Below are 72,089 nucleotides of genomic sequence, written 5' to 3' on the forward strand. Positions count from 1 at the left end.
TTTTCATGTTTTTTCTTGATCGTATAACGAATTCCTGTTTTTGTGTGATTATCATGTATTGGCTACTTAACTGTTTTGTCCTATTTTCTTACCATTGTTGCTTCGGTTTAGGGTTAGATTTACATAAAATGACATCTTTACCCAAACCCAACTCTAACCCTAACGCCAGACGACATATAAAAAAATAAATCAGAAATAATAGTATAAACCAATACATAAAGTGACATTCTAATTCTAAAGCACCAAATCTAAACCTAAACGACAATGGTTTGAAAATAGGAAAAGCAGTTGAGTAACCAATAATCACATAAAAACAGGAATTCGTTATACGATCACGAAAATTCATGATAATATCACGAAGAAAGAATAAAAAAATTGCGTGACTATATCACGAAACCTTGTGAGACTGGGTAGCATTAACATTGCTACGAAAATGCAGGGATTATGAAATCATGCAAGCCCGCATATTTTGCGCACAGAAATCTGCAATTTATGCTGCGAAAGTGCGGCGTATTTGAAAAAATGTGACCCCTGCATACACATGCGATCGCGTTTTTCCGGAGGGACTGATTATTTTGCCAGTTTTTTTTTTTTTACACTTTTTAGTTTGTTTTATAACATATTGTCTTGTGATGTCAGCTCTCCTGTGATCTTAAAGGAATATTCCATTTTCTTAAAAGATAAATCCAGATAATTTACTCACCACCATGTCATCCAAAATGTTAATGTCTTTCTTTGTTCAGTCGAGAAGAAATTATGTTTTTTGAGGAAAACATTGCAGGATTTTTCTCATTTTAATGGACTTTAATAGACACCAACAATTAATACTTAACACTTAACAGTTTTTTTCAACGGAGTTTCAAAGGACTATAAACAATCCCAAACGAGGCATAAGGGTCTTATCTAGCAAAACGATTGTCATTTTTGACAATAAAAATAACAAATATCCACTTTTAAAGCACAACTTCTCGTTTAGATCTGGTCGTCATGCGCTAGCGTGACCCGACACAATACGTCATCACGTCAAGAGGTCACAGAGGACGAACGCGAAACTCCGCCCCAGTGTTTACAAGTGTGGTGAAAGAGGACCGTTCCTACGTTGTTGTATGTGAACTGATACTAATTAATGTCTTTGTGTCAGTTTATTGTTTAAGATGGTCCGCAAATGTGCGTTTTATATATTTAACACATGACCTCCCTACGTCACTACACATTTACGTTAGGTCGCGCTGGACCGGACCTAAACGAAAAGCTGTGCTTTAAAAGTGTATATTTCTTATTTTTATTGTCAAAAATGACAATCGTTTTGCTTGATAAGACCCTTATGCCTCGTTTGGGATCGTTTATAGACCTTTGAAAAAAGACCTTTCCTCAAAAAACATAATTTCTTCTAGACTGAACAAAGAAAGACATCAACATTTTGGATGACATTGTGGTGAGTAAATTATCTGGATTTTTCTTTTAAGAAAATGGAATATTCCTTTAAGGTCTCTTTGCGGTGTGTCAAGGTTATCTGTGTGATGACAGTTAAGTGATTTTAAAGGAGTAGTCCACTTTAAAGATGGGGTCCATTGACTTTTCAAATATTATGGTAAGTCAATGTGCCCCATCTTTAAAGTAGACTATTCCTTTAATGATTTAAGACAACAAGCATACATTTTCAACGCAATATCATGGATTACTTCGTAACAATTTTATGAGGTGGCTAATTCATATGAATTCGTACAGTCTCATTTGTACATTTTGTATAATTTGCATTCGCCATGTGACGTACAGTTTTGACTTGGGTCTTTATTTGATGCCTTGTAGTTACGCATTCCTGTGAAATTGGGTTGACATTTCCTAAAGACGATAATTGCAATAAAAGATTTTAAATACAGTCAAGACATTTACTAAAAATGATAAAGCAATAAAATTTACAGTGTACATCTGTCAGTACCGTATGAAGCGTTTTATTGTATATCTACCGCAAATGACCCACAACTTAGAGCAGGGATGTCGATCTGGGTGTTCCACGTGCGACCACCAGGCAGCCGTGTGCCTTTAAACCCAAGGGCTGTTTTATTAGGGCAATAATTACACGTCAGCTAGATGGGGGGTCGGTCGGTGCTGCAACAACAGAGGAACCTCAAAGTTCTTGCAGCCACTTATTACCACTCAGATCAGTGTCTTGATATAATGGTCTCCAACCGCTAACGTGGCTTCTTGCTGGGGGATTTGGCTTTGAATACGCAAGTCGCACTTATCCGGGGTTTGACAGAGCCTTCCTGTCCTGAGCCTTGCCGAGTCCACAGATCTGAGATTGCTGTGTAATTAGACGTCTGTGTTATGGGACATTCATAAAGAATGTGGTACATTTTTTTTGTTGTATGAAAAATAGTACATATGTCGCCGGAAGGTCACAGATTCGACAGTTGTTCGATGCTCACCTTAGTTTCTTAACCGAAGCTTTCATAATGACTCACAATATCACACGTCACATTCAATATGATGAATCAGCAACAGATTGTGAATTGCTCACTGCACTTCACTTTTTTACTCATTCATTGCAATCGCAGGAAAAAAAACATTCAGATCAAGAAGTTGTAACTTTCAGAATCTGTTACCGTTTCCTTTACATGAAACAGAGTAACTGTTTTGTGGACAAGGCGAGTTTGATATTCAGTTCTTTGGATTTAAACTCTCAACAGGCACCCTTGTGTACTCCAATGTTGATCTAACGTGCTTAAAAATGTTTGGCACCCACTCGCTGTGTTTATACGGGATCATATGCTTTCCACCATCTTGCTTCAGCTGCATTTTTTTCGTTTTGTAATTATGTCAACATCCAAACGCATTGATGATGTAATGATAAGTACTGTAATTGTTTTTTAGCTTTGCAAAGTTGCTGCTTAGCAACAGCACGTGTGAAAAGGCCGCTGTTGTTTTTGTTGCGTCAAAAAATATGTTTTATTTCCTAACAGCAACCGCACACTAGGAACAAGCAAGTCTTAACAAAAATACACGACTTTCCCAAAGTCTACCAGGTTTCAGTATAACTAAAGTATGCATGCATTCATAAGTTGAGATGAAGCCAAAATGAATTCCTTTATTGCTTTTAGACGTGCCGTTATCTAGTAAGGCACATCTGCTGAACTTTGAAGGTCGTAAAATTGGATCTCCGAGATCTGGGACGAAATTCCCCTCAATGAGGTGGACAGCGTTGCGATTTGATCCATCAATAAAGCATTTGTTAGGGTTCAGCAATAGGCCAGTAAATCCGTCCAGTTATCTTAAACATAATAAAAACAACAGCTATAGGATATTAACTACTAATCTATGTGTGTTCACTACTGTAAATAGTACTAGTAAACAAACCAAACATAATCATCATCATCAAGTGTGCTCTTTTTATTTACTCGAATTGGGAATTCAATAGTGTGTGGCATAATAACGATTACAATTGCAAGTCGATATTTAAATCGAACGTTACGGCTTTTCCTGTTTATATTAAAGCTTATTTTGTTTATGTTTGTTCTGGCTTTGGATTTAAAGACGGTCATATGACTGCACTGCTGTGCTTGAGATTTCAACCAATGATAAGACTTTGTTTTCATTTAAAATCTAAGTGAAAGCAGGTGTGTGTGTGTGTGTGTGTGTTTTCCTTTTCAAATCGTAACCACTTCCTTTTCATTTTGCGTCTGCAGATTAGGTTGTATCTGAAGTCCGTTCATCTTCTCAGCGTATTTTACATCCCTTTCAACCAACCAGATGGTACAAGTGCGGAAACACCTCTTTCAGTCAAGTACTGACTTTGCACACAAACAAGATCTTTTAACGTATTTACATGTGCATTGTAAAAACGTTAAAATCTTTGGAAAATAAACGTCAATTTGTGTTTTCTTAGCAGGTCAAAGGTTGTGTTTTAAAGAAATCAAACACACAAATTTTACTTTGAAAGTAAGTCACTTTAGATAAAATCGTCTGACAAATTCGAAAATGTAAATTTCGTACAAATAATAGTACTGCATTTGCTTGTGTGCATGTTTGCGTAAGTTGACAATTTGCAAACTAAATGCTACAATTTGTGAACTTTATGTTTAATGATGATATGAAATTATGGCATAAAACAGGCAATGTATTGATTTTTAAAAGCCACTTTATAAAATGTCTATTATTTCAATCGGTTTAAAGAGCACCTATTTCATTGCTAAAAACAACGTTATTTTGTATATTTGGTATAATACAATTTCACTCTCTTCCTGAAACGCACAGATTTGAAAAGCTCCGAGTCCCTGATTGGCCAGCTAATCTGTACAGTATGATTGGTCTGAATACCTTTGACGTCAGCCTGAAATGGGACGCTCCTTACCATGTTTGAAAGATTCGCTCACAATGCAATGCTAACAGGTTTCCCTCTCTTCCCGAAACGCACTGATTCATGTACAAAACTCATCGATTTGAAAAGCGCTGTGTCCCTGATTGGCCAACCAATCTGTACGTTGTGATTTGCCTGAATCGGAAACGTGACGCTCCTTACCATGTTTTGAAGATTCGGTCACAATGCAATGCTAACAGGAGTTAACTTATAGACTAGGAGTCCGAAGCGCGAGGAATTATGTTAATGTCGGTCTTCACTACGTCAACAACCCCAGAAAGTAAACTGTTGCCTACAATCCGTGTGTTTGTTGTAGTCCAAGAAAAGAGATTTAGGTTGAAGACTATAACTTGCGTCATCGTTTATACCTTTTGCATATCGTTAACATGTACCAATACACACTTACACACCAAAGGAAATGTAAAATCGTGAATCGGACCATTGGTGCTCTTTAAGAGCTTCTTATAAATTATACTTCTTGTGCACACACAAATGGACAAAACCAATCACCATCTCCGATGTTTCTTTTGTTTGGTGGCTTGCATCTGCACGGAGAAACATTGTGGAGGGAAGCGGGTCTCGCAGATGTTGATGTCTCCCTGGAAGCGCGCTGACGCTCCAGATCTCCTCTGTGGTGAGATCTCAATCCGCAGTTATGCAGAAAAACAAGCATGTTTCATAGCAGCTCTGCCTGGACCCAATTCGCAAGCAACAGAGCGTCACACATTTTTAGTGCTACACACTGTTGCGTCAACATAGCGATCTATAGCAGTCACGTTAGCTAAGATTGATAAACATCGTAAACTGCCAAGAAAGTGTTTTATTGGATGCACACACACGTAGAGGCAGTACACCAATAACTGATGTGAGACCTGTAGCGAGGACCATACTTCGTGGATTCAAGCTATATACATTTTATCAGTATGTGTGGGAATTAAATCCTTGACACAATACTCAATGAGCTACAGGATTTATTGTATTATGTACAGTAAAAATATATGGTTTTCCAGCCCATGCATTTTCAAAGTCAAACTGAACGCTGTAAAAATGGAAGATGACTTTATTGCAAAGTAAAGATTAGTGGTTTCATATAGCCGGCACCTGCTGTTTTTTGTGATGTTCCTATCGAGTGGAAGTTCATGCAAGTGTGGACCGTCAATTATGTTGTACACCGACCACATTTGTGGGAGACGGTCTAGCTTGTTTATCAAAAACCCTGTCTGTTAAATTCAGGCTAAAGTTTCATAATCTAAAAAAACCCACGAGTTTAGGAACATCAAAGTTTGATTTCAATCAAGCCAATATTAAAGATATCAAGAAACAGTAAATCACAAACTGACTGTACCACAAATATACAATAAATATATAATAAATTCGCACAAGCTGTATGGGTAGATTGTTGGAGGTTTTGCAACAGGCGTCTAACACTAGCTGGTACCGGCCCACACTAATTTGGCAGTCCCGGTTGAAGCATTTTCCTTGAGACAGTCCATATGGGAAGATAGTGTGCTGTTCAGCCTCAGCCTACCACGGTGATGCAGATAAGTTGTGATTTGTTTGGCGCAGCCGCAGCATGAAACCGTGCATTTTTTTACGCACGTAGCCCGTGGAATGTTGGCAAGTGGCTTTATGTACAGTATATCTGTGCCTCAGTCACACACTATTAAAAATGCACGCACTTCAAATTACAAAAAAAACGCTCGCACACATCGAACAGGCTTACAGTCCTTCTCGGACGTTTACTTTTAACCCAGAGCATCGCGCGTTCCCAAGAATTTACAAGAGCGTTAGCCCGCACACCATTCTCCTAAGGGGGAAATGAAGATGGGAAAGGAGGGGTTTGTTGGTGGAGAATTGCTCCATCCAGCGCTGTCAAAGATCTGCCAACTCCTGTTGGCCACACATCTGCTGTGCATTAAACCCTGGACTCTATGGTGATGAAACCCAGCCTTGGCTCGCAAGGGGAAAGCCTGTGATTGGAGCATCGACTCTGGGGCCCGGAGCCCAACGCAGCCCCTACAGCTGGGTGGGTTTCCCCTCTGTTGCTATGGTTTCCTTCCAAACACGAAAAGCAGGCGCCTTGCGAGAGCATCTGGGCCTCCTCTCCACGGCTTGGTGTTACATCATATCACGAGCTCTGAGCTCAATCCCTGTTCTCAGCGGATTCCAGCTCTTTATCATCTTCTGGTCGCTGTCCATCCCCCATTGCGCTCTACTCTTTTTTTCTCTCCGTGTTTTGATTTTTTAGTTTCTGTTATGCTGCTGTGAATAACTGATAGCGAGCTTGACTATGCAAACAATTATGGTCATTATGGAAATTTATCTGTATGACTTTCTTCTCCCAAGCTAAAGTCGTTTTTTGTGATTCATATAAAAGAACATTCTGTGAATATAACCTAAAATTGAAACTTTAAAGCTCAGATCTCAAATTAGATTAAAGGGATAAATGAAAATAATGTCATTAATGAATCACCCTCATGTCGCTCCAAACTCGCAAGACCTCCTCCGTTCATCTTCGAAACACAGTTTAAGATGTTTTAGATTTAGTCCAAGAGCTTGTTGACCCTTCATTGAAAATCTATGTACGGTATACTGTCCATGTCCAGAAAGGTAATAACAACATCATCAAAGTAGTCCATGTGACATCAGTAGGTCAGTTAGAATGTGTTGAAGCTTCGAAAATACATTTAGGTCCAAAAATAACAAAAGTTACGACTTTATTCAGCATTTTCTTCTCTTCCGCATCTTTTGTGAAGCGCATGCGCGAGACTAAAGTCACGTGACTGCAGTGACGCAGATGACAGGTAATCCTCAGACATGTTTGCGAATTTTTTTTTCCAAACTTACAGCGTGCATGTCCCTCAGAATGTAAACAAAGCACGGGGGCACAAAAAAAAACAGCTGGGGGGCACCATATAACACTTCAGCCGCGTCACTGCAGTCACGTGACTTTATCTCGCACATGCGCTTCACAACACACGCGGAAGAAAAGACAATGCTGAAAAAAGTCATAATTTTTGTTATTTTTGGACCAAAATTTATTTTTGATGCTTTGACACATTCAAACTGACCCGCTGATGTCACATGGACTACTTTGATGATGTTTTTATTACCTTTCTGGACATGGACAGTATACCGTACGTAGATTTTCAATGAACGGTCAGAAAACTCTCAAACTAAATTAAAGGGATAGTTCACCCAAAAAAATACAAATAATGTCATTAATGAATCACCCTCATGTCGTTCCAAACTCGTAAGACCTCCATTCATCTTCGGAACACAGTTTAAGATGTTTTAGATTTAGTCCGAGAGCCTGTCGACCCTTCATTGAAAATCTATGTACGTTATACTATCCATGTCAAGAAAGGCAATAAAAACACCATCAAAGACGTCAATGTGACATCAGTGGTCCAGTAAGAATGTGTTGAATCATCGAAAATACACTTTGGTCAAAAAACAACAAAAACTACGACTCCACTCAGCATTGTCCTCTCCTCTGCGCCTGTTGTGAAGCGCCTGTCGCGAGACTAAAGTCACGTGACTGCAGTGACGCAAATGACAGGTAATCCTCAGACATGTTTGCGAATTTTCAGACTTACAGCGTGCATGTCCCTCAGACTGTAAACAAAGCCCGGGCGCACAAAAAAAAAACATCTGGGGGGCACCATATAACACGTCAGCCGCGTCACTACAGTCACATGACTTTATCTCGCACATGCGCTTCACAACACACGCGGAAGAAAAGACAATGCTGAAAAAGTCATAATTTTTGTTATTTTTGGACCAAAATGTATTTTTGATGCTTTGACACATTCAAACTGACCCACTGATGTCACATGGACTACTTTGATGATGTTTTTATTACCTTTCTGGACATGGACAGTATACCGTACGTAGATTTTCAATGAACGGTCAGAAAGCTCTCAAACTAAATATAAAACATCTTAAACTGTGATCCGAAGATGAACGGAGGTCTTACGAGTTTGAAACGACATGAGGGTGAGTCATTTATGACATTATTTTAATTTTGGGGTGAACTATCCCTTTAACCTGGATTTAACAGACAGGGTCACATATTTTGAAAAAAAAAACGCTTGTAACCAAACAATACGGCGCTTATTGACTTCCAATGTATGAACACAAAACCATAAACCTTTTTTTGTGTTTAAACACCAAGATATTGAACAAATGATTAATTTTGGGGTGAACTGTACCATAAAAATATTCTCATTACACAAGTCAATGTATGTCATGGTGTCATTTTGCATTGCATGTATATAGTACACCTAACAATAAAAAACACCTTAGTTCCTGTGGTTTGATTCTCAGAATGCCTAAAGCACACCGAGTAGAAATTGTGTGAAAGGTGTATGTGTGTATGTCACTGCTAAAGGGTTCATGCAGCTGTGCACACCACTTTGGTATCCCACACCTGCCACTGCGTACAAAGAACCAGGTCACTCTTAGCTGCATGCACAGTTGCGGTTTTAGCAGAAGTGCTAACTCAAAAGTATTTGTGGGGAAAAAACAAAACAAAAGCGTAGAGCATCTGTGCACAATGCGGTCTGAACGCATCCAAACATTGGTATCCCGCATTAGGGCGCAACACATAACCGGTTGAGATTCATAAGGTAACCTGTGATTTGCAACGTAGAATCTAGAATTTAGATTACAGCGTTGGATCGTATAGCATTCAATATCAAACCTCTTGTGTGGTTTCTGAGTCAATGTTGATTTAGCGGTGTTAAACAGGGAAGTGGCTCTTTGTTCGTTCTTTTAACTTTTTGATGACACACGTTCTTCCGATGACAACTTCCCTTTCCAAGGAACTCTGAGGGTTCCTGACTGATGGTAAATTACAGCGTGTTACCAATGATAGTGCTTTATATCTGGACACTGCGATCGATGTGCAATCCCATTATAACCCAACAGAAAACATTACATTTACTACATTCTCGATGATTAAATCACAACCACTCGACTGAACCTCAAAATTGAACTTTTCATTGTGTTGTCATCCTTAATATTTATGTTAAGGTCAATGACCCCTTAATGGATAGAGGGGAGAATCTGGGATCCCAGTTAATTTTTGGTACATAAATTGTCAAAATATGTACCCCAGCTGTGCCTAATATGTTCTATTAGGTACAATATTTATACATTTGATACCATTGTGTACCTTTTGAGGTACTAATGTGCACTCTTTAGGTGCAAAGCTGTACTTTTTGAAAGGGTGTAGCTACATATTTTGAGCATTTTTTTCTGACAGTGTATACACATATCACACACCATACAGTCACATACTGTTAACATACAACATAACACTTTAATTGTAATGAAAAGATTCAAAATGAGTACTTTTCTAAGTTTTTTTTTTTGGCCATTTGCCTTTTATTTTAACAGTGAGTAAGGAGTGGACAGGAATGTACAGGGAGGAGAGAGGGGTTTGGGATCGGCAAATGACCACGAGCCGGGAATCGTACTCGGGTTTGCCAAAGCGTGAAAGCACCACATGTCCACTACATCAACGGTACGACAAAAATAAGTAATTTATGCTTTGCATTTACTCATCTTATTTAAAAAAAAATGGAATTTAAACAATATTGGAAGGACCCCCGGTAATACCACCATGGACCCCTAGGGGCCCCGGACCTCCTGTTAAAGACCCATGATTAATATAAATGTATCTTTTTATGTAATTTTGCCCTATGTTTGTTATTTTATATTATTATTTGTCTTTTACTAATGGTGTGCCGTTTTGGCCAGGTCTCGCTCGAAAAAGAGATGTCATGATAACATCTACGTTAAAGGAAAACACCACAGTTTTTCAATATTTTACTATGTTCTTACTTAAACTTAGACATATTAATACATGCCTTTCTTTTTTCAATGCGTGCACTTAATCTTTGTACACCGCGGCGTGAATGTGTTAGCATTTAGCCTAGCCCCATTCATTCCTTAGGATCCAAACAGGGATGAATTTAGAATCCACCTTAGAAACACTTCCATGTTTTTCCTATTTAAAGACTGTTACATGAGTAGTTACACGAGTAAGTATGGAGGGACAAAATGAAACGTGGCGATTTTTTAAGAAGATAAAAATGTGAACTATTTTGTATGGCGGAAGAGCACTTAGTTTGCAGCACTTCAACATTGGTGCGCAGTAGCATCATGATGATGTTATAAAGATTAAGTGCACGCATTGAAAAAGATAGGTATGTATTAATTTGTCTAAGTTGGGGTAAGAACATAGTAAAATATTGAAAAATGGTGGTGATTTCCTTTAAAGGTTCAATTAATAAATAATAATAATAATGATATAATTATATTTTATGGTTGTCATTTAGTCATTATAGTCATTATCTTTATTTTAGCATTTTTATTTTAGGTGTATATATTTAAGGCCAAATTTAAGTAAATATATTGTTCATCAAAGGTGAAAACTAATTAAAAAAAATGTTGTAATCTACCACAAAAACAATGACGCAACCACATATCCAAAGGCAAGATGTCTTTAACGTAACTGAGGACAGGTGTGAAATCCCTCATAAAAACTTCAAGTTGATCTCTTGACCCCCCCACCAGCAACAAAACAGGTGTAACACACTTCACAGCTTCTGCAAGCAGGTGGAAAGCTATGACACAACAGAAAAGAATTGGCCGATGCTGTTACGCATTTTACGAGAAGGGAGGGCTTGAGATTGTCTCAGTAAATTCTGCTCCGCTCCCATAATGCGAACTGATTCTGATCGCATCACCCAAATTACTTTAAAGACGGTACACGATCTCCAGTTTAGTTCCCATGAGCACACTGCCTACATGTCCCACATTAAAGTGATCTTATTTACTGTAGGATCGTTTCCAAACACCATCAGCTTTCGCCATGGAAAAGTTGACGCACTGCTTTTCGATTTCAGAGTTTAGATTTTGGATACTAGCATGTTCCCAAAGGCCTGCAAAGAATGATGGGATTAAATATATCATTTGATTTGACTTAACAGAGTGTTAACAAAGTGGTTAGTTTGACGTGATGTAACCATATTGTTGTTTCTGTAGCGCTGGGAATGTTTTAAAAGATATATAGTAGAGTCTAGCCATAAAACCTTAAAGTCACAATGAAATTGAAATTAAAACTTACATTTTTGTTTTAATATTGCAGTATTTTTACTAATAATTACTTTTCTGTGAGCTTTATTATTTAAAAAAAAAATCATGTTCCTTCATAATCTTTAATCAAAACGCAAATCTCCTTCAAACAATGGGTCTCATTCAGTAAGCATGCGTACGCACATATTTGTTTGTGAAATATGCGTTTGGACTTTTTAACTAACAAATCATGAATCAACTAAAACTTTTATACTAAAATTTCCTCTAAATGTTTGCAATAACGAAAGAACAACTTAGACCACAAGTACGCAATAATCATGAACAAGGAAAAAGAACGCTATAATATACACTCACCTAAAGGATTATTAGGAACACCTTAGTAATACTGTGTTTGACCCCCTTTCGCATTCAGAACTGCCTTAATTCTACATGTCATTGATTTAACAAGGTGCTGAAAGCATTCTTTAGAAATGTTGGCCCATATTGATAGGATAGCATCTTGCAGTTGATGGAGATTTGTGGGATGCACATTCAGGGTACGAAGCTCCCATTCCACCACACATTCCAAAGATGCTTTATTAGGTTGAGATCTGGTGACTGTGGGGGCCATTTTAGTACAGTGAACTCATCGTCATGTTCAAGAAACCAATTAGAAATGACTCGAGCTTTGTGACATGGTGCATTATCCTGCTGGAAGTAGCCATCAGAGGATGAGTACATGGTGGTCATAAAAGGATGGACATGGTCAGAAACAATGCTCAGGTAGGCTGTGGCATTTGAACGATACCCAATTGGCACTAAGGGGCCTAAAGTGTGCCAAGAAAACATCCCCCACACCATTGCACCATTGCATTAATGAGAAATTGAACAGGTGTTCCTAATAATCCTTTAGGTGAGTGTATATCTGTGTTATATATTTTATATATTTTTTCCTTTTTCATGATGATTGCGTATGTGTGATCATGTGTGACTTTAAGTTTTTTCATACATTTAAAATAAATTTAAGTATGAAAGTTTTTGTTGAATCATGATTTGTTAGTTAAAACGTGTGCGTATGCATGCTTAGTGAATGAGACCCAATCTCTCTTTACTTCCAGTTATGAGGAATGGCAATGGAAAATGATAGCAGCGATTAGCAAATAGCAACATGACCCAATTTCTAGCGATCCAAGCATTCTCGATGGACGAATTCAAGTCCCTCCCTACCTTTTTTCTCATTTCACTTGAATATACGTCACGACTGGGAAAATAAGACAATCGCACTTTCATTGTGACTTTAAGAAATGTAAACATGGTTTAAATGTATTAACTATATTAACCACTAATTTGCTATATTCTCGCCAACAATAACCATTATGCACCCATGTTTTTGTAATAAAACTATGGTAATACATTTGGTAATCAACCCACCAAGAAAACATGGTTACTTGTACAATATAAAAATGGTTAATTTAAGGGTTTTAAGGGTCCTGCAGTCCCTTAACTTTAAAGGGGTCATATTATGAGATTTTTTAAAAGATGTAAAATAACTATTCGGTGTCCCCAGACTACATATGTTAAGTTTAAGCTCAAAATACTCCACAGATTAATTATTATAGCATGTTAAAATTGCCACTTTGTAGGCCTGAGCAAAAGTGTGCCGTTTTTGGGTGTGACCTTTAAAATGCAAATGAGCTGATGAAATGCAAACACTGATCACAATGATGGTGGTTTCTTGTAATTGAAACTCAATTTGCTTTCAGTTATTTTTTTTATTTCTCTCTTTCTCTCTGGACTAAATGGCTGTGTTGTGGTCGGATAGTGCAGATTAAGGGGCGGTATTATTGTAATTGGCCTTGCTACCTACCTCACAAAACAGGCAAAATCCGAAAGACTTCACCATTTTTTAGGTTGATAGAAGCACTGGGGAACCAATAATGTCACTTAAACATGGAAAAGTCAGATTTTCACGCTATGACCCCTTTAAATACTAAACTTTGGCACATAACTTTTCCAAGTCTAATTGTTCTAAACACCTTTATATTGTCTAGCTACGCCCTATTAACCACTTACAACACTTTATTGACAACTTTGCAACACTCCAAACTCTTTAGCAAACACATAGTGTAGCAACAACTACCCGCAACACTAAAGCATTGGGCGTACTGTTTTGGTACGGTATTTGTAGTAAAACCACAGAAACCACCAATTTGGGCAAAATCTCCTAACAGTTAAGTACTTGGCTTGAAAACCAAGGTGTAGAAACAACTATCAAACTATATTGTTCATGTTTATATCAGTGTGTCCCAATGCTAGCGACCCTGCTTAACAGGCTAAGCTAAGCCAGGCTAGTTAAAAAATTCCTTGGTGCAGGTGTGCAGCAATAAAGTGAACGGCAAAGCTTATTTTCCTCCACTCTTTTTCCACTACGCCGAACTAAGCGTCAATCTCACCAGTAACCATGACTCACACGCCGCTTTCAGACAACACTGTAACTTTTCAGTCTGATCCACAGAAACAGGTGTCATGGGAGCCTGTGATGAATAATGGATGTCATTCCAATCAGTAACCACAAAGCTTGCAACACATTGCAACTCATCAGTGTGACAAAACAAGTCCATTTTGGTTAGTTTAAATCCTAGCAACATGAGTTCATAACAACATGGCTGTTTGAGATATCCAGGCCCTATGCCCACCAAACACGTGATACTCGTTTAATGAAGAAACAATTTTTCCAAACAGGAAAATTGCTGCAAACACGCCCGACGCTTTTCATAGACTTCAGACTTTATAGAGATGCTTACACTGTAGCCGACAAATCCAATTTCTTTTGAGTTAATAAACTGAAACTGCTAGTTTGAATTTAGCGTGGGTTTAAAGGGAAGTGCCAAGCACACGGGGCTTGTAGCCACTTCTTGATTACAGAAGTGCAGATTGCTGTTATTGTGGGCAACATACGCCAACGTAGTAATTATTATGCGTTCAAAGCATAAACGCCTTACTGATCTTTGCAGAAACTGATATTGTTTCTACAAGTTTTTGCGGCTCGACTAACATTTTTCTTTGGCTCGGAAACGGGCTTGGAACGGCATAAAAGGCCTGATAAGACAAGCGCTGGATTTCTCTGCACTGATAATGTGTTCCCGGAGTAATCGTGACTCTTAGTAGCTCGCTAATGTAGAGATTTCAATGCTCATTGCTGAAGTTGTATTTCTAATCACTCTCTTGTTGAAAGCCCTTGTGTACACACAATGCACTGTGACGCCTTGAGTTTTTTTTAGGCGCCCTTTGACGGATAGCAAAGGTTTCTCTGTCTTTTTCTCGCTCTCCCCACTTCCCAACAAAAACATTTGCGGTGCCGCTGGCTGTGTCATTTGATGAAAAGCCATTCTAATTTGGTCAACAAATGAACGGAAATAGGCCAATGCAAAAAAACTAAAGAATTTGATAAAAATGTAAAAAATTGTTATTTGGTTAAATGTTTAAAATTCTTTTGTTCCAAACATAACTTTTTCACTAGAAAATTAAATATTGATTTAAAAAAAATATTTTTGAAATGGACGAGTTTGACTATTGAAGAAAAAAAGCCAATTAGATATTTTTTAAATGATGTAACATCAAATAAAAATCAATTACAATTTTGCAAATTCTAGGCAAGAGGTGATTACACTGTAGATGATAAAAATATTTATTTTGGATGCTTTAAGTCACAACATAATTCATAGTTTACTATTATACTATAAATACATAATATAAATATTGGTTTGTTTTAGTGCTGGGCAAAGGTTAATCGCGATTAATCGCATACAAAATAAAGTGATTTTTTTTGCATAACATATGTGTGTGTATTGTGTGTAATTATTATGGATATTTAACCACACACACATACATATATTCATTTATATCATTCATATATCCGTTTTTTTATTTATATATCATATCGAATATATAAAAATAATGTAAATAATGTAAATGTTTCTTAAATACATACGTGAATGTGTGAATTTATATGTACACACAGCACACAATCATATATTATGCCAAAAATTACTAGTATTTTGTATGCGATATCGATATGCGATATGTTATATATATATATATATATATATACACACACACACACACACAAGTGTTAAGTGGCTAATAAATATAAAAAATAAATATACAATTATTTATACCGACATTTAATGAAATATTTATCAAATTAAAACAATGATTTGATTTTGGAAAAATTGAAAAAATGTTATTTGGTTAAATATTGAAATTTATTTTTTTCACTAGAAAAGTAAAATATTTATAATTTTTTTTTTTTTGAAATGGATGAGTTTGACTATTGAAAAAAAGAAGCCAATAAGAGGCCAAAATAGATATTGTTCAAATTATGTAACATCAAATCAAAAACTATTATGATTTTGCAAAACATAGGCAAGAGGTGATTACACTGCAATTGATAAAAATATTAAGATTTATTTTTGATGCTTTAAGTAACAAAATAATTCCTAGTGTACTATTGTACTAAATATATATTGGTTTGTTTTAGTGCTGGACAAAGATTAATCACGATTAATCGCATACAAAATAAAAGTGATTTTTTGCATAAAATATTTGTGTGTATTGTGTGTAATTATTATGTATATTTAACCATACACACACACATATATATATATATATATATATATATATATATATATATATATATATATATATATATATATATATATATATATATATATATATATATATATATATATATAAATTTTAGATTTTTTTATTTATATATTTCATTTATTCATTTATATAATTCATATATCCGTTTTGTATTTATATATAATATAGAATATATAAAAATATAAATAAATACATATACACATGTAAATGTTTCTTAAAAACATACGTGAATGTGTGTATTTATATATACACACACAGCACACATTCATATATTATGCCCAAAAATCACTTTTATTTTATATGCGACTAATCGCGATTAATCTTTGCCCAGCACTACTTTGTTTCCAAACTTTTGACTAGTTATGTAAAAAAAAAAATATATATATATATATATATATATATATATATATATATATATATATATATATATATATATATATATATATATATATATATGAAGAGTTTTGTTGCAAAACGAGATAAATCTGTTTTTTTAATTGTTCAGAAATCTCGTTTTTTGGTTGTGCATTCCAATTAATATCAATTCAACTGCAGTATAGATAGATAGATAGATAGATAGATAGATAGATAGATAGATAGATAGATAGATAGATAGATAGATAGATAGATACATAGATAGATACATAGATAGATAGATAGATAGATAGATAGATAGATAGATAGATAGATAGATAGATAGATAGATAGATAGATATAGATTAATCTAGATTATTCTCATACAAAATAAAAGTAATTTTTTGCATAATATATGAGTTTGTGCTGTGTGTAAATATTATGTATATTTAAACACACATACATACATACATCAGTGTTGACTGGCTTAAAAATATAAATATACAATTATTTATACCGACATTTAATGAAATATTTATTAAATTAAATCAATGATTTGATTTTGTTAACATTAATTTTTAATACATGTTTCTGTTGCCACAAAAGCCTAACTGACAGCAAGTTCTCTTTGTTAGGAGCTTGAAAGATTCACACGAAATCTTTCTAATATTAGTTCTCATCTCATTGCATATTGCAAGTCATAAGAACATGTTGGGCAACATTCTATTTTTTCCGTTTCTTTGTAAGCGTAAAAATGAATCCCTTTTGCATTACTAACTTCTCAGTTCAGCATTAAACCTCTGGTCCTCTACCAACTACCTCATACGAGTTCTGACTGACCGAATGCTCGGCTGTCTGCTTATATAGCCTCTCCCAAAATAGCTGCGTTCCTATTGGTAGAAAGAAAAGTTCTCACTGAATCACGTTTGGCCAATTAGCAAGTAGCACTTCCTGTTCTGCGAAAGATGTTTCCTGTTGATAGCCAGGCGCCAAGGGACGAGATGTAGCGAGACGACCGTGTTTTGGTGACCTTTGGGGGGTCTGTAGAAACACTATCGTTGATAGCGGAGGGCCGTGCACAGGAACACATGGCCCCAGCAGCTGTGTGACAGCCAATGTTTTGGTCCGAGTGTAAACACACGTGCTGATGATGTGCCTTGAATTTAAGCACATGTGTCTGCACAAGCTTCCAGTGCTTGATACATCAACATCAGGTCTATTTTAGCAAGCAAAGTTCAGGATTATGAGGACTAAACAATGCGAGGTTGTATACAAAACAGCGTTTGATTGAATAATTTGTTTTTTTGCTACTAATGGCATTACGTTTGTCGCTGGGAGAGCACGTTCACATTTTCCAAAGTGTGTTCATCAATAGTTCCAACTGCAATTCCGCAGAATTTATTTACGGAAATTCAGTCTTTGAAAATTCATAACTCAACAGCATTTCAATCATTCACAAACAAGAACATTTAAAAACATTTCAGGGATGAAGGGCAATTGATCACTTGAGCAATGGGAAAATGTCAAACTTTGAAATGAATTTTTCCAGCCTGGCAACGTGGAACACCTTCTACTCAAGGCCCTTCGGGTAATAGGCCGTATTCAACTATTTTGTTTGAGTTTAAATCCGAGACCGATTTCAAATTTATTCAGAGCCAAGCACAAGACGTCCAAGATCCAGGAAACAGCGTTCTATCCTATGATCTCTCGGGCACTCTTTTGTGAAAACAGTGCATTTCCTTGTTCTTAAAACAGACACATTAGTACATACAGCTTACAACACAGTTAGGGAAAGTAATGGTTACTTTCACAGCATTTCGAAGAGGAACTATCACTTACGCAGTGTACTTCACACATGCAACATTGGACTGTAAATGGAATATTACTGATTATGAAAATGTATTACTCAAGACGCCGGATTTGCAGACCTGGTACAAGCCTAATAAACGATTATAAGTTTTTGTATTGCTTTCTACACCATAATGGCGACTGATCCAAATAGCTTTTTATGATTTAATGACATTGATAACGTGTTTATACAACCATTGTTGATTTCATGATTCTGATTGGTTGACATTCCAAGGTGTTGATTCTCATGCTATAATTATACGCATGTGAAGTGTTTCTAATTCTGTTGACTCATTCATTATCAGTTTAGTATCACTCGGTTACATTCTTTCATAATTGTTGCGGAGTTTAAAATTAATCTGACTTGAAAGCGACACACAGTCTACAACAACAGACACAAATGACAAAACGTTTGACACGCAAATAAGAAAACAAAACACTTCTCATTTTTATAACTATGGCACAAACAAAACTGTCCAGATGAAACAACACAAGCTGACATTCTTGTGGCAACGTTAATGAAATAAAAAATTACTAGTAATCAGATTGTATTGAAGATTGACCATATGTTTCATTTTTCCGGGATGCGTCCAGGGGTGCGTTTCTGAACAACGACGTAACTCGCTGCTGAACCAACATAGTACGATGCATAGTCGGAGAACGAACTACCTTGTTACGACTGTTTTCCGAAAGGATAGTAACTTTGTCGCACATTCGTAGTTTGAACAATGTTGGTTTAACAACATAGTTGAAGTATGTCACATACTAATTAATCTGTTAAATCGATTTAATATCATTGCTGTAAATAACATATATTGCATCGGAAGACTGATCGTGATTTAGTTATCTGTTGTTTATTTTTAAGATATTCAATTCATGCGCAAGTACCCTCTTACATCACTCCTCCCAGGGATTCCCCAGGGTCTTAAAGCTCGTATGGCTGTGCACATGCACAGTTTTCAAATGCAGCTCTTTAATTCTGTTTACAAACTAAAAGACGTAAAATAATTTTTTTATATATTTAAAATGATGGATATAGAATGCACTACATGTTTTTTGCTTATTTTGTTCAAAAGCATTATCAACGTAAGTCTACATATTATAATAACAAGGAACGATGCTTCTAACGACAGGTGGAAGAGCTGTCGTTCAAACGACACAAGTTTGCGATGCAGCTTGGGAATGTTCGTTTGAACTATGGTTTCGGGAAACACCAAATCTTGAAATGTAACAGTTGCTTTTATTTTAAAATAAACCTGAAATAATAAACCTCAATGATGCATGCGTTCAACCAATGCTACATCCAGAGGATGCACCCGAAATCCTGGCAAGGATGTGTTTGGGAAAAATGGCACACTAATTTCTACATCTAAGAGCTTATGGGCCCTATTTTAACGATCTAAACGCATTGTCTAAAGCGCACAACGCAACGTCTAAATGGGCGTGTCCGAATCCACTTTTGCAAATTTGACGACGGGAAAAATGTTTTGTGCGCATGGTCGAAAAGGGTTGTTCCTATTTTTTTAATGAGTAATGGGTGTGTTTCAGGCGTAACGTGCAATAAACCAATGAGAGTCACAGCTCTCATCCCCTTTAAAAGCCAGTTGCGCTGACACTATGTCTAATCCCTATTTAGATGACGGACTTTGTAAACTGAAAAACTAAGCAGAGGAAGAAGATCCCCAGTTTAAGATTAATGTTAAATAATTGTGTCGTTTTTCACTTGTATTGAAATTGTTATTTTTTTATTAAAACCTTTAAAACCGTTTTCTTTTAGTCATGAAAGTAAAAAATCAGGCTTTTAATTGCTTTAAATGTATGGCTATCCAATATCATCAAAAAATAATTTACAAGTATGTAAGCAAAATTTTGTACTGTAAAATTACTTTATTTGTAACAAACAGGAAATAAAGAATTTACAAACGGCTCTCCGCATGTTTCAGCACTTGGACAGTATCAGTTTTTTTAAGCATTGCTTAAAAATGTTTCTCATCTCACCATATCCACAGGTACAGAGTCATCATAAACAATAAATCCTTGAGGTAGCATTTAAAGAAACATATAAAAACAGATGCATTTGTTTAAAGCAAAGTATTTATTTACCTACCAGGCTGCAGGTGAAGCAGCTCTTTGTACCTTCTAACGTCTCATAATTAGTCCTCATTTATGTCCAAAAGACTCAATAATAATCTTTTACATTCAATCCTTTAATCTTTCATATTTTAAAGCGGTTTTGTGCTGCTGCGCATTCACGTATGTGATAAGCAAACCCGCATTGTCGTCCCGTTTATAGGCTCATATTACTAATGCGCTCTTTATATAACAAAAAAATATATATTGCGCCATTGACTTTACACCAGGTATTTGTTGGTCAATGGCGTAGTCTATTTTAGTTGCCTCAAAATAGCAACACGCCAACAATGTGCCCGAACACACCTCGTTTTCAGACCAGAGCGCCCATGGCCGCAAAAGGGGGCGCAAATGCATTTGCTATTTAAACAACGTGGCGCTAAATGTAAAAATGATAATTGCGCAGGGTGGAAACTAGCAAAAGTTGCATTGCACCGGGTGTAAGGTAGAGCCCTATTTGTACATAACATGTTCCTGTAGCCCAATTGGTAGAGTATTGCATTAGCAGTGCAAAAGATCATGGGTTTGATCTCCAGCGAACACACATACTAATAAAATGTATACCTGCATTTGCACTGTAGATCATTTCAAATAAAAGCATCTGGTAAATGCATAATTGTAATGTAAAAATTACATTAGACGTTAAATCTCAACCATTGAGTTAACAATGAGTCACCAGTTATTCATTTCATGTAATGTTCCTTTTAATTGTTAACTAAAGTTTTGAGAAATTACCGCAACAACTTCATCTATATACCCTGGTTACACTGGCAACAATCAACACGTACGCTATTAATAATTCATTCACTCGTTTGTGGGACTACTGTGGTTGTACTGAACTCTCTTTTATGCACGTTTATGTTTGATCATAGAAATTTTTTACATTTCTTAGAAGATCCACTGACACACATACATGTACATGCTGTACTTGAATCATGGCACAAGTATGCATGCAATGCACCCTGGTCTCAGCTTTATAATGGGACTGCAAAAGTAATGGATATACAGTACATATTTGAGGAGATAACAGATCATTATAGATTATAAATGAGATTATTATATATTATAAATTTTTCTTTAAAACTATGGTAAAACCAAAGATTTTACTCTGTTTTTGTTACAGTAGCTTTGAATCCATTAGCATAATGTTACTGCACAAATGTACACAACTTAAATTTGTAGGAAACAGTATCTTGATAAATCATACTGCACCACAGACTTTTGTCCAATCAAAAATGATCTTTAATGCAAGTTCGCCGAACTCCCTACAGCTGACTGAGGGCTCAGTCACACCAAAAGCGCTTTAAACGCTTGCAAACGCAAGGCGCGACGCACTGCCTTTTTTAAAAAAGAGCAGTGCAGCGCGGCTTTTCATATTGCTAAGCAACCACCGAGTCAGCTGTCTTGTCAATCAAATATTGAAGCGTGAGCGCTCTTTTGCTGTTAACTGTCATATTAGCAGAAACTTTAAAAAGATGACGCTTACTCTGACCTTGTTTGAGGATAAGAGGAGCACAAACACGCAGGAGAGAGTCCGGTTCTTCAAAGCAACTGTAAACTTCCCTCGCCACAACGTAAGGCCCGCCTCTCCCCTCATTCGATTGGACAATGGAAGACGCGAATGACGTCAGGCGCTCCTCCGCTCTCAGCGCTCCTTCAAAAACGCGTGCGCGGCAGGCGGCAGAAAACCGCAAGGCGCTCGGCGCGCATAAACAGCGCGCAAACGCGCCCTGCCCATAGAATATCATTCAAAAAAGGCGCCTGCAACTGCCATAAACGCTTTTGGTGTGACTGAGCCCTAACACGTAGCTACAGTAATCATGGTTTATGTTTATGACGTAACTAAAGGCTATCGTTTAAAAAAATAAATAAAGACGAGTCCCTTAAAGGAATAGTCTACTCATTTTCAATATTAAAATATGTTATTACCTTAACTAAGAATTGTTGATACATCCCTCTATCATCTGTGTGCGTGCACGTAAGCGCTGGAGCGCGCTGCGACACTTCGATAGCATTTAGCTTAGCCCCATTCATTCAATGCCACCATCCAGAGACAAAGCCAGAAGTGACCAAACACATCAACAATTTTCCTATTTAAGACGAGTAGTTATACGAGCAAGTTTGGTGGCACAAAACAAAACGCAGCGCTCTTCCAAGCGGATCCAAAAGAGGAACTATAATTTATGGCATAATAGCACTTTTGGGAGTACTCCGACTCGCCTGAAAAGTCCGCTCCCCTTCTCCCTCTCATAATGGGAGAGGGAGGGTGTTACTGCGCTGAGTCCAAGTACTCCCAAAAGTGCCACCACGCCACAAAACACAGTTCCTCCCCTAAATCCGCTTAGAAAAGCGCTACGTTTTATGATAGAGGGATGTATCAACAATTCTTAGTTAAGGTAATAACATATTTTAATATTGAAAATGAGTAGACTATTCCTTTAATGTATCCCGCCCAAACATTCATTTGATAATACAAAAATGTCTATATTGGATGCTGTGATTAATCATTACTTTTTTTACTATTTTTAATCGTTATTTTGCAACATCCTGCGACATAGTCGTTAATTTACGGTAAGCCAAAGATTACCATTAACAATCATTCCATGCAACTTTCCGGTTACATTACCTACACTTACAGCAATGAAACGGCCTCCTATTTTATAATTTTTTTACGTTGATGTGATCGTGCAAAGGGTGACGTCCTTTCTTTGTGTGCCAAATTCTATTAGGATATGAAGCTGAGGTAGCGTTAGCCATTGAAGAAAGCAGAGTAATCACAAAAAAGCGTTACGCACGGCACAATGGCCTTTCCTTTTTTATCATGTTCACAGGAATTACACACAGAGCCTTTTCTTTTTTCCTAAACAATGGCTGATTGCTTGCAGGGCCTTGGCTCAACGTTCCCGCATTGTGTGGACATTTGAGTGTTCATTGAACTCCGGCGGTGAGGTAATATCCTCCGTACAGCAGCGCGTTTGATGTTTGCTGTATTGTAACATTTACATCACGCGGCTAACTAACAATTGTTCTTGGTGTACTTTTGTGCCATGATATCAGATAACCGCTGCATCTACTTGCACATTAACCTGTGGTGTCGCTTGTAAGTGACACACTGTACACAACAGCACACTGCCACTAAAAGTGACAGATGGTGGGTTGTGCAGTGATCTCTTTAAGAATGAAGGATTACTATATTGTAAACATACCTTTACTGTTGACCCGCACTAAATAAAGGCACTTTGGACAGGCATGCGATCTATAAAAGAGCTCTTTGTGTGGAAACAAAAGCGGCAATGCTTTTCTTGCACCTTTTATACAGTTGTGGAGTCATTCGGAGAGATTAATGGCTGCTCAAGTATAGGGTTGCGTTTATCTGGGTTGTGTTCTTGCTTAATGGCTATTAAACACTATATTTAAAGAAAACGTGTGTTTTCTGCACCATTAGCATCGAATTGCTTAAATAATGACAGTTTTTACACAGGTGTAAACATCGACGAACTTTGAAAGCTTTAAAAACTTCTCACAGTTCTAATGAATAATATTATTCATGGCTCACTTATTGTTGTTAGTTCATTAAACTTGGATTTTACTATAGTTTTATTTTTGAAAAAATGTCATAAACCACCTTTAATAACAAATAAAAAAAATGCAACTTCATTAGCTAAGTTTCCAGTACCCTTCAAATTACGTAGATTGTAATTGCGAATACAAAATTTCCATGTATCGCAAAAAAGTTATTTTGCTTGCATGAGGCGATTTTTCAGGCAATTCATAAGATGTGTATTTCGCAAAATGGCAATGGAAACAGTTTATTCGCATTTCCAGGTCACCTGATTTAAGTAAGTCACATAATTATTATTTAAAGCAACACTATGTAGTTTTTTTACCTTTAAATAATGTCTCTAAAATTATTTCAGTGATAGAACAACTGTTAACTGACAAATTGTACTGTTGCTGCAACCTGAGCAGCCTCCTAGCTGCTACAAGCACACTCTGAAAGTGGCGGTGGAGGGTAGGAAACACAGCCCCGCCCCTACCCCTGCCTGCAGAAGAGTGTCTGATACCAGGCACTGTTGCGCTTTGCAACCACATGGGGGAGCTGTAAGTCATTTTTACATGGAAACTAGATAGTGTTGCTTTAAAGATGACGCGTTATGAACTAAAACCTACCAGAAACACCTCAATACATGTCTGCTCATAAGTATAACCGACTTCCCTTGCCAATAATGTTTGGATAAAACTCCTACATCTCTTTTGATTTAAAATGGCTCCCATTGTACTATTACGTCCAAGAAACACCTAAATGTTGTTGCTCGTAAGTATAAGGGGCTTTCGTTGGCATTAATGTTTGGATAATACTCTAACTTCGGTTAAAAGTAATGCCTATTGCATTGGATGTAATATTAGTAAACCCACCAACATCAGTTGACGTGATGTTTGAAATGAATTATCGCGAGAGGAAAACTACATTTCAATCGCATCGGTTAATGGAAACGCTGTTATTTCGCAATCGTTTTTTGTCGACATTTAGAATATAACGCTAAAGTTTTGCACAAATCTGTAATGGAAGCGCAGCTAGCGACTTCATTCAATTAGATCAGGGTTTCGCAAACTGGGGTTCGCGGGGGAATTGTAGGGGGTTCGTGAGTTGACGAAAATATTAATTAATTACAAATAAATAGTAAAATGTAAATAATTGTCGGAGCCGATGGTGTAGTGGGTAGCACTCCGACATGTAGTGCTTTTGCACTTTCGGCGACCCGAGTTCAAATCCCGGCTCGTGGTCATTTGCCGATCCCATACCCCTCTCTTCTCCATGTATTTTCCTGTCCTCTCCTCATTCATTATTAATAATAAGGCAAAACGGCCAAAAAATCTTTTTACATTTTTTAAAATAATTTTAAAATAAAAATACTAACAAAAATAAATATTTAATTTGTTAATCATGTGACCAATACACAACACTACAGTATATCAAATAACTGAGAGTTAACTCAGGCAGAATTGACAGATACGTTTTATGTAGCAATAAAAAATAAATGTTTTTGAAGTTAAACATGCAAATGTGCTATTAAATTATTTAAATATTTACTTAAAATCTTCAAGTAAATAATTTAGTTCAAGGGGGTTTGGCTGACAGAAAAGTTTGAAAACCCCTGAATTAGATAATACAAATTTAGATCAAAAAATGACCAAGCAATGCTTAATTTTGTTCAGTATGTGGCACATGTGGTTGCATTATCAATTAAAGAAAAAACACTTAAGTGAAACATGGTCAGGTCAAAGTGTCTGAATAATTTTGGGTGCCAAATTTGATATCAATTTTACTGGTAGTCCACTGTATGAAGAATTTTTGGATATCATATGTCACAGTTTAATTAATTTTTCTATCCTCAAATGACTATAGGGTCCTGCACCCACTAGTAAAAAATATCAAAAATTATATTTTGTGCCAGAAAAATATTTGATTTGACTGTTTATTTTAAATTTAAAGGTGCCATAGAATAATAAAGTGTATTTACCTAGGCCTAGATAAATAATAATAACTCTGTTTGATGTAAACGTCATGCACGCAAATAACCGTTGAAAAACAGGCCAATCTCAACATAACACAGACTGTGATGTCACAGTCAAGATGTATGCCCCAAACATTAAAAATTACATATTAAATTAATTGCAAAGTTGTTAAAATGCTAAAAACAAAGTTGTGACTGCTGATTTAGCGCTCCAAACAATTAATTGTTCCTCAAAATCTGTATTTTCATCTGATGAACTAATCGAGCTACTGGCATGAGCCTCAGAGCAGAGAAATCAGAGCAGAGCTCAACATTATTATTCATGACCCTTCAAAATAGGGCAAAAATAGGCCATTTCTTTCAAAGGACAAATCCTAGGGTTTTAAATAGACATGCAAAACGTTTCTGGAACATTTTGCACTTAATAAAGTTACATACCTTCTATGTAAATATCAAAGAACAATTTAACATATAATTTAAATGCATTCTTTGGCACCTTTAACCTGTGTATTTAATGTGGCGTACGTGTTACACTCAAACTGTCAAAGCTTCTTTTATCCTTAAATGAACTAAATACATACCGTACATTAGGACAGGTTAAACCTTCCTCATTACACAATCAGAATGCATTTGCGGTTTTAAATGTTTGTTCTAATTATGTGTCTTTATAACTTGGCAGATCTGGGATACGTGCCTTGGGCATCTCTTTAACGTGTGAAAATACTTCACCTCATCGAAGGAATGATCAAATGAATCTAGCTCAACCAGGTACAAGCTGTTTACCTGTTTGCTTTCAACATCAAAACATCAAAACAAAAACAAGATGCCAACGGCTCGACCTAAACAGAAATCAACATCCGTTTTACAAGCGAGCATTGTTCCTGGATCATAAAGCGATTAAAGACCTGTCTGTCAAAAATACAATCAAAATTCAATCCGATTTTTAATATCTAACTTGCTAGGCGACCACGTGTTTGTTTTGGTTTTGATCTAAGGCACAATCAATAAAGGGAAAAAACCGAGCCATGTAGTGCAGGCTTGGAAACGTATTTCGCCATCCCTGCCGCATTCCTTCAGATCGTTTGATGAGAATCACTCACTGGGAGGAAAAAATAGACTCTTGTGAGTGTTTGCAGAGTGAGTCATTCGCGGTGTGGGTACATGTTTGTAAAAGGTCTCATTATGACAACAGGGCTAGTGGCAGGATGAACAGGAAGACGACGGGAACCTCTGCCCAGGGGGAGACCTGGCACAAACATAGTGACATATTTGGTTTGGTACTCCTTTGTAAGGTGCACCGGTTGCAAAAGACCACCTGGGCATTGCTTAAAGTGATAGTTCACCGCAAAATGAAAGTTTACCTTTGTGTCTTTCTTTCCTAACCTGTATGACTTCCTTCTAAAGATAACAAAAGAGTGTATGCACACAAAACCTTTTGCATTGCACAGAAGAAAAAGTCATATACAAGTAATTTATCAAACATTAGGGTGAATAGATGACAATTTGTTTTCCACAAAACGGAGGTCCAAAAGTCTTAAATAATTTTTTACAGTTTTAGGACAGTGAAAAATGTAAGAATAGTTATGAACACACTGTAAAAAGTAAAAGTTGGATCAATTGAAAAAATACTTAAATTGGTATGTTTTTTTCAATTCCATTTTCTTTTCTTTAAAGGAAAACACCACCGTTTTTCAATATTTTACTATGTTCTTACTTCAACTTAGATGAACTAATACATACCTATCTTTTATCAATGCATGCACTTAATCTTTGTACAGCTCGTCATGAATGTGTTAGCATTTAGCCTAGCCCTATCCATTCTTTAGGATTCAAACAGGGATGAATTTAGAAGCTACCAAACATGTCCATATTTTCCCTATTTAAAGACTGCTGCATGAGTAGTTAAACGAGTAAGTATGGTGGCACAAAATAAAATGTGGCAATTTTTTAAGCGGATAAAAAATGAGAACTATATAGTATGGCGGAAGAGCACTTACTTTGCAGCACTTCGACCTCGTTGCGCAGTAACATCATCACTCCTGACTACTCCCCCTTTTCGTTTAAACTTCCATCAATATTACTGCGCCCAAGGTCGAAGTGAAAAATTTAAGTTGAACATTCTTAAATATTTTAGGTGTTACCAAATGAAGTTTTTTCACCTTAAAATTTTCCGAAAATTTAAGTTTGTAAAACTCAATTTATTAGGTTTAACCCATTGAAGCAAGTTTTTTTAAGTAGAGCAGCTTTCACTTTTTACAGTGCAGTAATAAAATGCAAAGCTAGCAAATTGATTATTGTAACCTACATTAACTCACGTTAAATGAGCTGTATGTAACATTGACTTCTAGTGGTTGAACTTGGTACTACAGTCTAAATTCGAAATATTGGAGATATAGTGGAGAAATAGGGGTGGCCGGTGACTTCTTTTTCAAGGGTGCACGATGTGAAGCTTGTCAAAACATGTATATAGCCCGTCATGTGTGTGCCTCGTCATGTCAAAATATGTGTTCGACGCACCATGTGAACCTACAGTATGTGCATCATGCGTCATGTCAAAATACATGCCTGCTGCAGACGCTCCGAAGGGGTTTATGATTAAAGAGACGCTCACGTTTGCCAGATACTCGCTTAATCTCATGTGTAATCAGAGTTTAGTGTTCAGTTAGTATCTTACGATTATTTTGTGAACATGAGCGTCTCTTTTATTATAAACCCTTTCGACACGTGTAGCAGGCACATATTTTGACATGAAGCATGATGCACATAGGTGCACATGACGCACCGAACACATATTTCACATGATGAGCCACAACCATGACACTCAAACACATATTTTGAATTCGTGCCCCTGGGAAGAAAAGTAACCGGACGCCAATGGACTGTTTATTCTCCGTCCCCCTCTCAGGTCCCCAGACACATACAGGAGTGCAATTGGTGATGGAGAGCACATGTTTATCTGCTCATTTTTACATTAGTAATGTCTGCAAATTGCAAACTTACTCGTGTGGATCATAGATATGTATAAAGGCTAGATGGCTCAAGGCGGAGTCCCTAACGGCATCACCTGGCGGCCATCTTAGGACAGGCCGCTCGCTCACTCGTAGCATTGAGTTTAATGGTGCAGGTACTTTTAAATGACCATAACTTGCTCAATTTTCTACCGATTTTCAAACGGTTTGCATTTTTACAAACGTTATTAACGTGGCTATAATTCTGGATGCTTTAACATGTTTCATGAATTTATTTTTTATTTTTAGTATAGGTATGCAGTGTCATAGGTACATCTTTGAAGTTTATAACAAACCAAACCGTTTGAAAATCGGTAAACAATTAAGCAAGCCATGGTCACCCAAAAGTACCTGCATCACCAAAACCCAACGCCACGAGTGAGCGAGCGCCCCGTCCCAAGATGGCCGCCAAAATGCGGACGCTGCACTCCATTGGCCAGCAGCGCGGACGAGCCATCTAGCCTTTATACATATCTATGGTGTGGATACTAATAACTAAATCTGTGGCTCATTTCGGAGGTTGCGTCCACCGGAGGTCGCATTTATGCGCTATTGCGGTCTCATTTAAGCAACCGTTATAATAACTGTCGAAATAAGCAAGTAAGCAAGATCTCGCCGACCAAAAAAAAACAGACATTCCGAACCGAAAGGTGGATTTCAAAAAGAGTGCATGCTGTCTGAAGCAAAAGAGAGACATTTACTAAATCGCCTAAGGATCGCCTAAGGTTCGCCTAAAGCTCGGGATACACTGCACAATTAATGGCTGTCCCATATGAAAGATTGCCATTGTGAAACAATCGTCAGGATTTCTGTGATTGTGGCTCTTCATCGGTGGTCCTATGTCGTACAGTGAGAGAGGTTCAAAGACGGCCGTTTTCCCGGTCTTGCGTCCAAAGATAGTTTTCTGATAGTGTCAGAAATTCAGCATGGTCACAGTGTGTTTGCTGCTACGATCTGCGTAGTGGTATTTGTTTACCACGAGCGTATGCTGTTGACGTTGCGCTAACGTATGACACAGCCGCCGAAGCTTCCATGTCATCACCGACCGTACAGTCTATACGCCGGTCGTACCCGAGTTTAAACAATCCATGTCGCACAGTGTGATAAGGTAACGATCTTATAGGAGTGCAAAAATCCGGCAGTGTATTCCGGGCTTTAGGATAGCCTAAGAGCAGGCCTGGAGTGGGTAATCGGGAGAACCGGGAGAATTCCCGGTGGGCCGCTTCACTTTTGGGCCGGTCGAGTTTTTTTTTTTTTTTCATTTGTCACGTTGGTGAGTCTGTCTTCTCTTAAATGACACTTCACACGTTTCCCATTGACACTGCAGCGCGCAGCCTCTGCATGGGTTGTACCATGTGAAGACCTGGGTTAAAATTGACCCAATGCTGGGTTGTTTTAACCCAACTGCTGGGTTACTATAATCCATGGTTGCATAACAACAGCCCAGCATTGGGTTATTTTGGCACAGCATGTGTTCTGTCCAATGTTTGCCCATTATGGGTCAAAAATAACCCAGAGTGTAGAGGAATATTTTTGTTAACTTCTCATCTTAAGTGAAATATTATTTAACTTTTACCTTATTTGTTGAACCATGATATTAATAAAAACTATAGTAAGAGCTGAACTGTTGCTTTATTTATCCAATTTGAAAAAAGTGCTAATTTGGAATAACACTATGGAAAAAGTGGGCCGGTCTTGGGCCTGAAACTCCCGGGCTGAAAAGTGGCCCCACTCCGGCCCTGCCTAAGAGCGCCTAAGGATCGCCTAAGACTGCTTTCCTAAACTTGTAATTATAGTATTTAATATATAGTATATCTTCAATACGATCAGCTATGTCTGTCTCTCTATCTCTCAATGGTTTTTTTTCTCTGAAATTTTTTTTCCCCAAAAAAGTTTTTTTCAACCCCTATGTAGTCAGCTGACATTAGCTTAACTTAGAACTCTCTTGTACACGTTACATTAATACTCCGCTCACTAGTGTGGTTTAATCTTTGCCACTATACTTACTTTTGTTACTTTTGCTACTTTTGTTGTCCCCTGATTTTTCTGTGTTTTCTCCTGTTGTAAAGCTGCTTTCAACAATTAAACAATTGAAAAGAATAACAGTTTAGGTCAAATTGATGCATATTATGCTAATAACAAGCACTAAAAAGCTGTATCTCATTAAGAAAAGAATGCAAAGCATTTTACACTTGGTCACTTTTCAACCCCGGGGTAAAATATGAAGCAGCTCATCTCTAAACTTCAAAGACAAATTGTGCTTGGAAATGAAAAACAACATTCCATGTCAAATGTCCTGGATTCATTTGTCACAATACACCATCGCTTAGAAATTGTGCGTCTGAGAAAAAATGTCTTTGTGTTTCTTTCTTAAGGGGACTTTCTTAAGGTCCGTTTAAACTAGCTGATGTATGTGAAGGTCATTGTGAGGCTAAGAGCCAAACGTGGGCCGCGTGTGTTTACTTACTCATCAAAACAACAAAAGACGACTGTGCCGAGTCTAACCGTGCATGCGCTGCAGTCGGTTTAATGGAGTATGCAAAGGATGCGCTTTTGTCTGGCTACAGCCGGCGTCATCAACTGTAAACGCTGTTTTCGCCCAAAATTACAGCGTTTGACTCTCGCCAAGTCAACAATTTTCGAGACTGTCGCTGAGCGGAGCCTTTGAGGTACAGTTATGGGTTGTAAAACAGAAGACGCAGTGAGGTTTATTGAAATAGTTATTCGCATTAAACCCAGGCTTTGGAGTGTCCTGGATTGAGGGCGTGCATGGACAAAACTTTTTTTTATACATTTAACAGAACTTCCATTTTTGTTTATCACATATTTATTTCCCCCAGCTGGCTGTTTTTTGTAGGCTGTTATGTTTATAAGCAACTGGAGAAAGTCGCTCTAATGGAACGAACATGTTTACTTTGTCATAATGTTTCAACAGACAGACAGACCTTTTGTGTATATTGCTACAGTCATGCATTGGTTGTTGCATCTCTGAAGTAGATAAAGTGATAGTAGATCAACTGAATGAATGACATTGAAGGCCTTATCACCCAGATGAATGTCTGGAGCTCATAGTAGTTGAATATTTATAGAAGAAGCCTCCGAGACTTGTGTTTGACTGTCTCCGAAGTGCAGCCCCCGCAGTTAATCTTTGTTTAAGCTAGACAGAGTTTCAACCATCATCATAAAACCGCCTTTGTCCTAGAAGTTTATTAGCGCTTTTGTGCGCTGTGGAAAATCTATGGCGTACCTGTAAATTTGATAGCTCGTGGGATGAAAAGAAACGATTGGAAATTAGCCTAAAGTTACAGTTAATTTTACCATAAAACACTACTGTTAACTGTTTTATGGGTTTAAGATGTAAAATATAGGCCTTGGCGCTTTCAGGAGGTTGGAGTGGAATTCAAAGGCTGTTGTGTGCTTGTATTTACCATGTAAATAATTTAATGCTCTGTGAAATATTTTTACTACCAAAGATGAGTGATTGAGCTCGGAGTGGATTACGGTACACTGATTTACATGAAGGCCAACATAAAGACAGCACTAAATATGTGACCCTGGAACACAAAACCAGTCATAAGGGTGCATTTTTTTTCTTGAGCTGTATTCATCATCTGAAAGCTGAATAAATAATTTGGCCGAGATACAACTATTTGAATATATGGGATCTGAAGGTACAAAAAAGCAAAATATTGAAAAAATTGCTTTTAAATTTATCCAAATGAAGTCCGTAGCAACACATTTTATTAATGATAAATATATTTTTTATATATTTATGGTAGGAAATTTACAAAATATCTTCATGAAACATGATCTTTACTTAATATTCTAATGTGTTTGGCATACAAATGATTATTTTGACGCATACAACAGGTATTTGTGCAACTTATGACTGGTTTTGGGGTCCAGTATCAAGTGAATTTAACATGTATTTCATAAAAACATGTTTAAAGGTCACGTTCTTTCTGATCCCATTTTTTAAATCCTAGTTAGTGTGTAATGTTGCCATAATAGCGTAAATAATACCTGTAAAATGATTTGGCTCAAAGTTCACTGCCAGGCGATATATTTTCTTTAACAGAATTCGCCTTTCAAAGCCTACAGCAAACGGCCAGTTTGGACTACAGCCCTATACTTCGACATGAACACATGTTATACTGCGCTTTGTAAACACAATCAAAGCTTCAAAAACACAGAAAGAACGGGACCTTTAAAAATATAAAGAACAAACGAGTAAGTGACCATAAACATGTGAAAATACGTTGAAAATATGTTGAAAATAGGTTACATATTACAGTTGGTGGACTGGTGTCAAATGTTGCTTCATTAAAGGCAGCCCTAGACATTATTTTTGAATTTTAGACAGGCCAATCCATTCAAACTAGTCACACAATGAGGAGGGATTTCTCGAAAGACCTCGAGTGATTTGTCTCTAATTTGGCCGAGATACAACTATTTGAAAATCTGGAATCTGAGTGTGCAAAAAAAAAATCAAATTATTGAGAAAATCGCCAAAAGATAAATATTTTTTTAGATATTTCCGGTAGAAATTGTACAAAATATCTTCATGGAACATGATCTTTACTTAATATCCTAATGATTTTTGGCATAACAATTGATACTTTTAACCTATACAATGTATTGCTGGCATTGCTGCAAATATTTCCATGCTACTTATGACCGTTTTTGTGGTCCACTTGATATCTTCAATACTGAGTGACTAAGATCATGTCAAATATTGAAATCAATATCAAGTGAATTTAACATGTATTTCATATAAACATGTTTAAAAAATATAAAGAACAAATGAGTAAGTGACCCTTAACGCGTGAAAATAAGTTGAAAATAGGTTGAAAATACATTGAAAATAAGTTGAAAATAAGTTGAAAATAAGTTGAAAATATGTTAAATATTACAGTTAGTGGACTGGTGTCAAATGTTGCTTCATGAAAGGGAGCCCTAGACTTTATTTTTGCATTTTAGACAGGCCAGTCCATTCAAACTAGTCACACAATGAGGATGGATTTCTCGAAAGACCTTGAGTGATTTGACTCTAATTTGGCCGAGATACAACTATTTGAAAATTTGCAATCTGAGGGTGCAAAAAAATCAAAATATTGAGAAAATCGGCTTTAAAGTTGTCCAAATTAAGTCCTTAGCAACAGATATTACTAAAGATAAATACTTTTTTATATATATATTTCCGGTAGGAAATGTACAAAATATCTTCATGGAACATGATCTTTACTCAATATCCTTTTGGCATAACAATCGATACTTTTGACCCATACAATGTATTGCTGGCATTGCTGCAAATATTCCCGTGCTACTTATGATTGGTTTTGTGGTCCACTTGATTTCGTTAAAACTAAGATCAAGTCAAATATTGAAATCAATATCACATGAATCTAACATGTATTTCATATAAACATATTGAAAAATATATAAAGAACGAATGAGTAAGTGACCCTAAACGAATGAAAATACGTTGAAAATATGTTGAAAATATGTTAAAAAAGGTTGAAAATATGTTAACTTTTACAGTTGCTTCATAAGAGGAAGCCCTGGACTTTATGTTTGCATTTTAGACAAGCCAATCCATTCAACCTAGTCACACAATGAGGATGGATTTCTCGTAAAAGAACTTTGAGTGATTTGTCTTTAATTTGGCCAAGATACAACTATTTGAAAATCTGGCATCTGAGGGTGCAAAATATCAAAATATTTTAAAATAGCCTTTAAAGTTGTCCAAATTAAGTCCTTAGCAACACATATTACTAATAATTAATACATTTTTTATATATTTACGGTAGGAAATTTACAAAACATTTTCATGGCACATGATCTTTACTTAATATCCTAATGATTTGTTGCATAAATATGATTATTTTGATCCATACAATGTATTGTTGGCTATTCTTACAAATATACCTGTAATTCACGGTCATATATTTGAATGATGTGCATGTTCAAAGGCTAGCTGGATCAAATGAGGACATAGTTTAGGACGGTCTCCCTATGAAACCTATATTAGATTACAAGGTTGTCACGGCAACACTTTCAAATGGCTGAGACCAGACCACCAACACTTTACTAGATTCCCTCTCAGACACAGATGACAAGTCCTCAGCGTCTGGTAAACCCCTTTGCTTTAATCATCTTCCTATGCTTAACCGCACTTAAGGGTTTAACGTTCGGTTAAGAAACGCATGCACAAGATCAGTGTCTCCTGAAACTGAAGGTTCACTGTATCTGAAATACAAAGACAATATGCACGCTGTAGGTCTTGAATTTTGAAGCTCAACGTGTAGGGAGGAGAAGTTAGTAACAAATCGAATCTCATTTCCCAAGTCAGAAACCAAAAGTGAGAAATTTCAATGAACTGAAACATACCCATCTAAAGTCATTTTTGGTGATTTATAAAATCATCCAACATAATATAAACAACCATAATATAACATTGTTATATTCTATATTAACTGAGTATGGTCATGTCAAAGATTGAAATCAATTTCAAATTAATGACTATAAGATGTATTTCATATAAACATGTTAAAAAATGGCCATAAATGGTTGAAAATAAGTTGAAAATACGTTGAAAATATGTTGAAATATGTTGAAAATATGTTAAATATTACAGTTGGTGGACTGGTGTCAAACGTTGCTTCACAAGAGGAAGTTATCGACTTTATCTTTGCATTTTAGATAGGCCAATCCATTCAAACTAGTCACACAATGAGAACGGATTTCTGAAAAGACCTCGAGTGATTTGTCTCTTTATCGGACTGCTCTGAAAATCTCATCGTGTACCCATTTCACACTCCATCCTTCGTGTGCCTAACTAAAGCAAACAGAAAAATGTGTCAAAGGCCGTGTGTGTAAACAAAATTATTCAAATGTCAAAAGGAGATCCAACGCCATGTTAGATACTAAGCGACTTCAACGGCAGGGCTTGGTTTGTTTACCCTCCAACAAGACTCTGTTTGCGCTGGTCACTTAAGACCGATATCGCTTCGAGCAAATACGCTTCAACTAATTACATTTTCAAGACTCGATGAATGCGATGTCAAGCAAAGTTCAGCCTGTTGCATGAGTCGTAGTATTGAGAGTATCGATACAAGCTACGTGTTAAGCTGTTTATTTAAAAGTAGCTAAAAGGGCAAACACAAGTACTACACAAAGAGGTATTTACTGTGTTTACTTTTTCTTGTCAGAAAGGTAATCTCTACCTGTTTACATTTTTACTAGTCTATTTTGTGAAGGTTAAGTTCACAATAATGGCTAGCGCATGACTGTTATGTCTAACGCAAAGGTGTTTTGTTAACGCCGCTAAACTATGCGTAGAACAAACATTTCCACTTCATTGATCTGTTGCGAATTTTCTATAAGACGCATCTTTGGTGGGCTCCAGAAGCTCGTACAAACACACACACACCGACCATACTCTTTCTTTCAAGTCAGGTGCAGACGTGTAATTATGCGCTTCATTTGGGTTTAAAGTTACAGACCTTGCGTTCGGTCTCTAATACAGGCCTAATTTTCAGAGTTGAAATGGAAGTTCAGAGGATTTCCCCGTTTGCGTCTAAATGATGATAATAGCACTGACGAAATGACAATCATTTAACAGGAACAAAGGCAATGCAGACAATGTGATGTGATTGGACCATTTCAAACATGACAAAACTCTTAAAACTCCCAAAACGGTAAATAACCGCAAAAACGCTATTTGAAGATTATATAATCTTATTTATATGTTAAATTACTGTCTTGTAATAAGCACATTGACTGAAAGTTGACCCTAAGGGTAAAGCTTACGTGGGAACACAGTGATCATTCTGCACACTGTGTCCTTGATTCTAACGATATGACGAAGCTATTGAGAAAAAATAAATTTACAATGCAATTAGCAATAACAGTTAAGAAAACAGAGGTTAAAAGGTACATAGGCGTGAAATAGAGTCGTGATACGATTTACGATGTAAAGTTCACACACCTGCTTTTGCCTGTTAGCGCTTGTGCAAAGGTGTACTTGTTGTAGACTACCGTAATTATGACTATTATTATTTGTAATTGCGCTTAAAAGGGTAACGGGCTTGTGGTGTCAGCAAAAATGGCATAAAATGGCCAGAATATTAAAGCGTTGCATGCCAATGCTTATTTTTCCAATTCTTGTAGTCAGCAGTGCACTGAAAAAAAATTAATTTAATTTTTTAAAGTAAGTGGTTGCAATCAATTTATTTAAGCTACATTTAAACAAAAGTTTTTTATTTAATTTTTTCTGTTTAAATGTAGCTTAAATAAATGGATTGAGTACATTGAATGAATCACTTTTTTTTAGTTTGGCTACCTTAGAATGTAAAAAAGATGGACGTAGTGTCCGTGACGTCACCCATAGGTTTCTGAAGGTCGTTTTTGAAGCTTAAAGTAGGCGATGCCTGCTGTCGCCATCTTGGCCGTGCATCACCGCGCGTCACTCGCGGATATCCAAAAATGGGTAAAGAGGCGGGACGTGGATGAAGCTGAGGTGGTTGGTTGCTGAAACCACGCCCGCCTAGCTCGACTCTAGTGACAGCATAGCTAGTGGCTGTTCACCCGTCACTCAAGCGGCCACGCCCTTAATTATGCTGAACTTTAAGGCTTAATATTATTTAAACGGATGAGTTCCTCGCAATTGTCATGAAGGGCAAAATTAGCTATACAGATCAAAATCACTTTTTGTAAACATATTATTTTCTACTGTAAAGTTGGGCATTTTAATATGGAGGTCTATGGGAATTGACTCCCTTTTGGAGCCAGTCTCTAGTGGCCAGTCTATGAATTGCAATTTAAATCACTTCATCAGAGAGATCGGAAGGTTGACCCTCGGTGGGAACACGTTATTGAATCTCGTACAAAAAACATCTCTAAAATAAAAATTATGTTTAGCAGGCGTGAGAATAATCTCGTCTGTCTTTAAGTGCGGTGCCAATGCCATTATAGCATTCATGAGAAGCTTCCTGATTCATTAGCATCCACATCTCCTGTACCGGTCCCACGTTGCAATGCGGTTACGATTTAAGTTTACATTGATCGTTCGACATCACCTGGGGGCCAAAATTTACCTTGGAACGTCTACCGATGCCCACCTGCACTCACAAACCGTGTTTTGCTGATGGGAATAGCAAAATTCCCAGAGCTTCTCCATTTCTGCCCCTGTAGATTTTGGCCTGTCGGCGTTCGAGCGGGATTCGAAAGCTAACGCAAAGCCTGCGGAGAACAGAGAGCGAGATGGGTCGGTGTTGCATGTTCAGGTTAAGACAATAAACTGCAGATAGAGAGAAGAAGCAGGCAGCGCATTCCTACTGCTGTAAGATTCAGGACTTTCCCACAGGCTCCCACTGAAAACCTGCGGAGGGGAAAATATTTAGCTTGGAGGTTCGCACGGCTGCGAGGGCAGGCCAAGCTAAACCGCACGTATGATGACTACGGTTGGAAAGGTGGAGGCGAAGATGGCAGCGAACGGTTGCCATGGCATGAGAGAGAAAGTCTGGGGCCTAACCCCGACATACCGGATACGTGTCAGCGTGCATACTGGTGTAACATTATAAGGTTTGGTGAAACTCTAACAAGCCAAATGGTATTGGAAGTGGGTTAGTTGACCAAAACGTAGTTGTTACAGGAACGCTAAGGTCACAGGAGTGAGTCAGGGGAATATTGCTATTCCCATGTGAGTCTACTGTACACTTTTACAGCTGTTGCACAGGAAGCATAGTGTTACAGCAATAGGGTTTTTAGCTACTGTATTAAAATATAAAACCAAATGGGTCAGTGAGTCAATACACATTCTTTTACGGAGTCAACAAGTTCAGCTCACCAGTTTTGGTGAATCATATTTCAAAATCATCAGATACCTGCGGTTCTTCTATTAGATGTTAATGGAGGAACTGTGTGAAAGATGAGATTGCGTTTATATCTAACTGCACAAAAGGGACACAAAATGGAGAACAAGTTAAGATGCAGTTTGGGGAAAGTTACTTTTAAAAGTAATGCATTACAATATTAAGTTACTCCCAAATAAAGTAACTAATTGCGTTACTTAGTTACTTTTCATGGAAAGTAATGCTTACGTTACTTTTTAGTTAATTTGCATTACTTTTCTTGCCTGAGGCTTGATCTCTTTCAGGGCTTGCAGGTGTTTTTATGACTGAAAAGTTCTGCATTCAGAAATTGCATATTTTATCACAAAAAAAAACATCTCAGTTTTTGACTCAAACTGTTCCCACACAGGCGTGTACGCATAGAGTGCATAATGTGACAAATAATTTAAACTAAAAAAGTAACTTGCATTACTTTTTTTGAAAAAGTAACTCAAACATTAATGTGTACATTTAAAAAGTAATGCGTTACTTAACTCGTTACTTCAGAAAAGTAATATTATTACGTAAGGCACATTACCCCCAACACTGTTAAGATGTTTGCTTAAAGCTACAATTTTTGAAATATTGTGGTATTTTTTTTACAAATTACTTATTTGTGAGCTTCATTATTTTAAAATTTGCTCCCCTCCTCAAAACGATCGCTCTTTACTTCGGTCATGGGGTATGGCAGGTGGGCGGGGCCTGGAAAAAGATAGCTGCGATTAGCAAATAGCAACACAAATCAACTAACAATGAGCCAATCAATTATCGATGGACAAATTCAATTTAAGCCCTACCTTTTTTATTTCAAAAGCCGTTTCATTTGGATATACATCACGACGGGAAAAATAAAACAATCGCCACTTTCGTTTCATTGTGACTTTAAAGGGATAGTTCACCCCAAAATGAAATTTTTTTCATTATTTTACTCACCCTCAAGTTGTTTCAAACCTGTACATTTCTTTGTTCTGCTGAACACAAATGAAGACATTTTGAAAAACACATCTGGGGCACCATTCACTTCATACTATGGAAGTCAATGGTGCCCCAGATCTGCTTGGTTAAAGTGCACCTATTTCATTCCTAAAAAACAATGTTATTTTGTGTATTTGGTCTTATACAATCTGTTCACGTGGTTTAGGGTTCAAAAAAACATTATTTTCCACATACCGTACATTTTTGTACCTCCCGATTTCCCTTTCTTCCTGAAATGCACGGATTTTGTACAAAACTGTCCGTGATTGGCCAGCTAATCTGTACGTTGTGATTGGTCTGAATACCTCTCACATCAGCCGGAAATTTGGTGCTCCTTACCGTGTTTGAAAGATTCGATTACAAAGCAATGCTAACAGGAGTTAACTACAGGCTGAGTCCAAAGCGAGAGGAATTATGATACGTCTTATCTACGTCACCAATCTCAGGAAGTAAACTGTTGCCTACAATCCATGTGTTTGTTGTAGTCCAAAAATAAAAGATTTAAGTTGGAGACGATAACTCGCATCATCGTTTACTTTGGGGTTTCTACCTTTTGCATATCGTTAACATGTAATAATACACACTTAATACACCAAAGGAAATTTAAAATTGTGAACTATCACAATTTCGAGTGAACTATCCCTTTAATCATTTAGCATTTTCTGAAAAATCTCAACATGAAAACTTTCAAAAGCTCAGGTCTGCCAAGATTTTAAAGTCTGCATCTAATAGACAAAGATCTCAGTATCAACACAGAATAATCTGACTATTCAAATTAATTGCATTTCTTCTGTATCTCATCTAATTTTTCATTTAAATGTCTGGAGAAGCATCCTAGACAAAGTTTACTGAAGTTAAAATGGCTTTACTGAAGCCAAAAGTTCAGCGATCCAGTCTACGATCGAAACTCCCCCAAATCAGGTTCATGTCAATCCAGAGACCTTCAAAGCCTCTGGAGTCCTAATGGAGATTAGCGAGCACGAGTTTGACCTGTTTAATTACCCCTGCAACTACCTCAGGTATAAATGCGCCGCCCCCTCCTTTTTCCACCCCGATGGGTTGATAACATCTTCCTTTGCCATTGACTCTCAGTCAAACCCCTCTCAGCCAAACTACCTCAGAGCCGTGCTTTAACATTGTGTCCTTCAAGAGCAGCTTCCGTGGAGAAGGCATTCAGACTGACTGGAGACAGTGCTCACTAAAACTGCCTCCATTCAACTCGAGCCGTCTTTTATTAAGCTAATTAGCCCACATGGAATAAAGGGGCTGTGTGGTGGAAAATGCACCCAGCTGGTAATAAAATCTGGGCCCTGTCATCTCTCCTCACCAAAACATAGTCGCGCTGTTTAATTTATGGCACAGTAATGAAATAAAAGAGGTAATTAAACTAAGAAATGGAGCACGGGTGATCATATAAACCTCGTTTTAAGGTAAAGGTTAGGTGCAGACACAACCAGTAAGGTTGATTGACTGAAAACTGAAAACGTTGTCACTATTAACCATTGCTCTGTTTGAACCCGCCCAACATAACATCCAATTGACGGCTGATTCAGGCGGGACTATCTACTTGGTCGGCCAATGATAGATGGGGGAAGTGTTCTGAGGAGTATGTTTTAAAGCCATTAGCATTATTTTTTGGGGATTACATTGTGATGAATCCCACAATTTGCATTTTGTTTATTAATTTGCATGAACACTTAAAACGTTTAAATTTCAAGATAACACAGGCCCTGTTTACACCTAGTTTTAAAATGCATTTTGGTCGATTGAATGACATGTGGACCGCCCTAAATACATGTGTAAACGGTTTGGAGCACATCCACTTTTGACCACATTCAGATTGCTTTTGTGGTTTAGGGGCTGATATTAAGATATAATTTGGTGGCTCGGATCACAATTGGATGAAAGAGACACATTCACGTTCACACCTGGTACTTTAATCTGTCTCTTTCGTTCACTTTGGACATAATACTTTGAGGGGGTGGTCTGTGGGCGAGTCCCTCTGCTTATGTTTAGACACGAGCTGGAGAAATGACGGGTTTACATTGACACGCGCTAATATTAGGTCAAAGTCCACTGTTTATGTTGTTAGTAAACATGCTGCATAGTGTTTTGTACATGTATATGGAAGAGCTTTCTCTGATATTTTAGTGCAATAGATGAAATAAGATTGCGCAGCTTTACACGCTCGCAAAATGAAAAAAGAAAAGAAAGAAGAGGCGGAGAGTTTTATCAATGATAGCCTAATGGGGCATACACACCAAACGTGAATTCAACGATTTGCACGAGTAGATTACATACAAAGTCAATGCAAAGATGTGATCAGATGCGTCCTCGTGAGTTCAACGATTTGCATGAGTAGATTACATACAAAGTCAATGCAAAGATGCGATCAGATGCGTCCTCGTGAGTTCAACGATTTGCACGAGTAGATTACATACAAAGTCAATGCAAAGATGCGATCAGATGCGTCCTCGTGAGTTCAACAATTTGCACGAGTAGATTACATACAAAGTCAATGCAAAGATGCGATCAGATGCGTCCTCGTGAGTTCAACGATTTGCACGAGTAGATTACATACAAAGTCAATGCAAAGACGCGATCAGATGCGTCCTCGCGCGGGGCGATGCGAATGATGCAATATGGGCGGTGCGTTTGCCGCAAAAACACGCGCTATTTGCTTAAAATGCATCTTCGTCCAAGTTGAAAATATTCAACTAGAGCGAAAAATTTGCATGACATAAAGTTAAATCCCGCAAGTTTGGTGTGAACGTAGCATAAAGATCGCTTAAAGTCATGTTTGATGTTAAAACATTGTGCATGGTACATTACACATAAGATAATAGGCAGAGAGTTTTTTGTTTTTGGACAGTGACCTTGAGTGTTCAGAACGGCGACTTTAAATAAAATGTATTATTATTATTATTATAGTAGGCGGTCTTTTGTGGCAATCTGGTCACTTGTGTTTTCGACTACCTCTGAATGTGGCCGAAAATGGACGAGCTCAAAACGTTTCACACCCCGTTTACACCTGTATTTAGCGTCAACCACAAGTGATCCGATCGACCAAAACGCATCTTAATACCAGGTGTAAACAAGCTCTTAGGGGCTGTTGATGAGGAGCAAGCTCTTATAGGCTGATCGACCAAAACGCATCTTAAAGGGACATTTCACTTTTTTGAAAATATGCTCATTTTCCAGCTCCCCTAGAGTTAAACATTTTATTTTTACCTTTTTGGAATCCATTTAGCTGATCTACGGGTCTGGCGGTACCACTTTTAGCATAGCTTAGCATAATCCATTGAATCTGATTAGACCATTAGCATCGCACTCAAAAATAACCAAAGCGTTTCGATATTTTTGATATTAAGTCCAAAAATAGTCCCCTGATATTGAAAGTAACCCAAGGGGACTTACGATTTTCGGGCAGTGCGTAATATCATTGCGCCTGCTGCAGCCATGTTACATCAGCAAAGTCCTTGATTATTACGCCAGAATGAGAGTATAGTTCCTAACCATATCTGCCTAAAAAATCATAACTTTTAATTTTCTGTTGGTCTTAGTACACTTAGTCAAGTTTTAAATATCAAAAGTCTTTAGTTATTTTTAGCGCGATGCTAATGGTCTAATCAGATTCAATGGATTGTGCTGAGCTTTGCATAGGGGTGGTACCGCCAGACCCGGAGATCGGCTGAATGGATTTCAAAATGGTAAAAATCAAATGTTTAACTCTATGGGAGCTGGAAAATGAGCATATTTTAATACCAGGTGTAATCAGGGCCAAAGATTACATTTTGGGATGGAACTTAACTTTATGCATGGACTGCATCATAATGCTTAATAAGATTTTTGGGAGGAACTGTAAGAAAGGACTGATGATGTCAGCAGAAAAAGGGAAATAATTTCATAACATGTTGATGAAAGATTGATTCCACCATGAATCATTCAAAATAAGACCAGTAACATGTTAAATTTAATTTTGATTTTATGTCGACTAGCTGGGTGGAGAAATTGAATTATCACCACAAAAAATGCAGTGATACTTTAGCCTTCGAGTCTGTAAGCTCGCTGAAGAAATTTCCATGATCTCTTCCCTTCTCCCCTATTCTCCACTTTCCCTCTCTCCATTCCTCACATTCCCTCTCATAAACAGAAGATCTGCACAGCATGTATTTTTGTTATCCTCTCTTTTATCACACTCGAGTTAGGGGAAAAACATTTGGGAGCGTTTCGGAACTGTCCATTAAGACGGGAATATCGTTACATCTTTTGCCGTGTAATCAGACTCCAATTAGGCTGTGTCTAAACAATTACAGCATAAACACCTGCTAATTATTAATATGTCCAGTATGTATAATAGGAATTCATTGTAGGAATTGAGGAATACATTCCCTGTGGACGCCGAGCACCAGTCAGGTGCTTCACAGCTGCTACAATGAAATTCCAAAGTCTTATACAATGGGACTTATTTTAATCATGGACAAATAAAATCACTACTTTTAGCTCTGACCTACTGAGCTTAAAATTTACCCCCTCCCTCAATTCCCATGTAGCTGAAAAGGCATCCCATTGTTTTCTGCTTTAAGAGATTTGAATAGACCTTTATTCAACACCGAGTTGCTGGCCCTCATCCAAATCAATTGTTTTGCGTTTTTACATTCAACATTACTTCACATCATCTTGGATTTCCATTTTGGACGACCCTTCCAGCTACAGGGGTCAAACCGTCGTAGCTATTTAGAAAATTGAGTCGTTCGCGGTAATCGACTTTGTAGTAGGTTAAATATCCCATCAATTTTAATAAAACCATCAGCGATCGCATTGACGGGACCCTATCCTGAAGCAGCACCCTGAGTTTGTGTGGCTGAGAGCTGTCAGGCGGGGTTGAATCCATTACAACAACTTTCCTCATGTTGACGCTTATGTTAGTCAATTCCAAAGTGTTTTGGCAGTCTGATGGTCTCAGGTTGCACTTATTTGCTGTGTGAGGTCTGCAGATGGTTTTGAAACGCTGCCTGAAACCTCCCCCACTAAAAAACATTGATATTATTTTAGCGCGACGCAGTTTATCCCATTTCTTTATGTCTGGTGATGTTGCGTCAGCATTTCTCTTGGGGATTTTCTGGCTGTACTACCAAATTCCATTGCAAAAGAGTTAATGAGAAGGAGTTTGTCAACCTCAAGCGACGGCATTGAGTTTTGCTACATTGTTTATGGAAAACAATTGTCTTGACTTATTTGAGTCATCAAGATTATATTACTGATATACATACTGTAGTATTATGTCGGCTTAACATGAAAAGATGTTGTGTGGTAATGCAATAAACTTACTTGGGCAACTTGTTTGTATTTTAACCACACAGCTTTTGTCATGTTCTTAAATCAAAGGCCTTTAGATTTCAACTGTGCATTTTAAATGTACGTCTGTATCATTTGAAACCAGACCAAGATGGTTTGCTGGTCTCTTTGTTTAGTTTTGTTTGCAATTTAACAAGGCAGCACATAAAGAAATAAAATGAAAAATAACACGTTATGCATTATATATAAATCATCATACAAACAACAACATTATCCAAATGTTATACAGAACAGCTCCTAGAATTTTTTTTTCAAAAATGGTCCAAGCTGTCACTGGGACAGTTCCCCTTTAAAAAGGTACCTTTGAGGTACTAATATGTACTTTTTAGGTGCAAAAATTTATTTTTTGATAAGGTACTGTCCGAGTGACAGCTACACTGTAAAATAATAAGCAAAAAATCTGCCAATGGGGTAAGCAAATTTTTCTTGAATTTAGTGTTTAAGAAAAATGATTCAAGATTTTTTTGCTTACCCCATTGGCAGATTTTTGTGCTTGTTTTATGCACAAAATCATTGAAATTTGATAAAAACTAGAATTATTTTCTTTTGTCGTTTTGCTCATCAAGAAAAAGTATCTTAATTTAAGAATTTTTAGATATTTTTACTGAAAACAAATCAAGAATACTAAGAATTTTTTTCTTGAAAATCATTATTTGCAGTGTAGGGACTATTTTTTTCTGACAATTTCTAGCACAATTTAAACGCATGAGAGAGTTCTTTTTGCTTTACTTTTAGGCACCACATATTCCCCTATGTTGACGAAGTTAGTAAGAACAATTTTTTTATTGGGGGAACCTAAGTGTCTTAATATGACAAAACATCCATTTGTATTACTTTACTAGCTGTCTTAGTTGTGTAACTTACTGTTTACATTTCAGCCTGAACTATTTGGGCATCGTCCAAACACAAGAAACATCTCTCTGGCACAACATCATTCAATCATGCCTAAAACCACCTACTATATTGTACAGCATTGCATTGTTTCTATTTTAAAGAGTGCCGCAGGGATGACGTATTTTTGTAAGGCCAACCGCCGGAAGTTAGCGGGACAAGGCCTCCCTAGATTAAAACACATTCATTTTTCCAATAGACTTTTGGATTATCGCAAAAAATAAAATTTGTGTTAAACAAACGTTTATGACAATTACATGTTTTTTGTCTAACAAGATAATCTTCACAGATGAACACAAATTTTATACATTTTGAAGTATTCCTAGTGAACACATGCACGTAGACTTCAAAAATCATAAAAGTTGTGTTCATCTGTAAAGAGCAACTTGTTGGACAAAACGAGCTATTCACCTCAAACGCGTCTTTTCGTAAGTTGAAAATATTCAGCTCAAGTGAAAAATGTGCAACATTTGCAAAGTTAAATCCTGCGAGGAACGCGATGCTTCATGTTTAATGTGTACACAGTATAAGTGTGATAAACTTTCGTTAAACATAAAGCTTACACTGTAAAAAGTGAAAAGGTGAAACAATGTACGGGACATAACAAACGCGAATTAAACCATTTGCGTTAGTAAATTACAAACAAAGACGGGAATAGACGCAAACTTGCGCGGGGTGATGCGAATGACGCTAATTGGGTGCAGCGATTGCAGCGAAAACGAGCTATTCACCTCAAACACGTCTTCTCGTAAGTTGAAAATATTTAGGTCAAATAAAAAAATTGCTAAATTTACGAAGTTAAATCCTGCGAGTAACCTAGAGCGAGGAATGCGACGTTTCGCGTTTGGTGTGTACGCAGCATAAATGTGATAAACTTTTGTTAAAAATAAAGCTTACACTGTAAAAAGTGAAAAGGTGAAACAACTTTAAAAATTACTTCAATTGGTAACACCTAAAAAAAAATTTTTTTTCAACTTTTTTCAATATGTTTAAGTGAAAAATGTAAGTCGTAAGAAAATATATATATATATTTAATATATATATATTTAGGTGTTACGAATTGAAGTCATTTTTTAAGTTGATCCAACTTTTCATTTTTTACAATCAGAAAGTCTATGGGAAAAATTAATGGTCTGTCAAAAAAAAGTTTCAGTCTTCATTGAAAGGTGAGCAACCCTACATGGCCAGTAAAGTTGATTGCCGTTACCGTTCACCAGCTGAAAAATGGCGTGTCTAGTCCTGAGTCATCACTTGACTTGACGTGATTTCCCGGCTATCACAGATACAGGAACTCTTGTCTTGGCTGGGTCCATGGTAAATACCTGCCATTTCCGCCCATCTACCTTTTGGCCTCGGGGTCTTGGACAGGAGTGGGATTTCACCACAGGATGTGTGCAATCAGCTGATACTGTAGATAACAATTAGATGATCTGGGCACAGCTCTTTGAGACAAGATAGTTGGTACCTACTCTGTCCCTGGCATCTTTTAACCCAAACAAATGTCACAGGAAATGAACGCTGTCAATGAGTTGAATCACGTGGAGGGAACATGAAGGTTTTTAAATGCTCCCTAGCTGTCACTGGGGCAGTACCTTCTTAAAGGTCCTAATAGGTATGTATATATTTGGTACGAGTATGTCCCTTTGAGGTACTAATATGAACTCTATAGGTGCAAAGGTGTACTTTTTGAAAAAGCAGACAGCTAGGGACCAATTTGTGACCATGTTAGTAAAGAGCTCGAATAATTTGGTTTTGAAAGGGTTCCTGGTAGAGTATTGCATTAGTAGGGCAAAAGGTCATGTGTTCGATCCCAGTATAGCTTGAATCCAAGTCATTTTCGATGAAAGCATCTGCCAAATGCACTAATGAAATAAATGAAGGAAACCGTTTATTCAGGAATTCATATAAAATCTTACATTTGACCTATCACAAGTATGTGTGAGTACAACATACTTGGCCGTTAACTACAAGCAGCACACAGCAGACGTTTCCCCCTGTAGCCCCTTCTTATAGTCGTGGGCGCTTTAGACGAAAGGGGAAAACAAGCTTGTTTCATGGTTGCCACGGAGAGTGGAGCCAAAACAAAGGGCTTGTGATTCGATACACGCTTGCTTTCTCCCTCCTCAACAGGGGCGCCCTTGCGAGATGACTTTTAGCAAAGGACAGGCGTGTCCACGATCCTCTTCCAGGGTATTTTCCAGTCGCCATATTGACTTGGCCCTGTGACAGCGGAGCTGACGGCAAATGAATTTAGAGCTCGCTGTCAGCCAGCAATAATCGCCGGCATGTTCGGATTTCTGTCTCTCGAACCGCAGAGAAAACACTCAGGCTGATCAAGAAAGAAAACGGGGAGAGGAATCCCGCCTGACGGACGTCAGCGATGGCGTAACCTTGGCGAGCTCCGTTGTGTGTGTGGAGTGTCGTCAAAATGACTGAGGCTGGCCTGGAGTCGGGCCAGCCCTGACACAGAGCTCCAAACTGAATGAGCCTGCCAGGCGTACAGCTTGGTGGGAACGGGATTGTGTTTGCCTGAGTGTTGGCGGATCTGGATGCCGACCACACCAGAAGGTTACGGAGGTCCACCTGCAGGCACTACGGCCGCCCTTGTGGTCTTTAGGATCGGAGGCTGCCCCCCGTCAACAGAGAATCGAATGGGGGTCACCGCAGGCAGCAGAATGTTGTAATGAAGCCCATATGCGGTGAACACCGCAAGCATCTTGATCAAATTGGCGGCTATCCTTATATTCTCTCTTTTTGGCTTTCTCCTTTTTCTCTCAGCCTGCTGCGAGTAATTATCTCTCCTCCATCTCTCCATGACAAGCCTGCCCGAGTCATCCCTCCCTGTCATATCACAACGGCCACAAAGTACCTACATGCTACAAGACATCAATGTGAACTTGCTCAGTGCCAATCGCAATTGGCAATCAGCATCCCATTATTTCCATCTCAACATATCAGACTAATGTGCTCTTCAGTGGCTTCAAATCCTCATCCAACCTCAACTCATTCACCTCAAATCCAACACCGTGAAGAATCAGCTCCGTAAACAGAGCTCGTGCTCTGCGTTCGTAAGTTTCCAAAAGTCAACAATGAAAAACATTGTGAATGTTTTGAAACCAAACTCACTCCGTTCTCCAAGATCTTAAACTCCACGCACGACCAACCTGGCCAAGCGGATCAGCGCAGCTCGTTCGTTTCGTAATTGACGTTAACTGCCCTCGTCTCTTGCCGGGCTCCCATCCAGGAACACAAATCACAAGTTTTGCTGGAGGAATCGCTCTTTTCTTTCTCTGGAATGCATCGTTCCTGAATATGGGTCCTGGGGGAGTAATGGAAAATATGGGCATATTTCAATAAACAATTGCAGCAGATGCAGAGCACTGGGCCAACTTTACTCCAAGCCCTTGTTTCATGGATGACGCGAGGCATTAATAAAAGACAGAAACACTCGACGCGAGTCCACTGTTCAGAATTGTTTTCAGGTGGCCTGTTTGGGCACTTAACCTTTAAATGTTATTGTAATGTTCTTTTCGTTGCTCAGCAATTGCGTACGAGTCGAAGCAAAATCCCCGCCATAGATCTACAGTAATAAAACTACAGCTGAAGTGACGTGATGTGCATGAGTATCGTAATGCTCCTGTCATTTTAATGCAAAACATTATTTCCCAAGTGTAAGTGGGCATAGGAAAATTACATATGGGATCTACCTCGTAGCGCAGCTGTTTCTCCCATACATCACTGAGATGAAATGGAGATCTCTTCTACTCCATTTTAAAGATCTCAAATCATGCTCAGATTCGCAAAATCTGTATAAACTCCAACATTATCAAATGTTAATAAAGATCAGCTCAAATTTTAAGGACAATTCAATGCAAATTGAAGATGAATCAAAGCATTTGTATTAGATAGACAGACAGGCCGATATAGTTTGTGACTGTCTTTCTCATATAGCATAAAATGTTAATAAGGTGGTGTAGTGGTTAAGGATGTGGGCTTACGAATCAAAAGTTGTGGATTCAAACCCAGCAAGAGATGACTCATAAACAAAAGCACAAGAACTATACTGTAAATCCGAAAGTGTCTTAATATGACAAACAAAACATCCATTTGTATTACTCGACAAGCTGTCTCAGTTGTGTAACTCCTTTGACAGCTAACATACTGTTTACATTTCAGCCTGAACTATTTTGGCACAAAAACATCGTCCAGACACAAAAACATCTCTTTGGTTTAACACGATTCAATCATGGAGATCAGGCCCACATTATAAAAACAAGTTGTCTTAACATGTTAAATTAGATATACTGTCACATACACTGTCAGAAAAAGTGGTCAAAATATGTATCCCAGCTGTCACTGGGGTGGGACCCGTTTTGCACCTAAAACTACACACCTGCATACATTTGAGGTAATTTATATAAGCTGTCATCAGACTCATCTTCATCCATGTGTAACAATTCCCACAGAAAGTTTTCAAAATTCCCAGATTTTTCACTTGGTCGCTGTGTGTCCCTATTCTCTTTCAATGAGGTCAGTAGGAGGCGTTCCTAATTTTGGTTGTCCTATAAACAACTATAAACAAATGAGTAACCGTCCTATCAATAAATAACGATGACAGGAACTCTGCTTAACTCTCACTGGGTGTCGCTCCTGAAAGTCGCTCGTCATTTGCATAAAGTTAAACTGTTCTCAACTTTATCACGTAGCTAGACACGCCCACTTCTTTGAAAGGTCACGCATGACTTAAAGGATAAGTCGATTTTCTTAAAAAACAAATCCAGATAATTTGCTCACCACCATGTCATCCAAAATGTTGACGTCTTTCTTTGTTCAGTCGAGAGGAAATTATTTTTTTGAGGAAAACATTCCAGGATTTTCTCATTTTAATAAACTTTAATGGACCCCAAAACGTAACAGTTTTAATGCAGTTTAAAATGGCAGTTTTTAAAGAACTCTAAAGATCTCAAACGAGGCATAAGGGTCTTATCTAGTGAAACAATTTTCATTTTTGACAAGAAAAGTAAAAAATATGCACTTTTAAACCACAACTTCTCGTCTATCTCCGGTCCTGTGAGGCGCCAGCGCGACCTCACATAATTACGTAATGCTGTGGAAAGGTCACGTGTTACATATATGAAACGCACATTTGCGGACCATTTTAAACAATAAACTGACACAAAGACATTAATTAGTATCATTCCACATACAACAACGTCGGAACGGTCCCCTTTTCCACACTTGTAAACACTGGGGCTTAGTTTCGATACATCATCCGTGACCTCTTGACGTGATGACGTATTACGTGAGGTCGTGCTGGCTTGTCACATAGCCAAAGGAAGACAATCGTTTCGCTAGATAAGACCCGTCCTGTATGCCTCGTTTGGGATCGTTTAGAGTCCTTTGAGGCTGCCATTTTGAACTGCATTGGAGCTGTTAAGTGTTGGGGTCCGTTAAAGTCCATTAAAATGAGAAAAATCCTGGAATGTTTTCCTCAAAAAACAAATTTTTTCTCGACTAAACAAAGAAATACATCAACATTTTGGATGACATGGTGGTGAGTAAATTATCTGGATTTTTTTAAGAAAATGGACTAATCCTTTAAGAGAAACAACCGCTCCAGTGTTTACAAGTGTGGAGAAAGAGGACCGTTATGACGTTGTTGTATGTGGAATGATATTAATTAATGTCTTTGTGTCAGTTTATTGTTTAAAATGGTCTTTAAGTGTGCATTTCACGTATTTAACGCGTGACCTTTCGAAGTGATTACGTAATATGTATGGTCGCACTGGCGTGTCACATGATTAGTGCAAGACGTGAAGTTGTGGTTTAAAGTACATATTTTTTATTAATTTTTTGGGTGAAAATGATGATTGTCTTGCTAGATAAGACCCTTTTGCCTCGATTGGGATTGTTTAGAGCCCTTTGAAGCTGCGTTGAAACTGCAATTTTAAACTGCATTGAAAGTCCACTATATGCGGAAAAATCCTGGAATGTTTCAATTAATTGTGAGTCAATTATCAGGATTTTTTTATGAAAGTGGAGTAATCCTTTAACATATTTTTCCATCTTGATAAAATGCATAAAATATTACTTTATTCTAACATTTACGTTCATTATTCAGTCCCATGCAAAGCAAGCTGGGAACCTGAAATTCTCTGCTCAGGTTCAGGAATGCTGCTTTGATAAAACAAATAATTTGCATAGTCCCAACTCGAATTAATCTCAACCTAATAAAATAGTGACTAATATTTTAATTTAATTTTTTTATTATTATATGTCCAAAATATAGTCAAAATATGTACCCAGCTGTCACTGGGGCAGTACCCAAAAAGTTCAGTTTTGCACCTGAGTTCATATTAGTACCTCGGAGGTACATATTGGTACTAAAGTGTGCATATCAGTACCACAAAAATACATATTAGTATCTCAAAGGTATAATGCTACCAAATACTGTATAAGCATAACTGTGCCAAATGGTACATATTAGGACCTTTTTAAAAGTTACTGGCCCAGTGACAGCAGGGGTACATATTTTGACCATTTTTCTAACAGTGTAAGTAAATTTAACAAGGAGTAAAATCAATTTTTCAGTATATCAGGACTTTAAATAGCACTTGTAAAAATGGACAAACTTTTATTTGTTACACAGCAGGTTTTTCTCATAACCAAGGCAACATCACAAAGCATAATTTTCGAACAATGAAGAACAGGATAAACGTGCACTTCATTTTCAAGTTTACAACTAAGTAAACAGTCAGTGTAATCTTCATTGTGTTAAATGAATGCTGGCAGGTGTGGCCGTGTTTCCTGCTAACGTATAGGCAGGTAAATCCTTAAAGTGAACCCGTTGAACTTTTAGCGTGACAGCCGCCTGTTTCTACAAACAGTTCAATATGTTCTGGGACGTATGATCTTTAGCATGTTATGAGTCGGAATACATATCCTCTTTGTGAGCTTTACCAAACAGATGTGAGACAGGACCCGGTCGCTGTGCGATGCATTAACAGCTTTGAGAGACCTGTGCCAAAATCTGCATTCGGTTCTGTGCGAGTCTTTGCGTGCAAGAGTTTGCAAAGCTGTAGTTTATTCTTTTTCGTTCCTTTTTTTTAGTTCAAACGTACTTTGTACTGACACACTGATTTGATTTTCATTGCATTTAAGTACTTGACCATGCAAGCAGTTTAAAAAATGCATAGTCGCAGTTATTTGAAATGTACGTTGTACAGTGATGGAAACAACGTTTATACATATTTTAAAAGACAGAAAGATACAAAATATTTTATTATTGATATTAAGATTATTTAGTTATTAATTTTGCTGAATTAATGAAGAAAACTATTTGTGACCTTCTACCTTTTTGAGGGAACTCGCGTTGCGTCATCGTAGTGATGCTTTGGGAATGCCTCCAGGCGTGAGTGCATCTGAATGTGTATATCAAATTCAACCAATGGTTGGGTGTGACATCACCAGCGGGGTGACCCGGGAGCCAGAAAGTATAAAAGACATCTCGGTCTCTGAAATATTGCCAAAGATGGCGTAACAGGGACGCAGAAAGTATGGCAAGGAGACGCAGCGTCTCGTTCCCTTCGCATGGAACAAGGGTTACATACGTAACCCAAGACGTTATAAAGGTAACAAAAATTGTATTGAGATTTATACGTCTGAAAGTTAAATAAATAAGCTTTCCATTTATGTATGGTTTATAAGGATAGGACAATATTTGGCCACTATTTAAAAATCTGACATCTTACACTGCAAAAAATGACTTTCTTACTTAGTATTTTTGTCTTGTTTTCAGTAGAAATATCTAAAAATTCTTAAATTAAGATGCTTTTTCTTGATGAGCAAAATGACTTAAGAAAATAATTCTAGTTTTAAGGCAAATAATATACAATTTAAGTGAAATTGTCCTTAAACAAGCAAAATTATCTGCCAATGGGGTGAGAAAAAAAATTGTGAAATAATAAGATTTCGTTTTTCTTAAACACTTAATTCAAGTAAAATTTTCTCACCCCATTGGCAGTTATTTTTGCTTGTTTTAAGCACAATTTTTTTGTCTAAAAACTTGTATTATTTTCTTAGGTCACTTTGCTCATCAAGAAAATACACCTCCATTCAAGAACCTTCAGATACCTCCACTGAAAACAAGACAAAAATACCAAGCAAGAAAGTCATTTTTTGCAGTGTAGGGTGCAAAATTTGCCTTTAAAGTTGTTCAAAGTCCTTAGCAACACATATTACTATTGATATATAAAAATGTATATATTTTTATTGGAAATGTACAAAATATCTTCATGGATTATTATATTTACTTAATATCCTAATGATTTTTGGCGTAAAAATAGAATGTATTGTTAGCTATTGCTTAATAAAAAAAAATTATTAATTCAATTTACAATTTTTTTTGAGGTAAGTCGTTGCAATCAATATATTAAAGCTACATGTAAACAAAAGGTTTTTTTTTCCACATTTTTTTGTTTTGTTTTAATGTAGCTTAAATAAATTGAATGCGACCACTTACCTTAAAAAAAAATTGTAAATGAATAATTTTTTTCAGTGAATTCCCATGTTACTTATAAGTGGTTTTGTGATCGAGGGTTACATTTTGTTCTTTAATAGCTACTAATAGTCTACTACTATCGCAAAACTTGAAAGTGCATCTTATGTCAGATGCCATTCACGAGGGTGTGACAGTGTAATGTTGACAGGTGTGATGTTGACAGATGTTGATGTTGACACTTAAGATGTTATTTTGTTGACAGACTGCTATTTAATCACTCGCACTGTACTCATTTAGGAAAAATCATTGGATAACAGATCCGCAGGCCACACGTTTTACGTATAGGCCCTACGCCCAATTATTTACACTCAATTACATCGCTGACAAGAGAGCTTTCAAAATACGGCGAAAGTACACGAAACTTCGCCGTACGCCAAAACCACCTCAAAGAAATCGTTTATTTCCAAATTTATCCTTTAGGCCGATGTGTCACAATAACAGTACGTCACCGATTTTCTCACGGTAATTAAGCGGAACGGTATTGTTACGAAACAATACTACAAAAGCAAACCTCTGCTCCATTGAGTCACAGACAGATGGACTTGCAATTAGTATTTGATCGGCAGACAACAAACTTGTTGTTCTCTTGACCCTAGACACACAAATTCCTAGTCTTGCCTTTTTACTACTAGAAGCAACAGGGGGCCGGCAAGGTGCATTCAGGTGCGCTGGTGTTTTAATGCATAGTAGAAGACATGCAGGACAAATAATTAAGACTCCCACAATCCCCTGCCGAGGGCCTGTCTCAGGTGTGTGTTTGGGGATAAACAAACAGTCTTTGTTTCAAACTACATGTTTATCAGGTTAAATCAAAGCCTGGACGCGAATAACAATGCTAGTAATGGAGTGCAATCAATTTGGTTTCAAGTAAAACAACATGAATTAAATCAAATGACTTTAAGGCTTTAGACGCTTGCAAATGCTTTAAATGCTGGAGGGTTGTTATTTATTATTTTGTTAACTTATCTTGAATTACATGCAATTTATTTCAGGGCTTAAATGTAGTTAACTGAAATGATTGCAAATTTACGGCATTCATTTACATTTGTAAGATTTAGGTTTACATAATCCTAACCTGACGTAGTGACCCTGGAGCGCAAAACCAATCATAAGTAGCACGGGTATATTTCTAAAAAAAAAGTAAAAATACATTGTATGGGTCAAAATGATAGATTTTTCTTTTATATGCCAAAATCATTAGAATATTATGTGAAGTTCATGTTCCATGAAGATATTTTGTAAATTTCCTACTGTAAATATATCAAAAATGTATTTATCGTTAGTAATATGTGTTGTTAAGGACGACTTTAAAGACGATTTTCTCAATATTTAGATTTTTTTGTACCCTCAGATTTTCAAATAGTTGTATCTCAAATATTGTCCTATCCTAACAAACCATACATCAATGGAAAGCTTGTTTATTTAGTATAAATCTCAATTTTAAAAAGTAACTTTTGTGGTCCAGGGTCACATACTGTATACTGAAATTAAGATAAACTGAAATGTTTAAAAAAAAATCCAGCCATGGTGTTGATTTTATTCAGAACTACACTGCAAAAAATTATTTTCAAGAAAAAAAATTCTTAGTATTTTTGTCTTTTTTTTCCAGTAAAAATATATAAAAATTCTTAAATTAAGATGTTTTTTCTTGAAGAGCAAACGACCCAAGAAAATAAGTCTAGTTTTCAGACCAAAAATATCAAATTTAAGTGATTTTATGCATAAAAGAAGCAAAAAATCTGCCAATGGGGTAAGCAAAAAAATCTTGAAAATTTTTCTAAAGCACTAAATTCAAGAAAAATTCAAGAAAAATTTGCTTACCCCATTGGCAGATTTTTTTTGCTTGTTTTATGCACAAAATCACAAATTTGATATTTTTGGTCTAAAATCTAGACTTATTTTCCAAGGTCGTTTTGCTCATCAAGAAAAAGCATCTTAATTTAAGTATTTTTAGATATTTTTACTGAAAACAAGACAAAAGTACACTGTAAAAAATCCAATTAATGAAATGTTGGAACGGCAAAAATATATAAGTTAAACCAATTTTCTTGTTTGGGCTCAGTTGAGTAGACATATTATTTTAAGTCTAGATAAATCTGTGTTTAAAACATTAAATGAATGGTTATTTTCAAATTCAGTCAACATTCAGAATGGCTATGTTGACTGAACTAATTAAGACAAATCTGGTCACTAGTGGACTTTTGACAGCTATGTTTCCTGACAACAAAATGCTCATAATATTACTGTTATTTGGTAACAAAATGTAATTTTAAGAGTTGTTCAGGCGTGAATGTATGTGCTTTAAGTTTAAATATGCGGTCGGTTAATATAGATAGCGTCTATTTAAAAATGTGCTCGGACACTTTCGGACGGAGAAGAGCTCCAGATGAGCTCCAGAAAATCACAGACACTTAAGTGCTCACACCCCGCCCAGCGCAGCCTCGCCTCGGCAAGCCCATCAGAAATCGACTGCTGGCTCTGATATCTCTGTGGCGTTTAAACATGCGATTTAATTCATTTTAATTTCTTATACTTAATAATAAAAGGTTTACCGGTATGTTTTAAATCATATTTTAGGATTGCACTTAAATGATATCGCTGTTGAAAGATATTTCATATCTTTCACATTTGTTATAACTGGGCTGCGTACTGCCTGCGAATTTGAACTTCAGAGCTGAAGGTGCGAGTGGAGAAATAGTCCCGATATCATAACAATCTTAAAACTTCTAAATATACCCGTGTGTGTACCGTGTGTGTACCCGTGTGTGTGCGTGTGTGCGCGCGTACTCGCGCGTATGTATGTATGTATGCGCGTGCGTCTGTGTATTTTGAATTTAAAATGTTATAATTTGGAAGGATCTGGATCACAGGTCATTTCATCTGAGATCAATCCGCACGCAACAGCTGGAATCACTAACTGTTTCACACAAGGAAGGACACACAAGCCGTTTCCTCAAGTTCACGTCAGGTAAGTGTTTGTAATTAAATGTTAATTTTAGAATATATTAATTGGCAAAGACGCAAATACTCGACGTTTTTGTAATTATATTTTTGTAAAGATATATTAGAAGTGTGTTATGTTGTGTCCGAAGTAAAGTGGAGCTTTTTTAGTTAAGATAAAAAGCCTGGATATAGGGTTGGTTTACCGGACAGAGTTTAGAACTCGGTCTTTATTATAATTGGGACATTTTTACAAACAAACCTTATATAATACAATACTGGCGTGCATTTTGAGACAAAACAATAGCACTCATATGTTAAGAGATGTCAGTAAGTTATTTTAGTCAGTGAAAAGCCCTGTCCGAGAAAACCGCCCAATAGTGTTTAATTATGTGTGATGGCTGAGGGAAATTTGGCCTAACATTAACGTTATTAAGGGAATAAAGTCTTTCACCGTCAAACTTTATTATATTAAACATGTTATTTATGTATGTGTGTGTGTTTATATTCCTCTGTTTATCAAACCAGAGCGGAGATGATGTGAGAGGGAGACCAGAAGGATACATAGCGAGACAGTCTCCGCTTGGACTGGCTGAGGAAAGTCTCCTAAATGGCCCTGGAGATGTTCTGACTGACTTTGGAGGCTTTTTGGACTGTTTTATGCCCTCTATTTAAAGAAGACTTAATTCTGTATGTTCAGTCTGTATGATAAGTGAATAAGTGAATAAAAAGCTTTTGTTTTTATGTGACTGAAGTTAATTATTTTGTTTACAACACCAGCATAAATTATTTGGTAAATCATTTAAAAATGTTATTAAAAAAATCCCAAATAATAAATATTAATTGAAGTAACGCATAAAACATTGAGTAAATACTTAAATTTTAATTGACAGAGTCTTTGCTGCAAGTTTTTAAAGATTCAACTGATTAAAACATTTTAGTTGAATGAACTATAAACCTAATTGAGCCAACATACTTTTTTATATTTGAGTCAAATTTGGGCCAACTAAAAAACATCAATCCAGGTAACACTTTGGAGACAGAAATTGAGTGAACGTAAAATTTCTGTGGAACTAGTTACTAAAAAATAATTCATTGAGCCAACAATTTATTTTTTACAGTGTACTAAGAATTTTTTTTCTTGAAAATCATTTTTTGCAGTGTATGTTAAATGTGACTTTAATACTATATGATTATTTTATGTATTTCCTGTATTTATGATGATGAGTAAAAACAAATTGGTAAAAAAGAAAACAAAATATATATTTATTAACAAAATAAAAAATAGATGTAGTTACACTGTAAAAAAATGAGGTGGCTGGTTGCTGTAACCACGCCCCCCTAGCTCGACTCTAGTGACGGCAGTGGCTGTTCAACATCACTCAAGTGGCCCTTAAGTATGCAGAAATTTAAGGCTTAATATAACTTAAACGGATGAGTTACAAAAAAATTCACCCCCCTCACAGTTGTCATGAAAGGTGAAAATTTGCACTTTTTGTACCAGGCTGTAAACATTATTTTCTACTGTAAATTTGGCCATTTTAACATGGAGGTCTATGGGAATTGACTAAATTTTGGAGCCTGCCTCTAGCGGCCAGTCGATGAATTGCAGTTTAAATCACTTCCGTATTGGCTTCATCAGAGAGATCGGAAGGTTGCCCCTTGGATTTGACCATAGACTGTAAAAAAAGATGGACGACGCGACGTCGCCTCCCTCCATTGTAATAAATTGAAGCCAAAAATGTCCGACCATGGTTGCCACCATGTTACGTAAAAACGTCAGTTTGGAGCCAAGGCATGCGCAGAAGAAATCGTCCGTGGAGCCAGAGGCGGACCGCAGTATCAAACTTCAGGCCAAACGCTCGCACAACCAATTCAACCGCGCCAATGATAATGACACGCCCCGTTTCTATAGCATCAAATTACTACACTGTAAAAAATACTTTGCTGCCTTAAAATATTTTGTTGAATCAACTTGGATTTAAGTCATTTCAACTTACTATTATTTATCTTGACTAGAGATGAGTTGTTATAACTACAGGTGAGTTGTTATAACTTATAAAATTAAGTTGACTTTTCTCATGACTTGTAAATCTGAGTTGATTTAACAAAAAATTTTAAGGCAGCAAAGTTTTTTTTACAGTGTAGCTAAAATGAAACTTATAACAAAAATGAACACTTGATCATATATCAGCGTGATAACAACTACTTGAAAGGATCAAAACCATCTTTTGGAGACTTTTATTGGAAGTGTAAATAATTTTTTTATTCAGAGCAGAGTCCCATTCGTTTGAATGGAGAGGGCGGGGTTTATGACTTGTACTGCAGCCAGCCACCAGGGGGCGATCAAAGAGCCAGCGGCTTCACTTTTGAAGACTTATGAGGCACACCCGGTTTTGACCTGTGATAAATTGACATAACTTATAAAAACAAGTTGAAATTGTTGAACTTTAAAAAAAAATTTTTTAAATTAAAGTAACATAAACGTTAATTTGACACAATTTTTTGCGTTGAAGTAGCTATAGCTAATAAACATTTTGGTTTGTACAACAAATTCTGCTTTAAAAACTTAATCTACTGTGTAAATAACATTTTTAATTAACATTTTCAAGAAACATTGTAGTTGAAACCTGGCAGTGTGATCCTACAGATATTCTATAGCTCTTGTTTAATAAATTGCTTCTGATGATACTCATTTGTAAGACGCTGGATAAAAGCATCCGCTGAATGAGGAAACGTAAGCATAGAAGCCTCTTTCTCCGTGGCAATCGCTGAATCTCTAGATAACTGAAAATTACCCCAAACTATGTTTGATTAAAGCGTTTGGACCACCATAGTTTTCAGATGAATCTCCAGCGTCGACCCCTGGGACATAAATCTCCCTGAACCGCTTCACATTTTCCTGAAGTATTAAGCATTTACCGTTAACCTTTGCAAAATAAATCGCTTCAATGTTTTGGTTTGATTTTCTCCCCTGTGATGCAATGTTTTGCAATTGTTAAAGGTTAAAATCTTCGCAAATCATGTTAAAGGTAACTGCTCATCTGGGACTTGCGTGGCTTAAAAAAATACCCGTTTGATAAAGGTGGTTGGCAGGGCAAGGTGAGTTATACCGGCATTTATGCTTTGCGAGTGTTGCGTAAAATCGCTTCGAAAAGAAAAGCGTTTGGCAAAGTCTGCTTTTTCTTGGCCACAGGATCTTGACAGCCGATTCAAAATGAGATGAGAATTCACCTAACTTTGTACGTGAAGGATTAGCCGCAGCTAAAAGTGCTTTAAAGTCATCTTTTTGAACGATGATTTCTCAAAGCCCAAGCACTTAATTCTTACCTCGCTTCACGAGCGTGACGTCAGCCGGCCTTTTCATTTCAGCCTAGCGCAGCAGAGCCCAAACGCAATGACAGCAGAGCACCCGTGTCATTTTCTTTCAAATTGCAGACTCTGTTACCGCGTCAATGGTGAGTTAGTAACCTAAAATGACATGCTTCCTTTCAAATAGTGTAATTACATGATTGGAGGGTTTGCATGTGTTATTTAATGTGAGTGTGACTTAATAAGGGATGCAGGAGGGGGGGCAGTCAGTCCATGTCAGCTTGTGGCGCTTATATGTAGTATAGTGGACCATCTGCCGTAACCTGGCAGAGCAAGCGAGCTTACGCTGAAACCGTAATTCCCTCCCACGCTTCTTGCACTACAGGGACCATAAGCTGGCTGGTATGAGTCGTTCTGGAAGGAATGCAGGTACGGCACCTTCGTCTAGACGGCATGTTCCGCTGATCCCACATCTGTTACATTCCCAGGTCTCCCGCAAAGCCTCCGTCCCGGGTCCAATCAGTCCTCCAAGGGCCTGCAGACAGGTACCTTATGGGTAGACAGTAATACATCTCTCGAGTAAAGCTAGGATTTACGTAACTGTGCAAACAACTCTGATGCTTTGTTGTATTTATTAGCGTGATTTTAAACGGGACATTTCACAAGACTTTTTAAAAATGTCAAATAAACTTTGGTGTCACCAGAGTACATATGTGAAGTTTTAGCTCAAAATATAGATAATTTATTATAGCGTGTTAAAATTGCCACTTTGTAGGTGAGCAAAAATGTGCCGTTTTTGGGTGTGTCCTTTAAAATGCAAATGAGCTGATCTCTGCACTAAATGGAAGTGCTGTGGTTGGATAGTGCAGATTAAGGGGTGGTATTATCCCCTTCTGACATCACAAGGGGAGCCAAATTTCAATCACCTTTTTTCACTTGCTTGCAGAGAATGGTTTACCAAAACTAAGTTACTGGGTTGATTTTTTTCACGTCATTATATGTCCCCTTTAAAGACAATTTAAGTGAATACGATTACAGGTAAACTGGAGCATTTGTCATCATCTAAAACTAATAAAACAGGCCGTGAGAGTATAAGAATGGGCGAATGGTAATACTCATTTGATATGCAGATGTCTGAGACTTTGTAAAATAAACAACTTAATCCATATAAGTTTACTTACTAAATAAATAAATAAATAATATTACATACTTTAATTGCTTCAATTGCTAGTGGCACACACATACTCCATTATTTATATTCCCATGCTTTCAGTAACTACACTGTAAAAAAGGATGTCATATATTTTTGTGTTACTTTACATTAACCAGGGTTCCCACACCTTAGTCAACTTCAAATTCAAGAACCTTTCAAGGACTTCCTACGTCCAATACCCTCAAATTCAAGGACTAAATGTGGAGACACATTTCAAGTGAGAGCAAGGTTACATCGTGTTACCTTTTAAGATACATTGTTAGAGTTCCCTTTCAAGGGAACTCACGCTGCGTCACTGCGGTGACACTTTGGGGACACATCCGGGGTAAGTGCGTCTGAATGTGTATATCAAATTCAACCAATGGTGAGACTTAACGACAAAGACAGGGTGACGCGGGAGCCAGAAAGTATATCGCTATCTGAAATATTGCCAAAGATGGTGTTACAGAGACGCAGGAAGTATGGCAATGGAGATGCAGCGTCTCGTTCCCTTCTCAGGGACATACGTAACTCGAGATGTTTTCATGTGTCAGACACAACTATGCAAAAAAGCATTTTGGTATGAATCAACATTGGCATACAGAAGATATAAGCATTTAAAGTGAACAGTTTAGCACGTGTGCTTAAAAGGCTAGAATATTTATGATATTATCCTACACTACACAGGGAATAGTATGGATTTTTTCCATAATAGATTTAAGCACTTTCAATGACCTGTATCTGGGTGATTCTCACGAAACCATTAAAGCACCACGGCACTAATGATTTTAGCTTTAAAATGTGTAATATAGTAACATTAAAAAGCATCAGAATTAACACAATACTGTGTTCTACCTTGCACAATGTGTGATTTCAACATAAGAATTTATAATTGGAAATTTTATCTCATTTTCTGCTGAAATTCTCATTACCGCAATGTGTCCGGCTGTGTTTGAACATGCGTTATGTTGTAATTTAATCAAATTAACACAAAAATATTAAGAAAATAAATGGATGTTTTGCTAGACTACTTTAGATGACAGAAAAAATATTTACTGAATATGTATAATAATAATGAAGAAAAATTAGGAAAATGATGTGTCCATGCCTGATGTTCTCATCCTCCGCAACACTTTTGGAGAACAGTTTAAGCACACATACAGAATTTTAATAAAGTTTGATTTTGAGTGATCCAGCACATGGACCAGTTACTTCAAAATGGCTACCAGGTAAGATACTTTTTTTACAGTTAATTTGAAATATTTTCTTGTTCGAATGATTACACGACATTTTGATTATCATTACCGCAACAGATGCTTATTAAATGTTAATTTAATTAATAGAAGCATAATACTTTGATTGTAAATGCATGTGCAGAATCTCCAAATTATGTTCTTTCAGGTTTGTCATGTCATTTTGAAAATATGTCAGTGTTGATGTTTTCTGACTGTTGCGGTAATGAGATTTTTTAGGACTAATTTTTTAAATTATGTTACAAAAAGTGTTAAATGATAAGTAAAAGTTGTTAAATTAATGTTCCCATTTACTCCAGACTTTGTTTTTCAATGTCTGGTGGGAAAAAAAGTAAATTTAAGCAATTTTTACATTTTCATGCTTGACATTTTTAAAACCAAGTTTTTGTGAGAATCACTCATCTATGTATGTATTTTTTAAAATACTTCCCAGGTCCTTGAATTATTCACAAACTTTCAAGGATTTCAAGGACCCGTGGGAACCCTGATTAACAAACTAAGTTAAACAATTTAACTTGTTTTTACAAGTCATGTCAACTAATCACAAGTCAAAACTTAAAATCGTAGGTTGAATTAACTGCATTTTTATTTTTTATGAAAAATCTAGAATTAGATTTAATCGTTTAACTGTAGTTCAGCTGATCTGATGTCTGATCTGTACTAGATTTAGAAACATTTGTAAGCGAACGTCAAAAAAAAAAAACATCTGATGATCTATCATGCATGCAACAAGATCTCATCTGTGCCAGACGTTTGTGAAAAAACTGGAAATTGTTGACATGGTTTAAGTGACATTATCTGTGATCATCTTAAAGACAAGAGATTGCATAATATTTTTTGCTATCCGATGACAGATGCATTAAGTCTTGACGTAAAACACCTTCCGTCCGTTTCATCTTCGCATCGGAAGCGCTCCGAGCCATTGAATTTCACTGAATGAGCCAATGATATGTGCAAAGCACATTTCAAGCGTGGTATTCGTGTTAAAAATACTTTTCAGATCACATGACCACGTATATTTGTGGTTTGCCAGACCAGGTGTTTGACGTTCGGAGACATTCCATAATGGCGTGACAAAAGCCAACACGATAATTAAACAACCGCAACCGTATGAATATTTGTAAGTGTATTATCTGGTCTGCATCCCATGTGTATACTTTCTCTTGAAGGACAGGAAAAAGTGCAAACAAACACAGCAGGTTCTCGTGGGAATCTTCAACACAGCATTAAAAATGTCCTGTGGACGTAGTTACATTATTCATACTCAAATCATAGTGCAAATACATAGCCTGTTGTAAATGTAAAAAATTTAACAGTTATTCGTTTATGCTAAGGGAATAATATTATTTTTTGGCTCACTGTAGAAATTACAGTATTAATGGGTATTACTGGGAACTAGCTGCCAGTAAATTACTGTAGATTTTACATTTATGTTTTTTACTGGCAACAGTTTGTTCAAAGTTAAATAAACATGAAACTTTTTCAGTCTTTATCTTCTACAGTAAGTTACTGGCAACCAGCTGCATAATTACAGCAAATTTTTTACAGTGAATAAAAATCAGCGGTGAGTAACGTTTGGTGCCATTTTGTACGACAAGGCATGCAAAATTATTAAGGGGTATTCTTTGAAACCAAGCCTGGAATGTTTCTCGGCAGGCGATGTTATTTGCGCGAGCTCATGTGTAGATCAAACCGTAACGAATCGGAGCTTCAGATCGTGGTACGGTTCGAATAAACAAACATTATTCATACTCAAATCATAGTGCAAATACATAGCCTGTTGTAAATGTAAAAAAATTTAACGAACGTTGTAATACAGTTATTCGTTTGTGCTGAGGGAATAATATAATTTTTTGGCTCACTGTAAAATATTTCTGTAGAAATTACAGTAGCTAGCTGTACAACTAGCTGCCAGTAACTTACTGTAGATTTTACATGTATGTTATTTACTGGCAACAGTTTGTTTAAAGTTAAATCAACATGAAACATTTTCAGTCTTTATCTTCTACAGTAAGTTACTGGCAACCAGCTGCATAATTACCGCAAATTTTTTACAGTGAATAAAAATCAGCGGTGAGTAACGTTTGGTGCCATTTTGTACGACAACGCATGCAAAATTATTTAGGGGTATTCTTTGAAACCAAGCCTGGAATGTTTCTCGGCAGGCGATGTTATTTGCGCGAGCTCATGTGTAGATCAAACCGTAACCAATCGGAGCTTCAGATCGTGGTACGGTTCGAATAAACAAACATTATTCATACTCAAATCATAGTGCAAATACATAGCCTGTTGTAAATGTAAAATAATTTAACGAACGTTGTAATACAGTTATTCGTTTGTGCTGAGGGAATAATATAATTTTTTGGCTCACTGTAAAATATTTCTGTAGAAATTACAGTAGCTAGTTGTACAACTAGCTGCCAGTAACTTACTGTAGATTTTACATTTATGTTTTTTACTGGCAACAGTTTGTTCAAAGTTAAATAAACATGAAACTTTTTCAGTCTTTATCTTCTACAGTAAGTTACTGGCAACTAGCTGCATAATTACAGCAATTTTTTTACAGTGAATAAAAATCAGCGGTGAGTAACGTTTGGTGCCATTTTGTACGAAAAGGCATGCAAAATTATTTAAGGGTATTCTTTGAAACCAAGCCTGGAATGTTTCTCGGCAGGCGATGTTATTTGCGCGAGCTCATGTGTAGATCAAACCGCAACGAATCGGAGCTTCAGATCGTGCTACGATTCGAATAAACAAACACACGCGTTTGAGGGCCCCTCGTGCCTACTGTTATATTCCTGGTAGCGGGTCAAAAAATCACCCGGAGCTGTTGGATCTCAAGGGTTTGGTGTTGGTTCTGTAACAGTAGACTCAAAATCGTCGCTTCAAAATACAGGTGCGAGCCGTATCTTCTTTGAACTTACTGTGCATGTAACCAGTTCCTGCTTTCGTCTACTTATTATAACACGACATGCTAACTGGATTACTCAGTCAACATGATTTAATCTTTATTGATGTCTGAGATTGATTATGCTACATTAACAGAACGCATTCCACGACATCTGGTAAACAAAACATGCAAAACTAATCTGATACGACGCTCCAGAGGGAAAATCAATTTTGGGCATTTGAGATGTTGTGAAGCCAGCTGTGTCTGTGTCAGTATGAACTTCTTGCATAGGCAGGCATCACTATTAGTGTCTACATGTTTACAGGTATTAAACTTCAGCATATGTTGATAAAATGAGCGAGGAAAGGTAGGAAAGCCATATCTATACAGTAAGAGATCACCCACCTAGCAACCATCAAAAGCCACTTATCATCACGTAAACAAATTAACGTTGAATTTATATGTTTCTTTACAGTAGGAATGTAAGTGCAAAACAGTTTTATATGCATTTCCTAGAAAACCTGAATATCTCTGCAGTGAACCGTGGGAGCTTTGTCCTACGAATTCAGGTCGATCTTGTTTTGTGCACCTTACTGCTTTGACAGCTGCTTGCCCAGAGGGGGAGGAAGACCTGCTTTCATCCCTGGACGTTCACCTGACCCTTTCGTAATGCAATAAAGGCCCGTGATGTTTACAGTATTGGTTTTACTTAAGAGGGTCCTGGAGATTTGTCTTCCAAGCGGGAGGTTGTACTCTTGACCTCATATAAGGTAACATGCCATGATTGGTTTCACATGGTTTTTATTTAAACAAAATAATTGCGCGACTGTAGATACCAAAAACTTTATTAGTAGTATCTGATGAATAGCTAATGTTCCTTTACAGTGAACGCAACAGACATTCACAGTTAGTTTGGATGAAAATAAATCAGTTACAGTTTATCACACCTACCTCTCAAATCTGTTAAAGAGAGAAACCTGTTTTCAGATCGAGGTGCTAGCACAAATCTGGGCCTAAGGGAAGATGTTGTTGTTCTCTCCTGGCCCGATTTAGTAGGAACAGCAGTGTAAAAAAAACCCAAGCGTTTAATCCTTGCCAAAGTCTGGTGTTTAGCTGGGATTCACCTGTTGAAATGCTTGTTGGTAAAAGTGCAATCTGGCTCACACTTTTAAAGGTACATTACATTTAAAACGTAAAATTTGAGAATATACACGTAAAATACATAAACTTTCTATTACTTAAAAAGCATCCATCACTCAAACCGCATCACTTAAGAGTTAGCGGCGCGGCGTGTGTCATGTTCTTATTAATACTATTTAAAAAGCTTTTAAAGAAGGGAAGTGAATCAAGCCTGTCACTTCTCGCTCCATCTCATAGTCTTATTCTTCTGTCCTTCATCCCTTCCTTCATTTTTTATATTCCTCGTCAAGTTTTCCCGCAGACCCTTTTACCCAATATGCTACTCTATTATTTTTCTTGCTTCTCACCGTATGTGACTGTGAAATCCAGGCTAAAGTCTCATATCTAACTAGATAGTAAAGTTTGAAGACGAACTTTAAGTTGGCTTGAGAAAGCTTGGCCTGAAAGTTTAAAACAGCTAGCATGATTTAGCATGAAGCAAACTAGGGCTGCACGATTTGGGTAATTTTTCCCATTGCGGTTATTGATGCTAAAATTGCCATGTGCGATTGCGATTATACTATATGGTATCATGAGTCAACTTGATGGGTTTTAAGGAAAATCCACACACAGTTTAGCTAAAATTTGTATTTGTAAAACTAGAAATGTTTTCGTATTGCCACGTGATGTAGCAACTGCTCAGTGTCAGTAATCCTAAATCCAAAATACCGCCATACAACAGACGTAGAGTTTTTTTGTGCAGCACATAAGCTAGCATGATTTTGCATGAAGTTAGCATGATATAACATGAAGCGAACATGATAATTTAACATGAAGCTAACATGATGTAGCATGAAGCTAGCATGAAGTAATTATGATTTAGCATGAAGCTAGCATGAAGTAAGCATGATTTAGCATGAAGCTAACATGAAGTTAACATGATGCTAACATGAATTAGCATGAAGCTAGCATGATGCTAACATGAATTAGCATGAAGCTAGCATGATGCTAACATGAATTAGCATGAAGCTAGCATGATGCTAACATGAATTAGCATGAAGTTACCATGATGCTTACATGAATTAGCATGAAGCTAACATGATGTTAACATGAATTAGCATGATGCTAACATGAATTAGCATGAAGCTAGCATGATGCTAACATGAATTAGCATGAAGCTAGCATGATGCTAACATGAATTAGCATGAAGTTAGCATGATGCTAACATGACAAAGCATGAATCTAACATGATGCTAACATGAATTAGCATGAAACTAGCATGATGATCTCTGGGTATGGCGGTAACACTTTTAGCATAGCTTAGCATAATCCATTGAATCTGATTAGACCATTAGCATCGTGCTAAAAAATAACCAAAGAGTTTCAATATTTTTCCTATTTAAAACTTGACACTTCTGGAGTTACATTGTGTACCAAGATCGACAGAAAATTAAAAGTTGCAATTTTCTAGGCAGATATGGCTAGGAACTATACTCTTATTCTGGCGTAATAATCAAGTACATGGCTGCAGCAAGCGTAGTGATATTACGCACTGGCCGAAAATAGTCCCCTTGGTTACTTTTAATAGCCGGGGACTATTTTCGGGCACTGTGTAATATCACCGTGCCATAAGATCAAATCAATTCTGTTTGAGGCTCACGATATGTCATGTTATATGCCTAGGTAAATAAAGTTTTAAATTTTACGGCACCTTTAAAACAACACAAGGGTGATTAAATGATGACAGAATATTAATTTTTGGGTGCACTATCCCTTTAAAGCGATCGCATGAGCAATTTTGGATTCTAGCGGAGACGTCAAATATCTCATGGTGGTTTTTGCGCACGATAGATGTGGTCACTACGAACGACTGGGTACAGCGCACGTATAATTCCCCAAAAATCTGAAATGTATCATTTTGCATTCCACATAAGAAAGATATACGGGTTTAAACGAGTAAATAAGGGATTTTGACTTTTTGTTGAAAAATCTGTGTTTAATTTTGGCTACCATCTATAGACGGGTTTTTTATTTGGCTTTGCATGAAGATCACACTAAGATCACTGCGTTTTCAACCCAACGATCCAGGCACTTTCTTTGGCTTTTTCTCAGCCTCCTAAACTTGTTTGGCAGGCGACTGGGTTAAGATTAGAACATGAATTAGCACAGCTGCTATGATTACCTGTCTCAGGTAAGAACTGTCTGTACGCAAGTTCCACAATGCCTTGCGGCACTCTGACCTCACATGATCTGTGCTTAAAACGTGAGGCACGCAGAACAGTACGTCCCTGCTTTCATGGAGCCGGCGAATACATGATTGAACATGTCATATTTTATGTTGACAAGTTTGCCTTTGGTTCTGATCTCCTGTAGTCTGCATATTTTGGGAGCTTATAGGCTGAACGCTTTGACTGAGCCACCATTGTATGCGATACTGAAACGTGCATTTTTGTCGCTCACCTTACACAATCGATCTATTTAATTTAAGTCACTGTCTTTCTTATGCATCATCATTTATTTTTTACAGTTCAAGTGCAATGCTATGTCATGTTAGCATTCCATACACCATATGTCAGTATATTAACGTTTTATTAAAGGTTATGTTTGCAAACTTCTGCTGATTAAAAAACTGGTATACGCTTTTATGGTAGTGCATCCGACGGGAAACAATGTCTTCCTTTAAAACGCCATAAAGATTAATGATTAGTAGTTTAGTGGAAAGCTACTATCCATGTTCTTAACTATTATCTCTAAATCCCCTAGTTGGTGTATAGCTTACAGATAAGGCATGCTCCCTCCTAGGAATATTGATTAAACGCTTGGTTTCTTTATTTAAAGAATGAGTCAGTCACCGCAAGACAAATGTTTAAAGCCAGAACAAATGTCAATATGCACTGCGCCGTTCGACGTGAGATACCTGCATCCTGAAGGGAGTAATGGATTAACAATCCTTTATTTAAAGGAGTATTCCATTTTCTTAAAAGAAAAATCCAGATAATTTACTCACCACCATGTCATCCAAAATGTTGATGTCTTTCTTTGTTCAGTCCAGAAGAAATTATGTTTTTTGAGGAAAACATTGCAAGATTTTTCTCATTTTAATGGACACCAACATTTAACACTTAACTCAACACTTAACAGTTTTTTTCAACGGAGTTTCAAAAGACTATAAACGATCCCAAACGAGGCATAAGGGTCTTATCTAGCGAAACGATTGTCATTTTTAACAAGAAAAATAAAAAATATACACTTTTAAACCACAAATTTTCGTCTAGGTCCGGTCCTGCGTGACGTAACGTAAATGCGTAGTGACGTAGGGAGGTCACGTGTTTTATATATAAAACGCACATTTGCGGACCATTTTAAACAATAAACTGACACAAAGACATTAATTAGTATCATTCCACATACAACAACGTAGGAACGGTCCTCTTTATCCACACTTGTAAACACTGTGGCGGAGTTTCGCGTTCATCCTTTGTGACCTCTTGACGTGATGACGTATTGCGTGAGGTCACGCTAACGCTTTCAGGACCGGATCTAGATGAGAAGTTGTGGTTTAAAAGTGTATATTGGTTATTTTTATTGTCAAAAATGACAATCGTTTCGCTAGATAAGACCCTTATGCCTCATTTGGGATCATTTATAGTCCTTTGAAACTCTTACGTTACGTGTTGAGTTAAGTGTTAAGTGTTGGTGTCCATTAAAGTCCATTAAAATGAGAAAAATCCTGCAATGTTTTCCCTTAAAAAACATAATTTCTTCTGGACTGAACAAAGAAAGACATCAACATTTTGGATGACATGGTGGTGAGTAACTTATCTGGATTTTTCTTTAAAGAAAATTGAATATTCCTTTAAGAACATTTAATTATTGTTAAGGCAAGCATTATTGTTGCTATCACTATTATTGTTAAACTTTGTTATTAAACTGTATTTGGACCATTTTTGCCTAGCAGTGAACAAAAATCTCTTAGACATACATTGAAGAATAAAATCAGGCCATTTTAAGAAACCATAATATCAGGAATAATAAATATTCACTATTTGTGTGTGTGTGCCAAAATTGTAATTTATTATTAGTGCGCATAAATATATATATATATATATATATATATATATATATATATATATATATAATAATTTTGGTTGATTCTTCTATTAATATTTATGCACATGCAGACATGGCACGTTTTGTCATTTTACATGCACATATTCTGACATATATACGTTTATATGGTTTCCATCCGTCGGTTTATGCTATTTTGGGGGTATCTTTATGTGGGTTGCGTTATATTTAACTTTTCTTTCATTAAAAAAAACCCTCCCCCCTCCACTTCACTCATCTCGGGCCTTTTCTTGTGTTGAGCGTAGCCTCTTATTTAAAGGGAATAATCTGTAAATTGCATGCTGGGTTAAGCTTAATCATAACAACTCAAAGTAAATAGGTCACAATGAGTGCTTCTTTTTACTTTACCACCCCCCCACCTCCACCTCCTTGAGTCAAATGGAAAGCACATGTGTCTCCAGGGTTTATTTTTACTCCCCTTTAAAGCAGTAAGGAGGGCTAGAAACCACTTCATGGCTTTAAAGGAGAGTGGTCGATGCGCGAAATTATGGGACTCGTGTCGTCCTGAAGTCATATTAAAGACAGAGGCAGATGGGGATGCGGTGAGGGATGGAGGCTGGTGGTTAGCATTAGCGGCATCCTACAGATGAGCAAGTGGACTATCCTGTTGA

Source organism: Misgurnus anguillicaudatus, chromosome 23 (assembly GCF_027580225.2).
Source record: "Misgurnus anguillicaudatus chromosome 23, ASM2758022v2, whole genome shotgun sequence".
Classification (NCBI taxonomy): domain Eukaryota; kingdom Metazoa; phylum Chordata; class Actinopteri; order Cypriniformes; family Cobitidae; genus Misgurnus; species Misgurnus anguillicaudatus.